Here is a 72,089-nt window from a genome sequence, read left to right on the forward strand (position 1 = left end):
TCTACAGCCACAAGGATTTAATGGTGTGTCACTTTACATGCAAATATAATGATTAGTCTTATTGACACACAATGGAAGTATGTCAACCCACTATGGTTTAATGCTATTCTGGGACACAAGCCCATCACATGACTTGGTCTCAGCATCACACTCAAAATTGGCAAAGGTCAAGGAACAGATGGCCTTAAGGCGGTGATGTAAGACGTCCAGTTTGAACAATTACTGGTACAACACCCTGGCAAATAAAATGATCATTTCTGTTTTCTAAATTCAAAGCCCTGGTATGCAAAGAAAAACCAGTTTTAAAACATTCAGCCTTGTGTATTAAATTAGTGCAGTTTAACTTGATGTTTAAGGGAAGTCACTTTATTTCATACTATGTAATCATAAGTTTAGAATTGAGTTCTGTAATTAGCTTGTGTAATTCCTTTAAATTTTAGCAACTGTTAGTTGAATGAAGTGTGTTATGTATAGCCCACCAATCACTGACATGTATTTTATAGACTGTGTAACTTTGTAATTTTACAAAACTATTCGGTAAGTTTAACTGATTTATAGCAAGCGCTGACAGATACCACAAAACCATATTATAGCAAAAATAGATTGATTAACACAGTCCTATAAATCAATTAGACATCGCAAGCTGTCTCTCTCAAGTAAAAGTAAACATGAAAACTATTCTCACTTATAATCTATACACAATACTATATTTTGCATTGGTACTTTATAAATTTTTTTATTAGTGATAAAGTTATAAGCAATGTTACCATTGTTTGTTTTAAAAGTAAAGAAACTCACTCCAAGTCACCACAAAGAGAAATAACAGTAACCTTCAAATAACCTGTCCAAAATTAGATAATTCCAAGTCACTGATAGGGGTCTGATTTAATACCAATCAAATGAGGTCCTAACACAATGAGTTCAAGATATCAATCATGATGGTATGACAGCATATTTCTTTCCATCATCCTGAACAAATGGGCAAGGGGGATATCAAAACATTCTTTTATCTTTGCAAGAAGTAACAGAAATAAACTTTAATGAGAGGGATGGTCCCACAAGTAATTGACACCTTAAGAAAGCCAGTCAGGGGAAAATGGGAAATGTTATCAATAGATGATCATCATCCTCGATAATCCAATTGGAAACTGATCGTGCCCACCTAGACCACCACAGATTGATCACGCACCCTGTGAGCCAATTAAGAATTGGCCTTGCCTCATTTAGGCCAATTAGAATGCAGCAGCATCATTGATCACTCTGTGGGACGTGGCTTGGAATGAGTTAATAAGCAGAAGCTTTCACAGAGCAAGTTGCGTAGCAAGTGACTGCTGTCCAGAAGGAAGTACATTTACGGGGAGAGAAGAGAGATTGAGCATCAACCTGGGCCCAACCCCGAATCAGAAAGCAAGAGCCGTAGTACACTATTGACAAAGGGTCATCCAGACTCGAAACGCTGATTCTATTCTCTCTCCATAGATGCTGTCAGACCTGCTGAGATTTTCCAGCATTTTTTGTTTTTGTGTGAGCTGTAGTAGACTAGTTAGGTCCCACCCTGTCTTTAATAAATATTTAAGATTTCCTGAGTTACTTCCTCAAACTGTCTCCTATTGCCTAAATGGTTAAAGTCTCAAATGAACACGATTAGTGTTCAAATAATAACTAGAACTTATACAAATTATTAACGTAAAGATTGACTTGATGGATGATTTTGATTACCTTGCAAACCAGGTCAAACCAATAAAACTGGAAGTTTACAGCCATTTACTCCTAAATAATAAAATTGACGTTCCTTTATATCAATGAAAACTGAAAGCAGTTTCCAGAGAATCAAACTCAGCATGACACTTGAGTGAGAAACTGTATTTGGTCACAGCAGATCTCCCCTCAATACGGAGATGCACAGTTTACAATAATTTCAATTCCTTCAGCCGAGTTTAAATTGGTGCAGGACAAAGCTTACATTCCAGCAGGGATGGATATTGCAGAGTAAAACATTTTTAAATTATGCAGTTGCTACTACTAAGGACTCAGACAGAATCACAATGATTAAAATCTATTGAGATCATATTTTAAAGGATCAGATGTCACTATTTTTATTCAATTCAGTTTTTTTGTTATGTTACCATGGTTTTTGAAATATTTATCTGCAATTCGAGGCATTGTTTCGATCTAGCGTTTTACCTTCATTTCATTAAAAGGCTCTCATGCAACTGCATGAATTCAATTATCTGCAACACAATAGACTTATGACGGATAACTTCATTCACGCACCAACACAAAGGTGGTTGCATGATTCCAAAATCAAGTTTGATTTAACTTCAATGCCCATTAGTGCCTGGGATTTTATTTAACTTGGTCTTAAGCAGTGTGAAATCAATGGAACCGTTCACCCATCACCCAATATTCAGTTCCATTTACTTCAATGGAATGGAATGGAATGGAATATAGTGAGGGCAATGTAAAAAGGCAGCAGTCTAAAAGGCAGCCGATGCAATCCCACTTGCTCTGTGCTGCCACTGCCGACAAATTCACCCAACATATTTTTGTGGATCTTGAAATTTATTTTAAGAAAGGAAAAGTTTTAATGAATTTCAAGTCAGCTTGGAATCCGTGCTGTTCAACACTTTAAAACACTCTTTTCAGGCTAAAATTCCAGTCTTCATAATGATTATCAAGAGTCTAGTTGTTCTGCGTGCAAAGATTGTCCCAGCCCATTTCTAACAGCAGTTAACTGCAAGAGAAATCGAATTATTGTTTAATGCTGCCCTCTATAGTCACACGGTATCAACTTCTCAACCTGCTTGTAGCAGCCTGACAAAATCCTGCAGCTGGGATGGCACCATGGTCGGCATGGACTGGTTGGGCCGAAAGGCCCGTTTCCGTGCTGTATTGCTCTATGACTCTAATATAAACTTGACCCTGCCTGCTGGCAATGAAGCCACTTTAGTGATAATTACCTACTAAATTGTTAGAATAAAAATTTCCACAATTTAGTAGGGAATTTACTGTTAATTGTACATTAAACTGAAAAATGAAAAATGTTAGTTGTTGTAAGGAAATTGACTCATCAAAAATTACACTGTTGACATTTATGATTCACAACTAGTGACACTGACATAATTTCATACAAAATAGAATCTTACTAAATGAATCAGATGATCAAGGTATACAGACAATGAACACCAATCTGTTGTGAAAAAATGCAGAGATGAATTGGTTATAATTTCCCTCATTCATCTTTGGACAAGAAAAGCTTTACCATACTTGCCTGTCTATGGACATTGTTAGGAATCCTGACTCTTGTTCTTAGCAGAGGTCTGGAACAGGCATGGGAGTTTCCACACATGCACAGATCATCCAGAGTTTGGAATTTTTCAGGGTAAAGACAAGGGATCAGTACACCCATGTTAAAAGGGCATGAAAGCTATGATCACAGGACCCAGGAGCAGGATTCTACACCAGAGAGGAGGCCTGGAGAGGGAGCGCTCCCAATTAGAGAGAGAGAGGTGTAAAAGGAGCCACGGGAAGACGATCACTCACTGGTAGGAACCACCAGGCAGAGGAACAATGAGAGAGGCTCGGAGTAAGAAGAGTGTTACGTTTGGCAGGTTGTACATAGCGAGGGCTCAAGAGAGATCAGAGAAGGCATTGGAAGGTTGTTGATTCGATGCCTGTGGGCCGTTGATCACAGGGTAGCTGTAGTGTTCTGCTCAGCTCGGCTAAAGAACTGAAGTTGTGCTTGTGAGCTGATGCTGAAGTGCAGGTTCAGGGACGAAGTCTTGGGAGGCCAGACTGAAACCTTGCAATATGAATCATCGTTGAGGCAGTCCTGGTTGGATCGACTTTTGGAGAGAATTCCAAGGAGAGATCTTCAAAAGGGAAAAGTGAAGACTTGCAATTCCTCATAAAGGAAGACAATTTAAATGAGATTGCGTAACTCAATGATCATTGACATCTGGCTGGGTTGCTGAGAAATCCATGGATCTGTCTTGGTTGCATCTGCCATTTATTGTGGTGTGGTATATTCCGCCACAGTTTGCCTGTTAATTCACATTTATCTCATGTTAATCCCTGAATGTTAGAGAATAAAATAGATATTGCAATTGTTTTATCTTTCTGATCTTGTATAGTATCTTGGATCTCCAACTTTGCTTACTTTAGCACAGTGGTGCTAACCACTGTGCCACCTTGGCCAACACTGTGGTTAGCACTGCCTCACAGCTCCAGGGACCTGGATTCAATTCCAGCCTTGGGTGACTGTCTGTGTGGAGCTTGCATTCTCCCAGTGCTCTGGGTTTCCTCCCAAAGTTGGAAAGACATGTTGGTTAGGTGCATTGGCTATGCTAAATTCTCCCTTAGTGTATCCAAACAGGAGTGTGGCGACTAGGGGATTTTCACAGTAACTTCATTGCACTGTTAATGTAAGCCTACTTGTGACACTAATAAATAAATAAATTTTTAAACTACTTTAAACAAAATGGTTTGATCCCTACCCCGATTGGACCAAAAACTTGGTTATGAGGGTGAGGGTGTGGTCATCTCCAGGATCATAATACACTTCAACGCCACTCTACTCTGCTTATGGACAAGATGAAAAGCAGTTGTAAAAGAAAAATGTCGGCATTTATATATTAAAATTACAGGACATCCCAAAGCACATTGCAATCAGTGCCAAAAAGATCTAATGTAGTCACTGTTGCAACTTCGGAAATGTGGCAGCCAGTTTGTGTTGAACGAGCTCTCACAAACATCAAGAGAATGTTTTTGCTGATTGAGGAATAAATAGACAGGGTAACTCATTTGCTCTTCAAAATAGATCTTTTACATCCATCTGAGGGTAGATGTGGATTTTGGAAACAGATTCAATATCAACACATTCACCTGCCAGATTTGTGAAAACACTAAAAAAAACTCATACTCTGATGCAAAAACAGAAAATGCTGGAAAATCTCGGCAGGTCTGACAGCATCTGTGGGGAGAGAATAGAGCCAATGTTTTGAGTCTAGATGACCCTTCTTCAGCGCTGACGAATGGTCATCTAGACTCGGAGCGTTGGCTCTACTCTCTCTCCATAGAAGCTGTCAGACCTGCCGAGATTTTCCAGCATTTTCTGTTTTTGTTTCAGATTCCAGCATCCACAATATTTTGCTTTTGTCTCATGCTCTAATAACTAGATATCAACAAAGACGGGGTTAATATATTTTTCAAACAATTTAAAATTGGTTATAAATGTAATTTAAACTACTAAATATATCAACTTCATGATAATGAAAGCATTCTGAAATATATTCTCCAAAACACACATGGAAATCCCATAATTTGGTTTTGATTTGTCATGAATTGATATACGGTGAAAAGTATTGTTTCTTGCACACTATACAGACAAAGCATATCATACATCGAGAAGGAGAGGGTGCAGAATTGTAGTGTTACAATCATAGCTAGGGTTGAAAGATTAACAATACGAGGTACTCCCATTCAAAAGTCTGATGGCAGCACGGAAGCAGCTATTCTTGAGTTGGTTGGTACGTGACCTCAGACTTTTGTATCTTTTTCCTGATGGAAGAAGGTGGAAGCCCAGGGTGCGTGGGATCCTTAATTATGCCTGCTGCTATTCCGAGGCAGCAGAAAGTGTAGGCAGCGTCAATGGATGCGAAGCTGGTTTGTCTGATGGACTGGGCTACATTCACAACTCTTTGTAGTTTCTTGCGGTCAATGGGAACAATTGTGTAAGGGTGACATTGAAGAAACAGCTCTGCGGCCATCACTATGCATACAAATAGCGGGACAAAAAGTTGCAACAAGCTTGAGGGATTATTTAGAGGGCCACTATCACAAGGGACCTTAGTTCCTTACAAATAGAAAATATAAATGTAACAAGGAATTATGAATGGAAAAATTATTGAAAATTGCAGCTTTGCTCAGTAATTACACTCTCTAATAACTGCTGTTATATTCACTGTACAATAATTATTGTACTTAACTCAAAGGAAAATGTTGAAGCACTGCAATTACAAAAATAGGCTAAAACACGAACCCATAGGATGACGCCTGCCATTGTTCTCAAGCCTCAACTTAAATAACTTCAGGGACCCATTTAAAAAGATTACAGAATATTTGTTTCCCCAGATGAACCCGGAAAGATGTGCTGGAGGTACCCTCGAAAGTGCATTGGAGGTGTTCTGGGAGGTGCTCTGGATGATCCCTCACAAATCCCAATGGAAGGACTCCTGTGGAAATTGCCTGGAAAGGTTCAAGTTCTGATGGGCAACTCACTTGTTTTAATTTATTTATTCGTGTCACAAGTAGGCTTACATTCACATTGCAATAAAGTTACTGTGAAAATCCCCTTGTATCTGGAACCCTCTGGACAAAGTCTTAAACCATGAGTTTGAGTCGAGTTCTAACTTACTTACCTGAATAGGTACCCAGGAAATGTTAGACAGCAAAAAGCCATATCTAAATCCTGCATAACTCCACTGACCCCTTCCTACTCCACCCCAACCCTTCAACTCCACGAACAGGGAGTTTGAGAACAGGTACAGAACAGGCATTTCTGAAAAGGTCCATTTTGGAAGTTTAGGTGAGAAATGTGGAATTCTAATGCAGAGTAAAGAAAGTAGGAGTGGCGTGACAATCTGACGGTGACTGTCACTCCTCAGGAGATTTGGCCCATTTATATTGAATAGGCATCTCAGCAGCTTTTCTTGTCATTTTATCTAACCATGGCATGCGGAGTACTGTCGCTTACCAGTTACCATATATTTATACATTACAGTGCAATTGCCATGCACTTTCCCTTTGGAGAGTGATTTGGTATCTGAACTGTGGAAGTTCTTCTCATCTCCCAGCCAAGATCTGTCTTTCACCAATATCAGAATAGATTAAATGATGATTTATTGCATCGTTGTTGAGATACCCTGACATGTACAAATTAGCTTCCGCCTTGGTCTATGCAACAAATGACAATACCTAATTAATTGTGAAGCAGTTTGGGATCTGCTGAGAATATGAAAGGTGCTTTATATATTTAATTCTTTCATAAAATACACGTCATTAAACATGGTTACTTCAAAAAAAAATCCAAAAGTCATTAATAATTGAAGTTTAGGTTTACTAAGCAGACTGAGCAGAATTATCCCATTATTACCAGAAATTTCACAAAAAACTAAAAAAGAAATTTTATTTAAAACTCTTTCATAACAGCAAAAAAACATAAATAATATGCGAAGTAATACAATTGCTCATTACCAAAATAGTACATGTAACGCTTTTATGAGGACACAATATAAAATGACATAAAACATTAGCATCCCTTTTTCTATAAAGTTTTTGTTACAAAAAGTGCAAATACTAAAAGAATGTTCATAACAATAACTAAACATTTAATACTGAGTTAGCACTAGTCAGCAGAGCCAAATTGACACTTCAAGATTTTAGTCTCTGAATTTTGAAAAAAATCAATTGGCTTATAGAACATACCAAGTTTGAGAATGATACAAGATATACCTGCCCACTCATGCTTCTTCGTAGTAGAAGAATGGAAAAAAATTAAGTTCTTCCATAAACATTGATGTTCCAATGCATTGCACCATGCATCTGGAGATCAGTTTGAAGCACAATTAGCTTTCTATATTGTTACTACATAGACATAGTAATGAGCTGAGTGTGTGTTAATGGGGCTGTTCACATCTGCCTCTATACTGTAGCCGCATGACAAGAAAACTTTAAAAATGCTAGTTGGTTTCCTGCACTATACAAGTTGTCAAAAATAAAATTGCAATTTGCAATTCCGGTAGTAAGATAGCACTGATGACACTTGAAATTGCTTTGGAATTATTCATAAATTAGTATGCCTCGTGTTATATGATTAACTCATCTTTATAATAGTGATGCATATGAAAGCAAAATGATTTGTTCCAAGAGGACTAAATAGCTCCAAAGATTAAAAACTGTTGCACAGAAGTACCGATCACATGCCTTTAACTCCCTTCTTAAGAGAAAAACAATTAAACCTTTGGTAGGAGAGTAGTCAATATCAGTCTTTAAGTAAATTCAGACAGGTAACTGAAAATGGGGATTAGAGCTTGCACTCAGGAGAAAGGGCACAAACAATCAATGTAATGGCATACTGCATGGCACAAGTTATAACCCAAATATCAAGGGGAAAACAAAGTGCTGCTTTGGAAGAAATCCAATAGATTTGGGTGAAACTGACTTGTTTTCTCAGTTGATTTTCGTTACTAAAAAAAGTCACAAAGCTGCTCAGCAGTTGATACTGCCATGTCGGAGATACGCAACCTGGCATTACGGTTTTAGAGCAAATTGGTGGCTGCATCTTGATGAGGCGCTGCAAATTGAAACGTGCAATTTTGAAGAAATCTTCAAAATTCAAACAGCGTTAACATTTGCTTATTAACATGAATAGTCTGGATCCTTAAATGGAAGGCAAATTTCATGCAGCACAAATCAGTTAATCTCACCATACTGAAATTAAGAAAATTAAATAATTGGAGACATTTCAGTCCTTTTTCCACAGAACAAAGAAAAATTATTTTCAGAGAAGTATCTAACAATTGAAAATAATACTACCTGTAAAACTCTATTTCAAATTATGTTCATGTGCTCAATAGTGAGTGTTAAGGACACAGCATTCATTCCAACTCATATATATATCTGAATTTTGTAGTGTCCTTATCACGCTACTTAGTTTTAATAATAAAAATCATTGCAGCTTAAAAATTATGCCTATGGACAGATAGTTTGCAAAATTATAGCAAACTATGCAATCTTTGTTGTAGAATACATGGTCCTATGAGATCTTGTGGCCAAGTAACATGGTTTCTTTCAAATCTGGTGCCCAAACCAGTAGTTGTTATTACTGTATGGTTGTTAATTATTTTATAAATTTGAAGCTTCTAACAAAAAGGAGTATATAGAATTGTGGATTGTATCTGGCAAGAAATATTAGGGCAGAAGAGAAATTAGATGTTTTCAATATGTAGCACAGCTTTGTTGTCGAAATGCTAGTTAATAATTTGACCAACAAGGGGGAGGGGTGTGGATTGCAAGGGAATCCTACTTCCTTACCAACAGATCAACACTTCAAATAATTTAAAATAGCTTCCTCTTTACCAATATATGTCAAATTAGTTTATTAATGCCTTAAAGTGCTTTAATTTGCATGTAATGAGTCAGGCTGGATGTAAAGTTGATTCAAGGCTCAAATTGATAATGCATTGTCTATTAAGAACCAAATGTGCAAAAATAATCTCGATATCCTATGACTTCACACAGTATATATTACTCAATACCTTCCACTGTCTGATGTACACTACCTAGGAGAATTACACTGAACCAAACTCAGCCATCCATGTTGCATACTTTTCAAGATCTGAAGCAGAAACTGATTTGGAAATTTTCTTTAGAGACAGCTCAAAGTCGTCCATGGTTACAGGCATTTGTAACTCCTCTTTGGACAAGGCTTTGATTTCTTCTGGAGACAGGCCTTGAATTCGACGCCGCATTGCCATCATGGAAGCATCTCTAAAAATAGTTAAAGCAATAATGATAGACAAAAATATATTTTTAAAAGTCCTAGTTTCCAGTCAAATCGCCAGTGTCTTCCTTCTCCTCGCTACTGCTCTTTCCATTAGCTTGGATATTGACCTTCCCATGATTAATGCGCATGATCCAACTTTTAATTTTCTTTAACCTACGAGGCATAGCAATCCATCTCCCTGTGAACCATCTTTAACCCTCCTGTGACCTCCCTTAGAATATTTCCCACATTAAGGTGCAATCTCAATTGAAATTAAGTTCAAAGGACACAAGTTTGATTGTTGATGCTGGGATTTATCTTCTGATTGAAGCACATCACTATGTTTCTAAAGTTACCAGGCCACCCTCTATGCCAACATTTTATCTTAGTTTGGTTGAAAATTCTTGCCTGCAAACGTTTGTGATGTCTGCGCCAGAATAACCTTCCATCTTCTCAGCAATAACTGTAACATCAACGCCTAGAGCAACATCGACTCCTCGGAGATTTATTTTCAGCAGCTCTGCCCTCCCGCTTGCTGTTAGGAACAGAAACAAATTAAAAAGCAATTCCAGAATGTAACTGATGCAGAAAACAGGTCTGCATTGTTCGTCGATAAAGCTCAGGCATTGGCTTTAGATAGTTATTCACGCACCAATTACAAAATAATCACAAAGTGGACTGTTCCATCACTTAAAAGAAGGAATGGCTTCAAATATTAAGTAACTAAAAGTACACCGAGTATATAACTATTCACAAAGACATTCCACTTCAAGAGCAACACTAATAGCATTCAAGGAGCTGTACCTGTCGGCAAAGAAATGTAGACCCTTTTTTCCAGTCTCCTCCTCAAAGCTTCATCTATATCCCATGGGAAATTAGTGGCAGCCAATACCATAACCATTTTGGAGGGATCTTCATTATCTGAAGCACCCCCTACACCTGAAATAGGAAATAACTGTAAACATTTTGAACATGGGTGTCTCAGAATTTCTTTTTCAATATCTTGCTTATCTAAAGCAAATAAACTAAGCTAGTTGGTATCTCTGAAATAGTTTCGATATTTCTTTGGTGACAGCAATAACAGATATGCATGCATATTGAATCTGTTTTAATGTACATCCAGACTATCTCATCTATCATCTTTAGCTGCACTCTAAAATAGTTGTTTACTCATCAGTGTTAAGTTAATCAGTGAATCTACCGTTCTTGTGGAGAACGGGGACAAGAAAGAAGCAACTGCAACTCATTGGCTTATCACAGCATCATTAGAGTTCAATAAGATAAACACTAACACAAGCTCAATTTCCAGTAATGAATCGGATGCAAGTTCGTCCACTGCCTTTCTTCTCTCAACCACAGCATTTGGCAGACTTAACTGCTGCAATTCATGTTTATTTTAAGGCAAACACCAGCATAGAATAGGCCTCTAAAGCCAGGAATGGAGTACGATAGCAAGTACAAAACTTGCCTAACTTATGACATTAGATGTACAGCAATTTGTAACTGTTATCCCAATTCCAGGAGTTAATAAACATAATTTATGAAACAAGTAGCAATATAGTTGTGCCCAGAGGTCAGGAGAGTAGTAGAATTGCCATAATATGGAGGAGCAAAACTGAGCAAATAAACACAATATATATGGGTTTGACTTCTTTAGAAGGTGCAGTAATGAAACTAAAAGGCAACATTTAACACTATGTGCAATAAATTTACTAATGCCTTTTACAGACAGAGGGAACCTACCATCCATCTGAATAAGTAGCTCTGACTTCACTCTACGGCTGGCTTCATGCTCATCGGATGTGCCCCTACGACTACAAATTGAATCTATTTCATCTATAAAAATAGTTGTTGGAGCATAAAATCGGGCCTGAAGGAAGAGTACACAGAATGTCATACATATAAAAATCTTAAGTATTCACCTTAGCAAGTGTACAATCTCACCTAAAGGATATCACCTCTATTAATGCAGCACACCCTTGACACTACATTCAGAGTATCAACCTAATCCCCTCAAATTCAGATTGAGGTTTGAACACAAATATTGCAGAGGCATGAGTACTACCAACCCAGCCCAGCCAAAACAAAACGATCAAACTTCGATAAGATGGCACCACTTAGCTGAACGAGTGACCTTTTGACCATTAAGCTTATTTCAAGTTTTAAATGAATTAGACATTTATTCAGGCTGTCCAGAGTTCAGTTTTGTTTTCCAATTCCACACATTTCAGCTGTTTTGTGGCAAACAATTTCCTTTAGGAGAATAATTGGTCTAAGATATGAGATAGCGCACGGCAATGCTAGCCACTTACACGGGGCTTCCTAGCCAGTCGATAGTACAGCTTCCTTTGGACTGATTTCCTCAACCTGTCTTGAGTATAAAGGAAAGCTAGATTTGTAGCTACATGGAACTACCCAGTCACCAAATAAATAGGACAGTGTGCACTCAGAAGCTTGCAATCAAAATAATGATGAAAGAGGCAACATAACTATCTTGGGTACTAATCAGTTCTCTCCATTTATAATCACTAGATTGCAGATGAATACTTTCCTCACATTTTTCTGCTTGGGAATGGATGGAAAGAGTCTGGGTAGGGGATGGAAGCTGTTCATTTTCAAGTCAAATACTACTTGTTAGTAACTTAGTTACAATAATCAGTCAATGCAGACAGAAATTCTCTTCAATCTACTGGCAGTCTAGATGGTGGCCAATGAGGTGGGGGGTGACAAGGGGAAGGAAAGAAAATAAAATTTTGTTATTTACGTCTACGCCTCCTTTTCCTTAGCATCTAAACAATATATTTTCTAACATTCACTTCATAGTGAGGAATGCAATAGGCAAAGCTAAAAAGCAATTTTACTTACCATTTCAAATAACAAACGAACTAACTTCTCAGACTCTCCTCTGTACTTGGAAGTTAGTGTGGAAGAAGACACATTAAAGAAAGTTGTACCACACTCTGTAGCCACAGCCTTAGCTAGCATGGTTTTACCTGTGCCTGGTGGCCCAACCATTAACACACCCTGGAATATGTAAGGCAGAAAATCAACAGAATTTTTCTTTAAACTGTATTCAGAATTAAATCAAATAAAAACAAAATTTAAACAGTATCATTTTCTTTCCTAGTTCATTATACTTTTGAATGCAAAATGAGTGTGTTCACAATTACTTGTTTAATTTCCAGCTCTAAGTGATAATATATTCCCGATTATGTCTTCCTTGTACTTTATAAGTACAGCCTCTATACACAAACAAGGTGTGTTCATCACCTTTTGGGAACTGGAAGGCCTTGGCACACTATCCCTCAAGACAAATTGTACCAAGATGATCAATCCTCCATCAAGGCCATACTTTAACTTATTTGCCCAGAGGGGCCAATGCTGAGGTGCAAACTAACAGCAAGAACATTCCAATGCAAGAGTGAATTCAAAAAACTCCAGGCCAACTAAATCAGAAAAAGTTGCGAAGGATTGTACAGAAGGAAACTTGAATGTGAAAGACGAGTTTCTTTCACACAGTAGGGAAAAAATATACCCAAGATAAGGAATTAATATTTTTCTCCATTTGTCTAATCATCAAAGAATTGTATGCGTACGGTACTGCGGAGCACATCAATGCCAAAGCTCAAGTTGTTGAATCCAGTTGGTAAAAGCATATATACAGCTCCACACCACTGGGCAAAAGAAGCTTTTTTGAAAAATACACCAGTTGGTCCTAAAAGTGAAATTGTGCAAACTGTACACTTTTCAATCAGTTTTTCCTCAGTGTTTTCCACACTGTTCAGGAGTAACAAAAATAGAGAATCGGACACAACTTTCTCCTTCTGTTCACATTCTTATTGTTCCCTAAAAAATATCCTTTGTACTGGGCAGGTTACAAGCTCCCCTGAGCACTTCTATCTTGTCCATGGGCAGCTTCCCATAGAACCACAGAATCCCTCCAGTGCAGAAAGAGACCATTCAGCAAATCAGGTCTGCACGGACTCTCTGAAAGAGCATCCAGGCCCTCCCCTCTGCCCTATCCCCGTGGCTTTTTACCATGGCTAATCCACCTACACATCTTTGGACACTAAGGGGCAATTTAGTATAGCCAGTCCATCTAACCTGCACATCTTTGGACTATGGGAGGAAACTGGAGCACTCGGAGGAAACCCAGGCAGACACATGGAGAACATGTGAAGTCCACAGTCACTCAAGACCAGAATTGGACCTTGGTCCCTGGCACTGTGAGGCAGCCATGCTAACTACTGTGCTGTCCATGTTAACTGCCACTGGACTTCCATAAATTGGAGTGGCTTGTTAACTTTGATGCACAGTACATTCCAGATCGCTGTTTGCTGTGCACGTGCACACCTTAGAACAAACATGGTTCTCCTCCCACTAGTCCCATCTCCCTCTCCCCTCCTCACCCATCCCACTGAAGGCAAAAAATAATTATTTCATCCTTTCTAACCATCTGCTCATTTTCAAGTGAAATTCTACTTAAGTGTCTTTTGTAACTTTGCTACAATAATCAGTCAACTGAGGCAGATAGAGATTTCCTTCAATTCACTGGCAGTCTAGATGGTGGTCAATGGGGCCACTGAAGAATCCTGCAGCTTGGCCCAGTCCAGTTCCACTCTGTCAAAATATTTCAGTGAGGGGAATATAACACCCATTAGACTCCTCATTTCCATCTGCAAGGAATCCAATGCCTGAAACATAAGCCTGATGAACTTCGCATTGGCCTGAACATGCACATAGACTGGGAGTCCCATCACTAAATTAGTAATCACATTGTTGCATCCAAAAAACAGGGAGAACACACATTAAGTTTTATCCTCAGGACACGGGTCCCTATTTCATCTAGCTGACACTCCAGTACAGTGCTGAGGGAATGCTACACTGTTGGAGGTGCCATCCTGTTAGATCAGAAATGAAGTTCCTCCTGCTCTCTCAAAGGGACAAAAAGACCCGATAGCACAATTTCAAAGCAGAGCTATTCCTGCTATCCTTGCCACTATGTACCCCTCAATCAATACCACAGAAAATGATCATTTGGTCGTTATCACATTGCTGTCAATGGGTGTTTGCAGTGCCCCAACTTGGCTGCCACATTTCCCACAACAATGACAACACCTAAAAGTACTTAAATAAAAGCAAAATACTGCGGATGCTGGAAACCTGAAGTAAAAAGAGAAAATGCTGGATGAACTCAGCAGGTCTGGCAGCATCTGGGGCCCGTGTAATTCTTCTTCTAAACTCAGACTCGCTGAGCTTATCCAGCATTTTCCCTTTTAACTTCAGAAGTACTTAATTGGCTATAAAGTGCTTTGGGACATTCTGAGGTTGTAAAAGACACTTTACAATGCAAGTCTCTCTTTTGTTGAAGTGCCATCCAAGTTCCTCTAATGGTTGAATCCAGAACTGAGGGCTTAGTATTTTTCCCCACACAGAGGCTATAGTGGAACTTTCTCCCCCCAAGGGCCACGGATGCTGCACCAACTGAAATTTTGAAGACTAAGAATTTCATTAGGTAAGAATATCAAGTGATTTAGAACAAAGACGGGTAAATACAGTTGCATAAAGATCAGCCATGATCCATGGCTGAATGGATGACAAAACAGACTAGTGGGTTTGAATGGCCTATATCTTTTCCGAGGAATAATCTTTATTAGAACATATATCTAATAGCAGAATTGTAAAATTACATTACAACACAAAGCATTTGTAGGTTTAAAAAATGTTCAGAAAATGAAAACAAGTTTACATACATCATAAGAATATGGAACATATGAACCTTTCTACTCAAAACTACTGAATACCATGCTCGTTAACCTGTACAAATAAGCAATATTGATTTTAAAAGGATCATTTCAGTACTATTTATAGAAATTCTTGTTCCAGATGGGTACATCTGATCACTCAAAGAAAGCACAGAATTTGCTTCTTAAAAAAATTAAATCAAGAAGTTTAAAGCAGTAATGTTGGGTGGATTTAAACAAGAAGTAATGTTCTATGTCCAACATGTATTGGGCTCAAGTTGCAGTTTTTCAGAACTCTTCCTCTTTGCACAAATGGCAAATTGAACTTAGGTTGGTTGTCACAAGAGTAGAGGGAGGAAACTACACAATTATAAGGCAGTAACACAAACTCACATCTGTTTTAGTTTGGGTGGGTGGTTAACTTTAACGTGCAGTATTCTCCCCTTCTTACATAGCCATTAGTCTACATTTAACACACAATGAACCATGAAGTTAAAAAGCGTATAAACAATATGGAAAGACAGCTTAATGTAAATTGTTTTGTTTTTTGAGGATGGGTACAAGAACAGAGGGAATTGGGGAGTACATGTTGAAGGTGGCTGAATTAGGCAGTTAAGAAAGCAGATGGGATTCTTGGCTTCGAAAACAGAGGCACAATTTAATACAAAAACCAGGAAATCATGTTGAACCTTCACAAATCTCTGGTCAGGCCTCAGAAGGAATAGTGTGTATATTTCCGAGCACCACTAAAGTCAAGGCCCTGGAGAGGGTAGAGATATCTGAGATTGTTCTACTCTGAGCAGAGAAGGTTGGAGGGGTGACCTTTAATAGAGGCAAAGTTGTGAGGGGTTTTGATAAAGCAATAGGGAGAAACTATTTCTTCCGGCAATAGATTCTGGGTTCATAGATTTAAAATAACGAGCAAAATAACTGGGAGAAATGTCTTCAGACAAGATTAAGACCAGGAACACACTACTTGGAAAGGTGGTGGAAGCAGATTCCATTGGAACTTTAAAAGGGCAATTTAGCACTTTCCTGAAGACAACTAATGTGCCAAATTATGAGGAAAAAGTCGAAGTATAGGACTAAATCGGACAGCTCTTTCAAAGAGCTAGCAGGTCAAATGGCCTACGATTCTATAAAGATCTCAACAAAAAAACTAATTCCTACCTTCCAGGGTCGCCTTATTCCCTTGAAGAAGTCAGGCATCCACATGGGTAACACAACAGCTTCTCTCAAAAGTCTCTTAGCATCTTCTAAATCAGCTATATCATCCCTGAACAGAAAATGAAGATGTTAGGTTTTGGTCATGGGTGTAAAAGTATTTTTAAAACCCTAATATTAAAACAGTATACCAATGGACATTGGGATTCCTGGAAATAATATCTCTTTCCAGAACATCAACTAAGTCCTTATCGTAACCAGTTCCATCAAATCTTTTGCTATCTGCATCTCCCGCTGCTTCCTGGAGATTTCTTCTGCCCTGTAACCAAGTTGACAAGAAATTGTTAATATTCTATTATTATTCCTGTATATCAGCAGGTATATAAAAAACACCAAACAGATTTTCAAAGCTCATGGTAGAAGGCAAACATGGTCTCATTCTAGTCCTGCCCTTTGACACACAAGTGGTGAGCATGAAAACACAAAATGGAGTAACCCAGCCCTTGACCACTTAGAATGTCAGAATGTTAAAAGGCCATCATTTATCTTGCCTTTGGTTGAAGAATGAGAAAAAAAAATAACCATTTTTACCTGAAGAAGCAATGAAAATGTGAAATTGTAAACTGTTTAATATAGGACTTCTTAAAATGTTTGGTTCCCACTAATAAAGTAACCAAAGTCAATGGCCTGGATTTTTCCTGTGTGAACAACAGCAAACTTGTCAACATAAAGTTTTCACAACAACATTTTGGGCCCAACATTTCCAGACAAAAAGACCCTACTCCAAAGTCTCCTTATGAACAATTTTTAAAAATTCAAGCCACCGACGACACACATACTGGAACACATTTCAGCTTCCAAACTGACTGTGGAGATCTCACTTTTTAAACTGCCTCTAACACTATTCTGATATATAAAAATACGTATAAATTAATTACTTTTTAAAAAATGATTCATTTGACCTCACTGCATAATTCTATGATTTTTAAAAATTAATTCTTCTCATTGGAGTTTTCTTTCACAACATGGCTTTGTGAAAGGGAAATCATGGTTGACTAATTTATTAGAGCTCTATAAGGAAGTAACAAGTAACATGGATGAAGGAGAACCTGTAGATATGGTGCACTTGGCTTTCCAAAAGGCGTTTGATAAGGTGCCACACCAAAGGTTACTCCATAAAATAGGAGTTCATGGTATAGGGGGTAACATATCATGCTTGGGAACTGATTAGCTAACAGGAAGCAAAGAGTAGGGATAAATGGGTTATTTTCAGGCTGGCAATCTGTAACTTGTGAAGTACCACAGGGATCCATGTTGGAACCTCAACTATTTATTTGATGAAGGGATCATATGTATAGCTGCTAAATTTGCTAATAACACAAAGATAGGTAAGAAAGTAAATTGTGAGGGGGCAAAGAGTCTACAAAGGAATAAGACAGGTTAAGTGAGTGGGTACCAATTTAGCAAATGGAGTATAAAGTTGGAAAATGCAAACTTGTCTGTATTGGCAGGAAGAATAAAGAAGCAATATATTATTCAAATGGAGGGTGATTGCATAACTGTGCATTAGAGGGATCTGGATGTCCTGGCATATGAACCACAAAGTTAGTAAGCAGTTACAGCAACTGATTAGGAAAGCAAATGGAATGTAATGATTTATTTCAAAGGAAATGGAATATAGAAGTAGGAAAGTTTTGCTACAATTGTACATTGGTGAGTCCACATCTGGAGCACTGTACAGTTTTGGTCTCCATACTTAAAAAAGGATATGACTGCGTTAAGAGTTCAGGGAGTTTTCACACAACCGATTCCTAAGATAAAGGAGTTATCTTATGAGGAAAGGCTGAACCGATCAGGCCTGTAGACACTGGAGTTAGAAGAAAGTGAGGTGATCCAATTGAAACATTAGGTTCTGAGGGACTTGACGGTAGATGCTGGGAGGATATTTCCCCTTATGAGACAAGTAGGGGAAACGGTTTAAAACGAAAAAGTGTTTCCCATTTAGAATGAAGATGAGGGTTGCAGAGGGTTGTTAATCTGTGGAATCCTCTTCCCCAGAGGGCAGTGACGGCAGGATCACTAAATATTTTTAAGGTTAAATTGGATAGAGTTTTGATTGACAAAGGGGTCAAAGAGCATAGGGGATAGACAGGAGAGTGAAGCTGAAGCCACGATTAGATCAGCCATTAACCTATCAAATGGCAGAGCAGGCTCGAGGGACCGAGTTGCCAACTACTGCTTCTAATTCATAGATTTGTGCGCATTATTATTCTTTTGCTTCAGTGACTTTTAAACATTAACTCACACTGCAGCAATTGAGTTTGGACAGATTCTGTGGGTGTGCCATCTATTCACTGCACCCTCTATCCCAATCATGTTTTCCCTGATGGCCAGCATTAGTGAATGCTGCAGAGCCACACGAGGCCCAAGGGAAATTTCTGCCCTCGTTACCACACTCGGGAAATTCACACTTTACTTTGAGGTTAGGGGTGAATGACATCGCTTCACTGCTGATCATAAAATCCAGACCAAAGTCATTGGTGCACCTGAAATCCCAGTGCTGCTAAATAAGGCCATTTCTAAAGAGCAGTCATGTACTTTGACTGTCTGGTCTTATATGCCAAAGTGTTTCTTGAGCACCTTTTTAATTTGCAGGAAGATTTCTGCAACCATTATTTAAGGGCTTCACAATCTATGCTGTTGAAAAGCATAGTAAAATGAATATTCATTTACCACTGGTACTTCGAATAATTCATCCATCTGCTGAGTTAGCTGCAATTTTATTTTTCCCATCTTAAAAAACACTTCTGGAATTTCTTTCTCAGTTTAACCTAGCACCAATTGGTTCTTCTGGTGCTTTTCTACAATTACGCTATTTGTTTGCATAAAAACAGTAGGAATAGAAAGTTCAAAATAAAATTAAAGTGATTTTGTTTCATTGTCACACTAAAGCGGAAAATGTAAATGAACACGTTAGGCAACATGGAGGTTTTGTGCCTTCCTGCCTCTCAATTTGATTGGTGACTTCCCAAACTTGGTCAAAAGCCAAGACTCTCACGAGTTGTCAAGAATGTTTGACCACTTCAGAGATGTTCTGAGGACCTTCCTGACACGTTTCCGCTGCCCTCCTGTGAGTTCCTTGCTGTGACCGAGTTCTGGATCCGTTGCTCTGGGAGTTTGGTGTCAGACATACGAACTATACGTCATGCCCAGCGGAGCAGCTTGAGTGAATAGCGCTTTATTACTGGGCATGTTGGCTTGAGAGAAGATGCTACTGTTGGACTGCCTTCCTTACCACTGGATTTGCAGGATGAGTGCAGCTCGAACAAGCAGCCCGACATTGTCCAGGACAAAGCAACTTCCTTGATTGGCATCACACCCAGCAGCTTAAACATTCAACTATCACCAGCGCACCATGCCTGTTGTGTATATGTACAAGATTTATTGCAATTAACTCACCAAGTCTTCTTTTGACAGTACCTCCCAAACCCAATACTCTACCACCTAAAAGGACAAGGGGAGTCATTAAATGGCAACAGCACCACTTGCAAGTGCCCCTTCACTATACATGGAACTATATCTCCATTCCTTCATCACTGAGTCAAAATCCTAGAACTCCCTCTCTAACAGCACTGTGGGTGTACATACACCACATGGATAGCAGTGGCTCAAGGTGGCGGCTCACCACTAGCTTTTCAAGTGCAATCAGGGACAATAAATGTTCACCTTGTCAGCAGTGCACACATCCCAAGAACAAATAAGAAAAGCTAAGACCTAGTTGAGGAACAGGCTACTTCAACTATGATGAACATAATGCAAAGTTTGTGGTTTTTGAAGGAGCATATGATTTGACAGTTCTAATATCTCAACTTGTAGAAAATAACCAACAACCCTGCCTATAAGTGAAAAGAACAAGTTCCACAGTTGCAGCACCAAATGCATACCTTGTCATCTTTTCCTCTTGCTCTGGAATCACTGCTATGCTTGTTGCTAGATTTATCAACTCTACCAGCCTGCTGACCTCGACCCCCAAGTCCTCGTGCCTGGACAAGTGGCGATTCTTTTCGCGCAGGTTTAACCTCACGATTCGGCCGCTTCATCAGCGGAGCTCTGTGAAATTCAATGTAACACTGTGTTAGGTACAACATTCATGCCCTGATCGGGCAATGCCAAAATAATAAGCTAATTGATCAACACCAACTGAACCTTTCCAAGAAGTGTGACCAAAAAGTGAAAGTACTGATCGTACAAATGTATTCCAAAAAAAATCAGTTTAATGTTATTGCAATTAAATTTGACACAAGAAAATACTGCAAATTCATACTGCTTAATTATTCTTCATTTATTTTTAATTTAAAATTATACTTATAAGGCAGGTATTTTGTGTTTATCTTCACAGTAGAGGATATATTAAAAATTGTGGAAAACCAAACGTCTAATAAAAATGAGGAACACAAAGTAGTTATTAAGAAAAAGTACTGAAAATGTGATTAAAAGCTGATAAATATTGTCGCCCGGATACCAACAACTAAGTGTTTTAAAATAGGTGGCTGTAGAGATGACTAATGCAGAGTTAGAATTTTTCAGAATTCCCTAGAATCTAGAATGGCTGTTCTGGGCACCCCCACTGTTCAAAAAAGGAGAGAGAGAAAACAGAAATATTCAGGCATCATCTGTGGAGAGACAAACGGAATAAATGTTGCAAGCCAATGACCTTTCATCAGAACTGGGAAATGTTCAAAATGTATTAGGTTACAAGCAGGCAAAAGTGGGAGATGGGTGGGGAGGGGGAGGGGGGAAGCTGGGAAAAAAAACAAAAAGTGTCTGTGATAGGGAAGACAAAACAGATTAAATAACAAAAGGCCAAAGGAATTGGCAATGGGACGAGAAAAGCAGCAAAATAACATGTCTAATAAGAGGTGCGAATGGTAGAATATTACCCTCATCAGTCACAGGGAAATTGCCAGAATCCATTACTAAGAATATGAGAACATAAGTAAAAAAATAAAAAACAACAAAATTAGGCATGACGAACCCAGCTTTACGAGAGGGAAATCGTGTTTGACAATGGGGTGCGAGTATCTCTAGCAAGTGGGTATTTATTGTCCATCCCTAATTACCCTTGAGAAGATGGTGGTGAGCCATCTTCCTGAATGGCTGCATCCATGTGGTGTAGGTACACTTACAGGGAGTTCCAGGATTTTAATTCAGCACATGGAGGGACAACGATACTGCTCCAAGTCAGGATGGTGAGAGACTTGCAGTGGGCATTTGCAGGTGGTGATGTTCCCATATTTCTGCTATCATTGCCCTTCCAGAGGTCACAGGTTTGGGAGATGCTGTTGAAGTAGTCTTGGCAAGTTTCTACAGTACATCTTGCAAGTGTATTACTACCACTTTGCACCAGTGGTAAAGTTCATGTTTAAAGTGAATGCTGATGGGATGCTGATAACGTGGGCTGCTACGCCCTGAATGGTGTTGAACTTCTTGAGCATTGTTGGAGCTCCACTTATCCAGGCAAGAGGGATGCATTCAATCACATTTCTGATTTGTGTATTGTAGATGATGGACCAGTTTTGGGGAGTCATGAATTGAATTCCAAGTCTGACTTGATCTTTAGCCACAGTATTTATAAAGTGGGTGCAGTTAAGTTCCCAGTCAATAATAACCTCCAGAATCTCAGTGGGGGATTTGAGTGTAACTAGCAGGATGGTTGAGGGGGAACCAGAGCTTGTGGTATATTTACATTTTCAGATGCATAGCGGCATGGTGGCACAGTCGCTAGCACTGCTGCCTCACAGCTCCAGGCACCTGGGTTCGATTCCTGGCTTAGGTCACTGTCTGTGTGGAGTTTGCATGTTCTCCCCGTGTCTGCGTGGGTTTCCTCCGGGTGCTCCGATTTCCTCCCATGGTCCAAAGATGTGCGGGTTAGGTGCATTGGCCATGGTAAATTACCCCTTAGTGTCCCAGGATGCGTAGTTAGAGGGATTAACGGGGTAAATATGTGGGGTTACGGGGATAGGGCATAGGTAGGACTGTTGTCGGTACAAACTCAATGAGCCTAATGGCTTCCTTCTGGACTGTAGGGTTTCTATGATTCTAAGATGCCACAGAAGTGTGTGCTACACAAGATTGAGGATTGGATGATAGGCAGAAAAGCAAGAGTAGGAATGAAAATGTAATTTTCAGGATCGCAGGTGTATCTAATGGAATGCCGCAAAGATCAGTATTTGGACCTCAGCTGTGTACAATTGTTACCCAATGTCTTAGATCAGAGGAACAAGTGTAATATATCTGAGTTTGTTGATGATGCAAAGCTAGCAGAGAAAGTAAGCTGCGAAGATGATAAAGAAACTATGCAGGGATACAAACTAATTAAATAAATAGGCAAGTTGGCAGATGGCATATAATATGGAGAGGAGTAAAATCATTCACTTTGGAGAAGCAGTATTTTTTATTTTAAGTGAGAGATTAGGAAGTGTTGGTATGCAGAGGGATTTAGGGGCCCCTGGACATGTATCATAGAAAGTTAACATGCAGGCACAATAAGGTAAATACTATGTTGGCCTTTATTGCAAAGAGTTTTATGTATAAGAATGAAGAAATCTTACTGCAATTATAGAGGTTATGGTGGGGCCATGTCTGGAGCACTGCTGTCCAACGCTGGCATCTCCACATCATGGAGCACTGCTTACAGTTTTACTCAAGAAAAGATATACTTGCCCTAGACAGGGGGCAATGAAGGTTTACTAAATCTATTCCTGGGATGAGGAGACTGTCCCATGAGTAGAATGGGTTTATATTCTCTGGAGTTTAGAAGAATGAGAGATGGTCTCATTGAAACATATAAAATTCTTATAGGGTGGCACAGTGCAGTGGTTGGCACTGTTGCCTCACAGCGCCAGGGGCCTGGGTTCGATTCTGGCCTTGGGTGACTGTCTATGTGAAGTTTGCACGTTCTCCCCATGTCTGTGAGGGTTTCCTCTGGGTGCTCTGGTTTCCTCCCACAGTCCAAAGATGTGCAGGTTAGATAGATTAGCGATGCTAAATTGCCCCTTAGTGTCCAAAGATGTGCAGACTAGATGGATCAGCCACGGTAAATGCACAGGGTTGCGGAGATGGGGCAGGGGGCTGGACCTGGGTTAGGTGCTTTCAGAGAGTTGGTGCAAACTCGATGGACTCTCCCAGAGGGCACAGGATGCTCAGTTGATGAATATAATCAAGAACGAGATCAAAAATATTTTGGGTACTCGGGGAATCATGGCATATAGAGTGGGAAATGGAGTTGGCATAGTTAGGCCATGACCTTATTGGATGGCGGAACAGCCTCGATGGTTGGTATGGGCTATTATTTCTCCGGCTTCTTTTGTCATTTGCTCACCACTAAGCACAAATTATTTGCCCTCTTTTTAGGTCAAACCAAATAAACAAACTCAGATTAAGTCGGGACAAAGTAAAAGGGGCAGCTCCCCAAAAGGAGGGGGAACAGCCCGAACAGAAATCAAAGTACAAAGGAAACTTAAAAACATCAAATTAGAATGTGATTGTCAGGGTCAATAACGCACCCCAACCCCTGCGGTGCCCAATGGGCACGGAAAGCGTCAACCGCGCCCGTGGACACCGCATGCTCCCTCTCCAGGGACACCCGGCCGCGAACGTAGCCGCGGTAGAGGGTAAGACAGTCAGGATGGACGGCCCCCTCGATCGCCCGCTGCCTGGACCGGTAAATGGCGCGTTTCGCCAGGCCCAGGAGCAGGTTCACGAGGAGGTCGCCATCCCGACCCTTCCCTCTCCGTACCGGGTGCTTTAGCATATCTACATTGGATTTGTACTGCCATTGCCTTAAAGTTAATGCTTTGTATCATCATACATACAGTTAACACTGACGTTAGAAATAAATTTTAAGTACAGTTCACAAACAGAAAGAGAGAACTCGTATTCATAAAACTCAAGTTTTACAAAACTAACATTCAGTATTAATTTTACACACCGGTGTTCAACAGGAATAGGTGGTGGCCAAACAGTGGGATCTTTGGAAGATTCATCTTGCTGAGGTGCACAGTAATCAGTAGGAGGTTTCTCTACTCTGAAGCTTTCCAGGGTGTTAACGATACCTTTGACTTGCTCATACTCTTCGACCAAGTCTTGACGCACCTGGAAAACAAATCACAGCAACATTCTGTGCAGTATTTCTGTGACAGGATTCGAACAAGGCCTGCTTTAACTTCCTCAAACACTAGATTTTTCTAACTGCATTTGTAAATGATATAGACACATTCAAATGAAAGCACTTCTGCCCTTTATCTTAGGGATTCAGAAAATTAATATGGTCAGAGTGCACCTTTATTGTGGCTTTTCCTTTTATCCCAAATTGAATCGAGATGATAAAATAATGCAAATTATCCATTAAAATAAGTCTCAAAAGTCACATCCAAACGAGAAAAAGCAAGGCAGGACAAAAATAAAAGTTCATTTACTCTTGGGGCGGCACTGTGGCGCACTGCTGCCTCACAGCACCTGGGACCCAGGTTCAATTCCAGCACATTCTCCCCGTGTCTGCATGGGTTTCCTCCGGGTGCCCCGCTTCCCTCCCACAGTCCAAAGATTGTGCGGGTTAGGTGGATTGGTCATGCTAAATTGTCCCTTAGTGACAGGGGAATTAGCAGGGTAAATGCATGGGGTTAAGGGGATAGGGCCTGGGTGGGATTGTGATCGGTGCAGACTCAATGGGCTGAATGGCCTCCTTCTGCGTGCCGCCCTGGTTAAGTAAAGTTGACAAAAAAGGAGCAAATCATAGGGAGAGCTGTGGGGAGCAAACTTGGAGCTTGAAGGTACAAGGAGGCAGCCGGAGGTTGGTGACTCCTTACTGCCTTTAGAGCTGGTGTTCTGCTTGACAGGACCAAAGGTGAGAAACTGCACTTGGGACTTGGAGTTTGAATGTATGTAATGATCCAGGAGAAAATAATCTTAGATGGTGAGCTTGAAACCCTGCAGGTTAATTCAGGGTTGCAGCCATCTGGGTGAGAGCAATGTGTGGAAGAGAATTTCCAGGCAAGTTCTTCAAACATGGAGATTGGAAACCCTTGTGCGATGGGCAGAGTTTCAGCAAGAATAATTGGCTCATGGTGTGGCAAGCCTCCAGATGGGTTGAAATCCACGGAATCTGATTGGGATGTCCCATCACAGATCGCCTGTTCATTCACATGCATCCCTTACTTATCCTGAATATTCAAGTAGGAGATAGATACTGTAAATTGTGTTATTGTTCCAAATTGAGAGCTATAGTGAAAGCTTTATGAATATTTGTATCACCTTCTTGTGTTTGGATTGAGATCTTTCTCACCTTGTTGTATGAGGTAATATAGTTCATTTTTCTTGTTTATATATGTTTTATTATTTGTGTTAACAGTTCATCAACCTGTGAATTTGTTCAGTAACTGTCCTCCAAAGTTTCAAAAAAGTTAAGATCCATCAAGCTAGTTTTCATTCTGGGATGTAACAGGTCCAGTATTATCAGCTCAGATTGTAACATTACAACATCTCAAACAGTTGTAATAGAACACCCATATTGATCTTAATAGAAATAGTCCAAAGATGTGCGGGTTAGGTTAATTGGCCATGCTAAAATTGCCCCTTAGTGTCCTGAGAAGCGTAGGTTAGAGGGATTAGCGGGTAAAATATGTAGGGATATGGGGGTAGAGCCTGGGTGGGATTGTGGTCGGCGCAGACTCGATGGGCCGAATGGCCTCTCTGTGCTGTAGGGTTTCTATGATTTCTATGAAAGAGATAGATTGGATTATTTAATAGGGATCAAAAATCAAAATTCAAAAACTATCTGGGGAAAACATTTTCAAGTCATGATATGACTAGTAGATGCAACATAAATTTCTTAATATCTCCAAACACTCTCACTATAAAATTTCTTCATCATCTCACCGCCAGTAAACAGTAATGTCGTTGAGATAAAAGATAGCTCGAGCAAATGTGTATAAACAAGCATCTCGCTAAAGGACAGGGTGAGTGGGAAATTTGGTAGAGGAAATCATCGTACTTGCTGCCATTTCATCTTTAACGCTGGATCTCGGATTGACTGACTGTGCTTCTGAATCTGCTGGATCACTCCTTGGTAGTAAACCATTGAAGAATCATAGTTTCCAAGCAGGGCATATTCCCTCCCTTTTTTCACATTATCGTAAATCTCCGCCAAGCTCATGGTGCTCCACACTCCTGAAAGATTCAAACATTAGCATTAAGCGCGCTTTGAAATTCATGTTTCTGCATAAAATCAGAGAATTGCTAATCCCACGAAAGTTAAAATGGGTCTTGAATGCTTGACAGTTAAAATATGCATTTCTGAATAATTCTGGGGATTTTTAACATGGACAAATTTCAGAATATTTCACTCAATAACATGTTGATTGATTAAAGCTTTCTTAGAAACATAGATGTTTACAGCACAGGAGGAGGAAATTCAGTTCATTATTACAATGCCAGCTCTCTGGTTGCGCAATCCAAAATTAATCACATCATACCCTTCATTTCCAATAACCTGGTGCCTTCCTCCGCTTTAAATATTTATCCAATTTACTCAACAGATGCATTGCTTTCAGCCTCAACCACTTCCTGTGCAGCAACATTCTTTCCACGCTCCAACAATGTTCTTTCTTTATTTTAAGTCATACTGCACAGAAACAGGCCCATTTGACCTAACATGTCTATGCCAACCATCAAATATCAATCTATACTAATCCCATTTACCAGCACTTGGTCCATAGCTTACTATGCCTTGGCAATTTCCGTGCTCGTCCAGATGCTTCTGAAATGGAGTAACTGCCTCCATCACCCTCTCAGATAGTGCGATTCGTATTTCCACCCCCCTCCTCCCGGGTGCAAACATTTTTCCTCAGGTCCCATTTAAATCATTTACTCCTCATCTTAAACCTATGCCCTCTGGTCTTAGACACCTGTGCCATGGGGAAAGGATTCTTACAATCCACCCTATCACGGGCTGTCATGATTTTGTATCTCTCTGTCAGATCTGCCCTCAGCCTCCTCTGTTCCAGAGAAAACAAATCCAGCTTATCCAATCTCTCCTCATAGCTGATCATTTTGATCCCAGGCAACATCCTGGCAAATCTCCTCTGTACCCTTTCCAGTGCAATCATGTCCCTCTGATAGTGTGGCAACCAGAACTGCACACAATACTCCATCTGTGGCCTAACCAATATCTTATATTCAGTGCCCCAGCTAATAAAGACAAGCATTCTGTATGCTTTCTTCACCACCCTATGTACCTGTGCTGCCACCTTCAGGGATCTATGGACTTGTACACAAGATGCCTTTGCTCCTCAATACTCCCTAGGAGCCTACCGTTTATTGTGTATATCCTACCCTTATCAGACCTCACAAAATGCATCACCTCATACTTATCAGGATTAAATTCCACCTGCCAATGCTCTGCCCAATTTACCAGCTGATCAATACTAATCAGGGATGTTTAACTGGTTAGAATTGGAGGAACAGAGATATTCAAGGGTTATCAGTCTGGAGGAGATTACAGAGAAAGGGAGGGGCAAGGCCATGCAGGGATTTGAAAACAAGGATGACAAATTTAAAAACAAGCCCTGTGCAACAGCAAATGTAGATCAGCAGAGGGGAAAGAGTGAAAGGACTTGGTGTGAGTTAGGACACAGGGGCAGACTTTGGGGTGACAGCTGAAAGTGAGAGGCTGGCCTGGAGTACAATGTTATCTCTAGAATTACTATTCCAAAGACAAGCATATAACTGCCAATTTATCAACAGTAGAACAACTAGAAACTGCTTATATCAGGTATGCACCTGACACTCATCTAACTGATAAATTTAAGTATGCCCAAGAACAAAAGTTAAAAAAGAAAAAAAACATTTTCTATAACATGCTGCAGGACAAGTAAAATAAGCAAAGAAAAGACCTTTGTTAAGCTCGAGACATCATCATTGAGACATCACTTTGGACATCATTAGTACTGGAGTTTGAGAACTACTTTCTTTCATTTGCTCTTGAATTAAATTCATTCACGGACAAAGGAATTTACTGAATGCTCAACCAATTCTTCTTCCTTCGGGAAAAAGATACAAAAGTCTGAGGTCACGTACCAACCGACTCAAGAACAGCTTCTTCCCTGCTGCTGTCAGACTTTTGAATGGACCTACCTTGCATTAAGTTGATCTTTCTCTACATCCTAGCTATGACTGTAACACCACATTCTGCACCCTCTCCTTTCCTTCTCTATGAACGGTACGCTTTGTCTGTACAGCAGGCAAGAAACGATACTTTTCACTGTATACTAATACATGTGACAATAATAAATCAGATCAAAAATTCAGTATTTTCATACATATACACGAGTAGAAAATTGAAGATAAGAACTGTGGTTGCTGGGCCAGCCTTGCTGGGAAGTGTAGAGCTTTCTCCTGTGTACAGGAGCTGGGTTTGAGCTGTAATTCAGTGCAGCCTCTCTGAGCCTGTCTCCGGCCGCTCACTCCCTGAATGTATCTCGTCTCCCAGGACAACGGGCCAGAGCCTGCCGACAACCAACCCTCTCCCTCAAACCCCCTTCCACTGAGCGGAGCTTCAAATTCAGTGCATATTAGTCACCGGCTGTCACCCCCCTCCCTCTCCCCCTCAATCGGCCGGCGCATCCTGGAGTGGGAACTACAACCCATCTAGAGTCGTCCCCCACCCCGGGGCAACAGCCTCAGCCCATCGGCGACCACTAGGCCTCGCCGCTGTAGGCCAGTGAGCCGGCGGGGCACGCCCCGAGCAGCCCGCCTAGGGGTACAGGCACACCGAGCGGGCAGGCTCCACAGCCCAGGGGGCCAGCCCCAGCTCCGCCACCCAGGGATTTACCTTCAGTGCCGGTGCTCCCAGTCTCTGCGATGCTCTGACCGGGGCGGGGCCAAGGGGGCGGGGCCCAGGGGGGAGGGGCGGGGCCGCTGGGCGGTTACCAATGGGCAGCGCGCACAATGGAACTCTGACCTCCGTCACAAAGGCCAACTGACCAATCAGCGGGCGGGCTGGGAGAAGGCGCGGGCGGCTGTTTGGAAAAGAGATTCACCCACCGTGCATTGCGGCAGAGTGTCAGTTGGGGGCTGGAGGCCCAGAAACTGGGAGGGTGACAGACACGGAGGGTGATAGACACTGGGGGCTGGAGGTCCAGACATTGGGGGGGTGATAGACACTGGGGGCTGGAGGTCCAGACATTGGGGGGGTGATAGACACTGGGGGCTGGAGGCCCAGACACTGGGAGGGTGACAGACACTGGGAGGGATGGGGGGGCTGATAGACATTGTGGGGAGGGAGCGGTGGACACAGGGAAGTGGGGGGGGGGGGAGGCTGCTGGACACTGTGGGAAGGATGGGGTCTGATAGATGTTATGGGAGGGGCCCTGATAGACATTGTGGCGGGGCCCTGATAGACATTGTGGCGGGGCCCTGATAGACATTGTGGCGGGGCCCTGATAGACATTGTGGCGGGGAGCAGTAGACATGGGAGGGGGAGGCTGCTGGACACTGTGGGAGGGGTGGGAGCTGATAGATGCTATGGGAGGGTGAGGGACTGATAGACATTGTGGTCAAGAAACACTTCTGGAGTAGCATCATTTAGATCCAAAACATTCACTGTTTCTCTCTCCAAAGATGCTGCCAATCTAAACTTATCAAGTGTTTTCTGTTTTTATTTCAGATTTCCAGCATCAGCAGCCACTGTTCTCAGACCATTAGACATAGGAACAGAATTAGGCCACTCGGCCCATCGAGTCTGCTCCGCCATTCAATCATGGCTGATATTTTTCTCATCCCCATTCTCCTGCCTTTTCCTCATAACCACTGATCCCCTTACCAATCAAGAACCTATCTATCTCTGTCTTAAAGACACTCAATGACCTGGCCTCCACAGCCTTCTGCGGCAAAGAGTTCCACAGTTCCACAGACTTCATTCCTTTGCCATTTTCACACCATTCAAAGCAAAAGTACAACCAGAAGAATTCCCCATCTCCACCATTTGTAATTATGCTTTCTTATTGTGCAAAATCATTTTTAAAAATTATTATTTATTCATTCATGTCACAAGTAGGCTTACATTAACACTGCAATAAAGTTACTATGGAAATCCTCTAGCCGCCACACTTCGGCACCTGTGCGCTCTGAGGTGCCCATCCCTAATTGCCTTTGAACACATGGCGGTGACCCATCCACTATTGAGTGGCTTGCTCCGCCATTAAAGCACAATTAAGAGTCACCACGTTGGGATCGGTCTGAATCAGGTGTAAGCCAGACTGGATAAGGACGGAAGATTTTCACCCCTGAAGGCATCTGTGAACCAGATGGGTTTTTATGCCAATCCACTAGTTTCACGATCATTATTAATGAGACTTCTTCAAGATTTTATGAATTGAAAGTAAATTCCTCCAGCAGCCATGATGGAATCTGAATAGGTCTCCGGAGCATTAATCCAACCCCTGGATTCCTGGTCCAGTAACGTTACCACAATTCTACTGTTCCCCCAATTGATCTCAAACAGCTTCTCTTCATAGTCAATGCCCCTCGTCTTCCCATATTTCTTGTGTCCTCTTCCTGCTTCCCCTTTAAGATGAACCATACTTACATCCCCCACCTCCCGCCTAAAAAATGACCTGGGTAGTGTTTTTTGTGTTTGTGTGTCCATTGACTTATCCTTTATTATGTTGTTTATGCCAGTGAGCAGACTTGTGTGTTATCATTGATGTTGAAGGCGCAATAAAGGGCCTGTGTTGCAGGGAACTTGTTGAGATTGAATACTCCATTTTCATTCAGTGCAGCTGCCAATGAGATTATTTAGATGTTCACATAAGTAATTGTGTTCACTGCATAATTTTTCTCTTTGCCAGAAGGTGAGTTACAAGTCATCTGCTATAAGGGCTGGGAGCCGCTCAAACAAAATGTTGTTGGATTAGCGTGGCATTTGTGGCCATGTCAGCCTGCCAATCATTGTGAACCTTGGGACACCTCGGCTGACTTCCTCCAATGCCTGGGCACTGAGCTGCTCTGCAGCTCTCCTTTCATCCTCCTCTCCTTCCCATTCTCCAGTGAAAAGAAATTGCGTTCCAAGTCCTCCAGCTCCAGACCTTGGTACAGTGAGCAGCAGACAGCCACAATACCAAACATCCTGGCTGGCATGTACTGGAGAACGCCACCCAACTGGTTAAGGCAACAGAAGCGCATCTTCAAGATGGACGGGTGTCAAGGGTCACCGGTTTAGGGGATAACCCTTATTCCTCAGCAGCCACCTATGAAGTCCCTCAATCTTGGCCTGAAGATTTGGGACTCTTGAAGGATATATGCATCAGGCATCATGGCAGCTGCTCAGGAACCAAACACACACTTGCAAAATACACTTCCTATGGTCACAGACAGCTGGACATTCATTGAATGGAAGCCTTTTCTGTTCAGGAGTCTGGCTGTGTGGTCAGTTATTGACTTTATAGCTATGTGGGAGCAATTGATAACTTCTGGAATCCATTAATTGCAGAAATGTCCAGTGCCTTCTGTGCCTCCGCTGATCCATTTATCTCAAAATGGATGTGGAACCCGATCTCTGGAAGAGGGCATCTATGACCTATCTGATGGAATGATGACCTGCTGACTGTGAGATGCCACCCAAGCCTGCCACTGATCCTTGGAATGAGGCAGATCCATTACCTTTCAGCGCCACAGTGACCTTGACAGGTAGGGGACTGCCATGGGGCTGTGAGGCACCAGGTTATTGCTAACAAGAACACAAATGTCCAAATCCAACTATCCCGGTCCCCAATGGAACTGACGCTCTGTCATTTGCAGCAAGCTGACTCTTGGATACTACACCCAATGTTGTGGGTAGTCCGGTGCCCCACCATCGCTGCCAGACAGACTGGCAGGAGAGGGCCAGCTTAACGAAAAAGGTGGCAGATACACCTTCTGGAAAGGCAAACCTGAAGAAGAACATTGTCTCTACGGGGTCGGCTTTGCCATAAAAAAACAAATTGGTCAGACATCTCGACAAACCCCCCTGCACGGGCAGCGAATGCTTCATGACTCTCTGGCTCACCCTGCCCCATAAGCAGCATACCACAGCCATCAGTGCTGACAGCCCAAACCTAGATGCAATGGACAAGACAAAAGAGGCATTCTATTCCAGTCTCGACCGATCGCTGTCCTGCATCCTCAAAGAAGACAAGCTGATTCTCCTCAGTGACTTCAATGCTAGAGTTCAATGGGTGAGACACAAACCTTTGGAAAAACGTGTTAGGCAGGGAAGGTGTGGGGAAAACAAACACCTACAGAGTCCCCCTACTGACAAAATGTCTGGATCGTGATCTGGTAGTTACGAACACCCTGTTCCACCAGAGGGACAAGCAGAAGACTTCATGGCAACACCCCCACTCTAAGCATTGGCACCTAATAGACGATATCATCGTCCGAGCAAGGGACCACAAAGATGTCCGCATTGCCCACGCCACAACTGGAGCCGATGACTGACCACTCTGCTCTACCATCTCCATCATCCTGGCTCCAAACTGGCTGAGGCAGAAAAACCTCTACCACAGGAGACTCAATGACGTTGAACTCAATGACCCCAAGAAGGAAGAGCTACTCAGTCGGTGCTTCACAGCTAACCTGGCGACAACCACCAAGCCAGAGCAGCAGAGTGCCCACAGTATCTGGTCTACCTTAAAAGCCACCACAGCCATAGAAACATAGACATAGAAAATAGGACCAGGAAGAGGCCATTTGGCCCTTCGAGCCTGCTCCACCATTCATCACGATCATGGCTGATCGTCCAATGGCCTAATCCTGCTTTCTCCCCATAACCTTTGATCCCGTTTGCTCCAAGTGCTATATCCAGCCACCTCTTGAATACACCCAATGTTTTGGCATCAACTATTTCCTGTGATAATGAATGTAGTCAGCACCTGTGAGGAGATGCTTGGACTGTTGACCAGGAAACACTAAGACTGGTTCGTCGAGAACGATCAGGTGGTCCAGGATCTCCTTGACCGCAAACATGTGATGTTCCTGAACTGGCAGCTCCACCAAAACTCAAGCAAGAGGAAACAAGCCAAAAGGTAACTGAAGGCCGAGATGCAACAAAGAACCCACGACCTAAAGAACAGATGGTAGGCGGAAAAAGCACAGGAGACTCAGAAACTTACCGACAACCACAACTTGCGTGGTTTCTTCAGCAAAATTAGAACTATCTATGATCTGAGTATCCAGGGACCCACCCTACTGAGAGCCAAAAACAGAGGCACTCATCAAAGACAGATGTAAAGTCAATGCTCACTGGAGAGAACACTTCAAGGACCTCCTCAACCAAGATGCAGCCTTCAGCGCAAGTGTCCTCGACACCATCACACAACATGCTACCCACCACCACCTCAGTGCAACCCCAGATCACCGTGAGGTAAAAAACATCTGACAGCTGAAAAAAAGACAAAGCCTCCGGCGCAGATGGAATCCCTGCTGAAGTATCAAAATGCAGTGGAGAGGTACCCTTGACAAGAATCCACAATCTCACCACCCTTGTCTGGAAGGAAGAGAGCATGCCAGGAGATCACAGAGATGCCTTAATTGTAACCATCTTCAAGAAAGGAGACAGGTCCGACTGCAGAAATTACAGAGGGATTTCCCTACTCTCCGCCACAAAAAAGGTCATTGCGAGAATCCTCCTCAACTGCCTCCTCTCAGTGGCTGAAGAGCTCCTTCCTGAGCCTCAGTGCGGCTTCCGCCCATCAAGAGGCACAATGGACATGATCTTCCACGCACAACAAATCCAGGAAAAGTGCATCAATCTCTACACGGCCTTCTTTGATCTCGCAAATTGTGGAACATCCTCCTCAAATTCAGAGGAAAAAATCTAGAAAACAAAGGTTCTCTAACAGCCCGCTCCTTTCGTACAAAACTGCCCCCCACCCCCCTCCTCCAGCTGTCAATATCCACGGTGAGCACTTGGCCAATGTGAATCATTTCCCATATCTCAGCATGGGCAGACCGAACGTGAAATCTAACATCGACTTCAACCTGTCAGTGCAGTCTTTGGACACCTGAGGAACAGTGTTCAAAGACCGAGACCTCCAATCCCAACACCAAGCTCATGGTCCACAGAGCAGTTGTGGTCCCTGTCCCCCTGTATGCATCAAAAACATGGACAATGTACAGCAGACACCTCAAATCCCTGGAGAGATAGCTTCAATATTGCTGCTGCAAAATCCTGTATATCCACTGGCAGGATAGGCTTACCAACGTGAGGGTCCTATCCGAGGCCAATATCCCCAGCATCGAAGCACTGGCCACATTGTCCGCATGTCTGACACAAGACAGGATGGGGGACTGATGTATGAGGAGAGATTGACCAGGTTAGGATTGTTTTTGTTGGAGTTGAGACAAATGGGGGGATCTCATAGAGACTTATAAAATTCTAAGAGAAATAGACAGGGGAGATGCAGGGAGGATGTTCCCGATGGTGGGGGAGTCCAGAACCAGGGGTTCAGTCTGAGGATTCAGGGTAGACCGTTTAGGATGGAGATGAGGAGACATTTCTTCACCCAAAGAGTGGTGAGCCTGTGGAATTCCTTACCACAGGAAGTAGTTGATGCCAAAACATTGAATATATTCGAGAGCCAGCTAGATATAGCACTTGGGGTGAATGGAATCAAAAATTATGGGGAAAAAGCAAGATTAGGCTATTGAGTTGTGTGATCAGCTATGATCGCGATGAATGGTGGAGCAGGCTCGAAGGGCCAAATGACCTCCTCCTACTCCTATCTTCTATGCTTCTATGTTCCTAAGACTCCTGAAACAAGTGTTCTACTCCGAGATCCTCAATGGTGAGTGATCACTAGGAGGGCAGAGGAAAGGCTATAAGGACATCTATGAAAACAACCCCAAATAAATGCAACATCCCATTGATATGTGGGAATCACTTGCCCAAGAATGCACAAACTGGAGAAGAAGCATCCGTGAAGGTGCCAATCACCTCGAGCGTTATCGGGTGGAGCACACGGAGGCTTAGCGTAAACAGCGGAAGGAGAGTGCAGAATCCAGAGTGACCCACCCAACCATCTCATCAAACACCTCCTGCTAAACCTGTGGCCGAGCCTGTGGACTACTCAGCCACTGCAAAACCCACCTCCCCAGAATGGAAGCAAGTCATCCTCGACTCTGAGGAGGAGGAAGAAAGAGGAAGAGGAGAAGAGAGAGGATGGAGGAAGAAGAAGAGAGAGTAGGAGGAAGAGAGAAAGGAAGAAGGGAAAGAGGAAGGAGAGAAAGAGCCAGAAGAAGGAGAGGAAGAGGAGGAAGTACTAGAAAAGGAGGAAGAAGAGGAAGAGAAGGAAGAGGAAAGAAGAAAATGAGGGCAAGGAGGACGAAGAGGAAGAGAGCAGAAGGAAAGAGGGAGAAGAGAAAGGAAGAACAGGAAATGCAAGAAGAGGAAGAATGAAGATGAGGCAGGAGGAGAGGAGAAAGAGGAAGGAGAAGAAAAAGGATGGAGAGAAGAAGAGGAAATGGAATGAAGAGGAGGAGGGAGAGGAGGTGGAGGAAGAGAAATAGGTAGAAGAAGGAAGAGAAAAGAGGAAGAGGGGGAAGTGAAACAAGAAGAGGGGGAAGAGAAGGAAGAGGAAAGAAGAAGGGAGAGGAAAAAGAGAAAGACAAAGTTTATTATTTATTTAAAGTTTGTTTATTATTAGTGTCACAAGTAGGCTTACATTAACACTGCAATGAAGTTATTGTGAAAATCCACTAGTTGCCACATTCAGGTACACTGAGGGAGAATTTAGCATGGTCAATGCACCTAACTAGCATGTCTTTTGGACTGTGGGAGGAAACTGGAGCACCTGGAGGAAACCCACACAGACACGGGGAGAACGTGCAAACTACACACAGACAGTGACCTGAGGCTGGAATTGAACCCGAATCCCTGACGTTGAGAGTCCGCAGTGCTAACCACTGTGCCGCTTTCTCTGCCAGTTGTGCATTGTCAACAAACTTGGATATATTTCATTTGTTCCTCACATCTAAGACATTGGTAAAGATTGTACGCAGCTTAGTACGTTACGGCATTCCATTAGATCCTGAAAATGACACTTTTATTCCTACACTTGTTTTTCTGCCCATCATCCAATCCTCAGTCTTGCGTAATGCACACTCCTGTGGTAAGCCAGAAGATTGGAAAGTATTAGACACTAGCAAAGGGTAACTTAAAAAAAAAGAAATCGGAGCATGAGCAAAAATTGGCAAGACATAAAAGCAGACAGTAAATGCTTTTACAAGTATATAATAAGACGGAGGCTGAGGGGAGACCTGATAGAGGTCTACAAAATTATGAGAGGCATAGACAAGATGGATAATCAGAGGTTTTTTCCCAGGGTAGAAGTGTCAATTACTAGGGTGCACAACAGGTTCAAGGTGAGAGGGGGAAAGTTTAAGAGAGATGTGCGGGGGAAGTTTTTCACGTAGAGATTGGTGGGTGCCTGGAACACGCTGCCAGAGGAGGTGGTGGAAGAAGGCATATTAGCAACATTTAAGAGGTATTTGGATGGGTACATGAATGGGAAGGGATTAGAAGGATACGGACCGAGTAAGGGTAGAAGGTTTTTTTGTTTAGTTAGGGCATCATGATTGGCACAGGCTTGGCGGGCAGAAGGGCCTGTTCCTGTGCTGTACTTTGTTCATGTTGATGATGGTGTTGCTGATTGTCTTGGTCCTGAGCTGACATCCAAACTCAGGCAGTGTAAGCAGCATCTATGCTGACCTGAGAGATCAGAGCTGCAAAGAGCACTTCCAATCCCCAAAGCATAAGTGACACTTCCAAAGTGTGTAAAGTAATCTCTCAGCCCAGTTACTGTGAACAAGCTCTTTCCCACACTCAGGCCAGAGAGCAGTTATCAGTCCCGGTGCTTATTGGTTTTTCTCCTTGTCACGGCTTCAACCCCTTCAGTCGCCGTTGCATTCCCATCCTGTTTCCACTGCCAAGTTTCAGGAAGACTGGGAAATCCATGAATGCAAATTTAACATTGAAAACCCTCGTCGCTAGCTGTCCAATTGAACAACGTACAGATGTTAAGTGCAAGCACGGTGGCACAGTGGTTAGCACTGCTGCCTCACAGCGTCAGGGACCTGGGCTTGATTCCTGGCTTGGGTCACAGTGCAGAGTCTGCACGTTCTCCCCGTGTCTGCGTGGGTTTCCTCCGGGTGCTCCGGTTTCCCCCCACAATCCAAAAGACGTGCTAGGTTAGGTGCATTGGCCATGCTAAATTCTCCCTCAGTGTACCCGAATAGGCACGGAGTGTGGAGACTAGAGGAGTTTCACAGTAACTTCATTACAGTGTTAATGTAAGCCTACTTGTGACCCAATAAATAAACTTAAACCCCTATCTCCCGTGGCTGTAGCTTCCACACAGCCTAACGCACTTTAGTGAAATCATGAAGTTGGTCAGTAGATGGTGCTGTTTTACACATTCTGCTCGACACAAATCAATTCAGTTTGTAACTTCCTGTCCTGTGTTAGATACTGGATTTTGTCAAGATACCGACAAGAGTATAGCTCGAGACGATTCCAACCAGGACAAATGCCAATTTGGTTGATGTTTTCTGAAAGCATGGAGAGACTTGTTGAAATCTGACTGTAGTCGCAATAGGTTTCCTCTCTCTAAACACAGGCCCTGCTTCAGCAAATGATGCTAGTGTCACTTTGTTCATGTTGATGATGGTGTTGCTGATTTTCTTGGTCCTGAGCTGACATCCAATCTCAGGCAGTGTAAGCAGCATCTATGCTGACCTGAGAGATCAGAGCTGCAAAGAGCACTTCCAATCCCCAACAAAAGCACTCTCCAGAGCGTGTTTTTAAAAAAATCAGATGTCATAACTGGGCGTAATTATAGATAATTGTATTCATGACAAAGTTCTTGTAAATGTGTGCTTCAGCTCATTTTTGATCATTCACCTGACCATACAAGTCATCTACAGATTTCCCATGCTTGTTTCAAGAGTTAACATTTACATTATGTAAAGTTATTGCAACAAGGCTTGGTTTTCCTCTTGCAGACCACAGCTTTACCAGAAGGAAGTCAGTTTGTAAAGCCTGTTTGCTCGTTATACAAAGTACATGTTTGTCAGAAATCCAGATGTTAAAAAGCTTTGACCTCCTTCATCTCAGAAGCACTGAGTCATTGCTTGTTCTTGCCTGTGTTTGACTGACAGTTTTATCAGAATGTAAGAGGGGCAAATCTTTTAAAGGGAATGTTGAAATCTTGCTTGCTTTTTTGTAACTTCGCGAACATTTTAGAAGACTTGTATCTATTTTTGTATGGCTCTTGAGTTCTGTACCTCAGTGGATACTGAGTGTGAGCATGGAGGATGCAAGGGGTGTGGAGATGGCATGGGAGATATGAGGACGTGGAGCAGGGACGGGAAAAATGAGAAGTGTTGTAGGGGCATGGGAGATGTGAAGGGCATGAGAGTATATGTGGGGGGAAATTAAGAGGGTGAAGGCTAGAGGGTCTAACAACTGTGAATTGAACCGAACTTTGAACCGAACCAATGTCTCAGTAAATGGAGGCGAATCTGCTAACCTGCTGGCCTTGCCATCCGCTCACCTTGGGCCTGCCTTGGGATGATGGCGGCGTTGGACTGGGATAAGCACAATAAGAAGTCTCACAACACCAGGTTCAAGTCCAACAGGTTTATTTGGCAGCACAAGCTTTCGGAGTCTCGCTCCTTCATCAGGTGAGTGAGGACTTGTGTTCACAAACAGGGCATATACAGACACAAACTCAATTTACAAGATAATGGTTGGGAATGCGAGTCTTTACAGGTAATCAAGTCTTAAAGGTACAGACAATGTGAGTGGAGAGAGGGCCAAACACAGGTTAAAGAGATGTGTATTGTCTCCAGACAGTACAGTTAGTGAGATTTTGCAAGCCCAGGCAAGTCGTGGGGGTTACAGATAGTGTGACATGAACCCAATATCCCGGTTGAGGCCGTCCGCATGTGTGCGGAACTTGGCTATCAGTTTCTGCTCAGTGATTCTGCATTGTCATGTGTTGTGAAGTCCGCCTTGGAGAACGCTTACCCAAAGATCAGAGGCTGAATGCCCGTGACTGCTGAAGTGTTCTCTGACTGGAAGGGAACACTCCTGCCTAGTGATTGCCGAGCTGTGTTCATTCGTCCGTTGTTATTGCATCTGCATGATCTCCTCAATGTACCATGCCTCGGGACATCCTTTCCTGCAGCCTATCAGGTAGACAACATTGGCCGAGTCGCAAGAGTATGTACCGTGTACCTGGTGGATGGTATTCTCACGTGAGATGATGGCATTCGTGTCGATGATCCAGCACATCTTGCAGAGGTTGCTGTGACAGAGTTCTGTGGTGTCGTGGCTACTGTTCACCTGAAGGCTGGGTAGTTTTCTGCGGACAATGGTCTGTTTGAGTTTGTGTGGTTGTTTGAGGGCAAGAAGTGAAGGTGTGGGGATGGCCTTGGCGAGATGTTCGTCTTCATCGATGACATGTTGAAGGCTCTGGAGAAGATGTCTTAGCTTCTCTGCTCCGGGCAGCCTTCACAACACACGACAACGCAGAATCGCTGAGCAGAAACTGATAGCCAAGTTCTGCACACATGAGGACGGCCTCAATCGGGATCTTGGGTTCATGTCACACTATCTGTAACCCCCACGATTTGCCTGGGCTTACAAAATCTCACTAACTGTCCTGGCTTGAGACAATACACACCTCTTTAACCTGTGCTTGGCCCTCTCTCCACTCATATTGTCTGTACCTTTAAGACTTGATTACCTGTAAAGACTCGCATGCCAACCATTATCTTGTAAATTGAGTTTGTGTCTGTATATGCCCTGTTTGTGAACTCAAGTCCTCACTCACCTGATGAAGGAGCGAGACTCTGAAAGCTAGTGCTGCCAAATAAACCTGCCTTGAGAGGCAGTAGCCCTGGCTCCAGCATCACACAGGACACCCAGGGGCTAAAATACTGGGTGAATGTGCTGACATCAGGACCGTGATGTCAGTAAATGACCTGGCAGTGGTTCCCAAACTGAGGACAAAAATCTAGCCGAAAAGAGTCTGCAAAGGGATAAGGATGGGTTAAGTGAGTGGGAGAAATGATCAGGCAGAAAGCAATATGAGAAAATGTGAGGTTGTCCACTTTGATAGGAAGAATAGGAAATCAAAGTATTATTTAAATGGAAAGAGAATACAGAACATAGTGGTATAAAGGAACATGGGTGTCCTTGTACATGAAACACAAGAGGTTAGTGTGTAGGTACAACAAGTAACTGGGAGGGTAAATAGAATGTTGAACTTTATTGCAAAGGGATAGAGTATAAGAATCGGAAAATCTCGTAAACTGATTGGCCAGTGAATAGCCACTATAGGGAACTGTGTCAATAGCTGCATAATAGAAAAATATAAAAGTTTTAAATAATCCTTAAATAACTATGGGAGAACAGGAGAAGGAGCTGATTGGTGAGTGAGCATCTGCAATTCCAGCTGCAACTATTTGCAGCTAGTTTAAAAGTTAGATTAGGGTATGGCAAAGCAGCTCTCATAAGTGGAATGTACCTCCTGTGGTACATGGGAAGTTGGGGACACTTCACAAGGCCTAGATGAACACATCTGTAGGAGATGTCCCTGGCTGCAGAAATGTAAACTCTGGGTTTCAGAACTGAAGTGGCAGCTGGAATCGTTGTGGTGCATCTGAAATGCTGAGGACTACAGCATGCAAGCAGAAAGCGAATGGGTGACCACCAGAAAGTCTAGGAGGACCAGGCAGATCGTGTTGGGGTCTTCTGAGTCTATCTCGCTGATAAAACAATTTTTTTATTTTGGACTTTGGCGGGGGGGTGTGGGGGCGGCGGGGGGGGGGTGATAGTTCCTCTGAGGAGTGCAGTAAAGGCCAACTTTGGGTAGCACGGGTGGCTCAGCTGAACAGGTGGCTAGGAAGAAGAGTTAAGGATAAATGGTGCTGGGAGATGTGATAGTCAGCGGATTAGACAAGCCTTTCTGTGGCCTTACACATGACTCTAAGATGGAGTGTTGTCTCCCTGGTACCAGGGTCAAGGATGTCACAGAGAGGCTGCAGGACATTCTTAAGGGAGGGGGAACATGTGTGCTCTGCCCAATGGCTCACTGCTGAAACTTTAGCCTGAGCCACTTTCTTGGCAGTTTTTATCAGTGGTGCTTTGCCTTCCATTCTTCAGGGCAGAGTGAGGAGGCAGGTCACAAGTCTACCTCAACCGGAACTGGAATCAAACAAGCGCTGTTGGCCCTATTCTGAACCACATGCTAGCCATCTGGCCCCATGTTAGCTCAATTTTACATCTGGATTATACTAAAGGTAACCTGGAAATTCCAGGCCTGTTAGTCCTAAATTCTAACATTTCTGCAGAGGAATCTGTCAATGTTAATTCACAATGTTATAAAATAGATAACATAGAACAGCAGCTGAGGAAGGAAGATACTGGGATCAGAAAGCTGAAATATGTTTCATTTTAGTGTTAGGTGTCAGGGGAAACACATGATTTTACCTTGGAATGGTCTTTTGCAAAAAGGATTATTGCTCTTTATGTTGGAACCTCTTGGCTCCAATTGGAATTCATCCTCAGGAGTTTATTTAGGGAATTTCCCTGAAATGAAAGGGCAAGCTGTGAAATGTTTTTCCTCATGGACAGTCCCACCTTTACCAATTGTTTAACAGAAAAAACAAACTTCTACCTTTTTTGATCCAAGTAGAAGGTTGCCAGTAACAAGGAGCCAGGTGATCCCTTGAAACACTGACATTCTGCAACCAAAAAAAAGAAACTTTAACGAAACTTAGTTAATTAGGTTAAAGTGACATTCCCAGGTGTGGTGATACACTCTGGCAATCCTGATGCCCATCAGTTTCAGTAGACCTGAAGCAAACCGGCAGACACCATGTCGTCCCTCTCGACACCTATCTGCACCAGAGGAGATACAAACCTCCCCAGATGGCTTGAAAGATCATTCCTCGATAAATCCATGGAGTGTTTTAAAAGGATTCCACTGGGAGTAAGTTGCAGCTTCACCACTCTGGTGATAAACTAATGGAGCAGCTCACCTACCTGTGATGGAGCCTAGCTGTCCAATCCCCTCCCCTAGCTGATCCTCATTCCAGGATGTTCTACACTGTAGTGGAGTCATCATAGAAATCATAGAAACCCTACAGTACAGAAAGAGGCCATTCGGCCCATCGAGTCTGCACCGACCACAATCCCACCCAGGCCCTACCCCCGTATCCCTACATATTTTACCCGCTAATCCCTCTAATTTACGCATCCCAGGACACTAAGGGGCAATTTTAGCATGGCCAATCAACCTAACCCGCACATCTTTGGACACATCAGTCATTCCTGCAATTTGCTCCTCATCTTTAAATGGTCTTTATATTTTTAAAAAATAGTAATGGGTTGCATCTCATGGTATTTGATTGTGCAATCAGTCCTTTAAGCTCAAAGCCATTGTCTATTGTAACTGCAATGCCTGAATAGTGCCATTGGGTGGCGCTGTGCCCACACATGCTCAGTGAAAGGGCAGCCATCTTGGTAAAGGTGAGTGTTGCCCTTCCCGGTGAGCCAGACACAGTCTGGATCTCAGACTCATAGGGCCCTATTTTACTATTTTGATTCTAAGTGCTGGGCAGACTTGAAACTGGGAGTGTTTGAGATCTGACTTTTAGGCCTGTTTTCAGGCACCCCCATATGCACACTGCCTGAAAAAATATCAGCAATTCCGAATCGTGCTGCAGAAGCCTGTGGGCGGGGCTTAACATGGCCAAAATCCTGCAGCTCCGATCGACGCCTCTGATTGCGCATGCGCAGAAAAAGAATGATACAGTGCAGCTCCCCTGCCACATTGTTCCTGGGCCGGATAATGCCTCCACCTATTCCCCACAGACATTGTCCCACCCCCCCCAACATTACCGACCCCCTTATGCCCCCACCCCCTCCGCCACCCAGACTGATCACGACCCCCTCCCCCCTTCCCCCTCACTGATCTCAGGCAGAGTGGCAGCAGACCCCCCCCCCCCCCACTAATCTCAGGCAGGGTGGCAGTGGACCCACCCCCCCCTTCACACTGATCTCAGGCAGAGTGGCAGTGCACCCCCCTTTCCCCCACTGATCTCAAACAGAGAGCCATTGGATGCTCAGCACTTACCTCCTCACTAATTGGAGCGCCCAAGTCAGACTTTTGTGGAGATGTCTGTTTCGCGCTGATTCTGGATGGGCGAACGCGATGGTAAAGGGAGAGGTGCCGGTAAGGTTGGGTGTGCAGCCCATTAAGTCAATTTAAATGAATGCAGTTGCATTTAAATGACCATTGCGCCTGTTTTGGGCGTGGTCCTGATCGCAGCCATTTTCGGGCCTTGGTAAAGGGGGAACCGGCGTGGAGGGTGGGCGCGGATCCCGCTACTCACCTCACGCCCAACTTTACCAAGTTTTCACTCACCAAAACTGGCGCAACGCAATGATAAAATCAGGCCCATAAAGTCTGGATTGTGGACACAATCGGAATCTCAGGCCCACACAATCTGGATCTCAGACCCTCACAATCCGATCTGACCCACACAGTCCGGATCTCGGACACACATGATCCGGATTCCAGACCCACACAATCCAGATCTCATACACACAATCTGGATCTCTGACTCACACAATCCGGATCTCAGATTTTCACAATCCCCCCACCTCTCAGACTCAATCTAGCTTTCTGATTTGCTCCAGTCCTATTCTTTGTCAAGTAGCGTTCTTTTTGCCTAGGGCACCATTTATTCTTCTATTATACTGTCGTTTTCACCCAACAGTGTTGTGATAACCAGAAGGAAAAGAAAACAGTTTTTAAAATTTTCTTCTCTCTGTTTTCAATGTTCCGAGGCTTTGTATGGAATTCATTTTCACCAGAGATGACCTCACTTTTAAACATTTGATGTGACTGATGCCCGGGGTTTAATTGATGTTATGGAGCCTTTTCAATTCTTTACCTCATATCTTTAGCTACCTAATTTAGTTAAACTTTCAATTTATTTAATTCATTAACCTCCACCATTGTCAGATTTTAAGAATTGATTTATTTAGTGCTGTTTCTCTCCAGTCTGCAAGGCTGCTTTAAGTCCATTAAACATCTTCAGTTCTTTCATTTGCTCAATTCCATTTTTATTTTTACACTATCTGGTTTTCACCACAGCCTCCCCTCCCTTGGACTTGGTGGCAGAGGACGTTATGTCAGAATCTGCAGATAGAAGGTGTAGTGCACATTGAAGATCATAGTATTAGAGCAAGAGGCCATAGACAAGCTGGTGGAATGGGCAGGAGCATTGTAGATTAAATTCAACATGGGAAAAGTGCACTGTTGCGGTGGGGAGTGTGGGCAGATCAAACAGTGCAAGCTAATTAGTCCAATTTTGAAAGGGATGTAGGAAGAGAGAGGCTTTCTGATGTTTGTGCACAAATCTGGGAAGGTGGCAGGATGGGTTAATAAATCACATGGGATCCTGGGCTTCAGACATAGTAGCACTGAGTTCAAAAGGCAGGAAGTTGCACTAAGAGTATATATAACACACCAGTATGTCCCCACCTGGTGCATTGTGTTCAACTCTAGGCACCACATTTACTGAAGACTGGGAAGGCTTTTGAATCAGCGCAGAAGAGTTTTGCTTAAGAGTGGTTTGGGGAATATAGAAATACAGGTTTATGAGAACTGGGATTGTGCTCCTTACAGGCAATAAGGTTTAAGAGGAGATTTAATAGAGGTGTTTCAAATCATAAAGGGTTTAGAAAGAGAAAATGCTCCCGGTGACTGAAGGGTCGATAACCAAAGGGTTTAAGGTGATTGGCAAAAAGAGCTGGGGGTAACATGAGGAAATGGTTTTGTTTTATGTAACATGTGGTTAAGATTTGGAATGCACCATCTGATAAGGCACTGGATACAAATTCAGCATGGCTTCAGAAAGGAATTGGATAAATATTTGGAGAATAAATTACATGGAACAGGGAGAGGGAGTGGAACTAACTGGATTTTTCTTCAAAAAGCCAGCACAGGCTGGAATAGGTGAAAGTCCACCTTCCGTACTGTACTACATTATAATTCGACAATTTCCATCTCCCCTGACCTCTTCCCCCTACCATCCTCCATCTTTTTTGAGTTGTCAGTATTTACCCCAACCCACCCAGCAGAAACTGGCAGTTGGCCTGGGCAACATAGCTACCTTGAAGTGGCACAGATCCATCAACCACCATTCCTGGCCAATGCAAAACTGCTTCTTATGGGCAGCACGGTGGCACAGTGGTTAGCGTTGCTGCCTCTCAGTGCCAGGGACTCAGATTCAATTCCAGCCTCAGCTGACTGTGTGGAGTTTGCACCTTCTCCCTGTGTCTGCATGGGTTTCCTCCGTGTGCTCCAGTTTCCTTCCACACTACAAAAATGTGTGGGTTAGGTTGATTGGCCGTGATAAATTGATTCTTAGAGCAGGATTTCACAGCCCCATTTGAGCAAGACTGGAAATTCCCGCTCAAGGTCAACAGACGTTTCCATTCTCTGCCCCTCGCCTGCTCCGATTCCATGGTGAGTGGGGTGATGAATTCCAGCGTTAGTGTCAGGGGGATTGGCAGGGTAAATACATGGGGTTATGGGGATAGGGCCTGGGTGGGACTGTTGTCAGTGCAGGTTTGATAGGCTGAATGGCCTCCTTCTGAACTTTAGGAATTCTGTGATTCTTGTGTGTTATCATTTAAGTTAATAAATATTCTTTATTAATTGATCTCAAAAGAACTGGACTGTTCCTCCCTAATTAGCACACCTTTTTTCCCATTATATCAAATTTAAAACATATACCTCTAAGAACCAGTGTTCCAAGTTACCCTTCTGGGTTTTGGGACACCCTCACATTTAACATCAGCGGGAATCTTAACACTTGAAAGAAAGGCATTAAAATGAAAAGTGTTGGACTGTAATCGACTGTAATTATGTCAGGAAAGTGGGAGATGACAGATAGAGGCATTCAAACCTCCATGGGGGACAAAATAACCCCATCTCCTGTTGGTTTCTACTATCTTGAAAAGTTTCTGAGATGAAAGATCAAAAATGTGATTACTTGTTATGCAACAATGACTTCAACACATGCTAATTGAATTCCTTCTTGGAATATATAGACTGGAGGTTTAAAAATTGGTTTTGCCAAACCAGATGCAGAGAGAGAAATCATCTAGGAAAGAACTGTGGGGAAAAGCAGGAAGGGATTCCTCTCCCTCTCTCGCTCTCTCTGAACTTAATATTGTTTCCAGCCAAGTGCAATTACCTGAACTTTAATTCAACTCCAAAATTTTAAGTAAGACCAGTTAACTTCAAATGGCTGCAGTGTTCAATAATCTATGTCTAAAATACAAGCAAAGGACTTAATCATATAGTCTCCTATTTGGACTCTAACTTTTCTTACTTCTAAGATCTGTGTGTTTGTCTCATTGTATCTCATTACTTTTTCTCGGATTTAGTGACTCAAGAAAACCTGGTTTGATTGGCTCCCTATTAAAAAGTGAATGCATTTGGGTTGGAAAATACATTTTTTAAAAACTTTTTTTGTGATCATCTGAGGGAGCTTCATAAAGGGTTCACAGCACATCTCTTCACCCAGTCATAACAGGAGGAAATGGACCAATGGGATGTCAATGATGGCTGGGAGTTCACATTGTTAGGCCTATGTTACGCTGCATACGGGACTCTAACTCACCCACTGGGAATTTTAATCAGGGCTTTTATAGCAGCAATGTAATTATTGGCTGAAATGTTGAGATAGATTTTCTGACGATTTGCATGTTTGAAAGCTCAATAACTCTTATAGTGTTGCAATGGTTTTACAGTTGCTGTGTTACCTTATTGAATCAAAGCAGCAAATGCAGTGCACACTATATAGACCTGTCAATCACTCATTACAACAGACTTTTGATCTTGATTTTACCATAAAATGCATGCCTTATTGACTCCGGTCAATCCCAGGAGTTACTTATTAATTTCAGATGCATATCTTTTCATTACAAAGGAGCTGCAAGACCTCCCCTGAAGCTGGAATTAGTAACGACTTGCATTTTTTGTCTTATTTGTTACGCAACCACAAGATGTCTAAATATTGATTGTTCAACACATGTTATGAGAAATGGGACAGTTCCTGGGACATATCAGCACGAGGGAGAAGTGTCTTAACTTATCATCACAAGCCTCACTCTTTTACGGTTCCTAGCAGGCTAAACAAGGATAGGTTGTGCGTTGCTGAAATCCCAGAACGGTCCATATTGCTAAAAACAAACATGAAACAAACAGATTTTAAAAATTGCTGGCAATTGATGGAAATTTTAAAAGGTGCAGAATAAAAGATTCCTGAAGCAAAGTGGAGTCACTTGCAGCACTGCAGAGGCTGTGGTAAGTTTTCTCGATGGCACTATATATATTGGAAATTCAGGGGGAAATTTTCTGACCAGTGGTTGTAGTGATTTGTTCTGCACGAACTGATTATTTTCTGTTACTTGTGAAAGTTGAAGCCTCCTCCCTGCCCATCTCTGCCAGCCCAACACATTAAGAAGTTTAACAACACCAGGTTAAAGTCCAACAGGTTTATTTGGTAGCAAAAGCCACAAGCTTTCGGAGCGCTGCTCCTTCGTCAGGTGAGTGGGAATTCTGTTCACAAACAGGGCATATAAAGACACAAACTCAATTTACAGAATAATGGTTGGAATACGAATACTTACAAGCTAATCAAGTCTTAAAGGTACAAACAATGTGAGTGGAGAGAGCACCAAGACAGGTCAAAGAGATGTGTATTGTCTCCAGACAGGATAGCCAGTGAAATTCTGCAAGTCCAGGCAAGCTGTGGGGATTACAGATAGTGTGACATGAACCCAATATAGTTCATGTCACACTATCTGTAATCCCCACAGCTTGCCTGGACTTGCAAAATTTCACTGGCTGTCCTGTCTGGAGACAATACACATCTCTTTGACTTGTCTTAGTGCTCCCTCCACTCACATTATTTGTACCTTTAAGACTTGATTAGCTGTAAGTATTCGCATTCCAACCATTATTCTGTAAATTGAGTTTGTGTCTTTATATGCCCTGTTTGTGAACAGAATTCCCACTCACCTGACGAAGGAGCAGCGCTCCGAAAGCTTGTGGCTTTTGCTACCAAATAAACCTGTTGGACTTTAACCTGGTGTTGTTAAACTTCTTACTGTGTTTACCCCAGTCCAACGCCGGCATCTCCACATCAGCCCAACACATAACAGGCAGGGCGGGGTAAGAATCTGTGAAGGTCCTTCCAACTGACTTTCATTATCAACACATTATCCTCCACCATTTCTGCCAACTCCAACATGATGCTACCACCAAACACATCTTCCTTTCCCTTCCCCTTCCATCATTACAACGGGATTGTTCCCTCCATGACACCCTTCTCAACTCAGTTCATTTGAAACTTCATCGACCCAAAGCATTACCTCTGTTTCTCTCTCCACAGCGGCTCCTGACCTGCTGAGTATTTCCAGCATTTTCAGATTTTAACTTCAGAAACGCAGTGGTCCTGCTGAACAGCTGGAATGGAGAACGAGCGGCTGGACACAGACAAGGAGGAGGGAGTCTGCAAATGGCAGGGGAAGAGAGAGGACACAATCAGGGAGAGGGGGGTAGACGCTGTGATTATGAAGACGGAGGGGAGATAGGTCAGAATCAGGAAGGAGAGAGTGGCCACAAACGAGAAGGGCAAGAGAAGTCACGATTGGGAAGTGAGGAGAGAGGCCATTACCGGGGAAGAGAGGGATTGTTAAGGGAAGGGAAAGAGGCTGTTACCAGGAAGGGAGAGCAATCGTTACTGGGGAGGAGGGAGAGGCTGTGGAATCATATCTACCTGCCACTGGAAATGTCAGCAACATCATCTGATTTGTGGTCTATCGCATGTGAAATGAAGACCATGTCATAAAGACAAGTCTTAGGATGGTGTTTGGATAACCAAGACTATTCTCTGCAGCTTGGCCCATGACACCTCATACCATGCTGAAGTAGTATTACAGGTGCTTCAATAGCCATGGGATATCCTATTAAACCATTCTGCTAAGTTTTCAAGCTGCTGTGTGCTGTATGTGTAGTATTGGGATTGCAAGGGCTAATGTGGGATTGGTACCACTCACATTATGAGAAAAAGAATCACATGAGAATAATAGTGTAATAGTGCTTCTGGTATAAGGCAGTGTGAAGGGAGTACGTAGACAGAACTGTATCCTATATATGTATGTATGTATATAGTTAAATGTCATTAGTAAATAGTTATTTTTCTACCATACAGACCACTAACCTCTTCATGTGACAGGTGAAGTACCCCAAAATCTCTAAGAATGGAGAAGTAACAAATTTGACCTGAGAGAAGTGCCCCGAACTCGAAGACCTCGATTACACAGCCGGAAGTCACCTAAGAAGCTCCATTACAGGTGTGGAGGCTGAAAGGTTGAAGAAAGATCTACCGTGCAGTGTAAGAGGACTCCATCAGAGCATGTGGAGGTCTGTTGCAAGATCCAACCAAAAGCAGAGTAAAAAGACCTAGCCAGATCACCAAAGGGTGTGCAAATTCCAAAAAAGGCCTTAATAAGCTTTTAAATTCAGCAATAATCAGGCAACACTGGCAGGCAGATTGTTTTAATGAGTGCAGCTTTAAGAATGCTGCAGCCCAGATCCAGAGTCGCTGTCATAACACGCACGAATGACAAAAAACAATTTTAATGAGAAGTCAGGAAAGCAGCCAGCTTGTCAAAACAATTTGTTCAAAAGTTCAAAGCGGCTCTGTAACCACAATGGAAACCTGCCAAATCCTGACAAGCATGGGAAGAGAAAAGAGAACAATTACTGTGACACCTTTAAAAAAAAATTAAAGTTGTATTCCCCTGTGTTGACTTCCACCGTAAGGAGTCTCACAACACCAGCTTAAAATCCAACAGGTTTATTTGGTAGCAAAAGCCACTAGCTTTCTTGACTTCCACCCCTCAGTGGAGGTAAGTTCCTCCCTCAAAAGCTGCAGGATTGGCTGGCAGCTCTGGTAGTCCCGGCAGTGCTCAATAGTGGGACACTACCAGGACTGCAAGAGGACGCAGGAAGATGAGAAAACGGACAGCAGGGCCAGTCAGGTTTTTTTGGGCAGAGAGGGATTGGGTAGTCTAGGGAGGGGGTGGGGCTTCTGGTTTTGGAGGCAGAGTGGGAGGGAATGAAGGAGATAACATTTTGCACACAGAACATATCCCAGCTTCCATCCTCTTTTTTAAACACATGTTTTTTTTGAATATTTCAAACACACGTGTAGTTTGGAAATTGCCTGCCTACTCCTGCCCACACCAATCATATAATAGTGTGGGCAGTGTATTATCCAGGTCAATGAGCACACTTATTTAAATATGATGGGCACCACCCACTCACCTACCATGCTATGAGGCCAGCTTGGGGGTGGACAGCTGGGTGGTGGACTTGCCATCTGCCGTATTTTATGTGCCTCCACCGAAAACACGTCTGGCAAGGGGTAAAATCCAGCCCAAGACTGGAGAGATCTGATAAAGCTGGAGATTAAGGCAGTACCATGGTTCCTCGGGCAATATACACTGAATGAGACATTACCAACCTAGTCCCCAAATGTGCCACACTCCATTTCTAGAGTTCATAGAGTAGATTCTCAACTTACTGCAAAAATTGACTTGCAGACTGGCTGCACTGAAAGTCAGACACTGCACGGCCAAACCCAAACCTCAGTTTTTATGTTCAGACGCCAAGTTGAAAATCTATCCCTTATAAACAGAGAGCATTGATGTACTGAACAAACCTGTGGAAACAAACCTCCAAAAACTGATCACTGAAACCGTGCTTCAGGAGAGCTTCATCTTGCGTAGAAAAGTAAACTAATACAACATGTTGAAGCTATAACACAATGGATTCCACAAGGCCCTGACTCCAGCCAAATCAAAGAAGAAAGGAAGTGATTAACCCAGTAGTAATGCAAAGATTATTAAATGCAGATGGAAAACATATTGAATCACTGTGCATAGGAGCAGGTCTGTACTACAGGTTCGTTTTAAATTACTTTCATCATTCTAATTTGTTTTACTTCAAGAAAATAAAATAGTTTCTTTCTTTTTAACATTAAGGAGAAAAAATGAGCAGGAGAAGCCAATAGAATTGATTCAAGCCACAATGCTTTGAGACTATAGAAACTCACTTATCCCAGCAATCCAGCCATTTTATGTGCATTTTGCAGGTGACACTGGCCGAGTAATTTCCCGATATGGCAGGCAGAAAGAGCAGGTACTTTCAGCAAGTGGTGCATGGCTCGCCTTGTTGGTGCACTGGCAGCAGGACTGCATGCCAGGATCATTTAGCAGACAGAACCATTTATTCAAGTTAGAGCCTCATGTGATTTGTGGAACTTGTCGATTTTCTTACATCCCAACACTAGCTAAGTGCTGAACCTACATAGCACAATGTGGTGCTAACTGGCAGGTTGGCCTCTGCCTGCATATGGAATAGGTATGCTCCTCACTGTTAAAAGAACATGGCCCACTCCAGCCTCCGCTTACCCGCTCCGATTCCCGTAGCGGGTGTGACAGTAAAATTCCGGCCTTTCTGTGATTTCCCTGTCCTCACTGACAACTCTGAATTTTCATTTCTCTGGCTCAACTCTGTCCTTATCTCTGAAATACTTTGCTGTTCTCTTGTCTGTTTGCAGCTCGAGTTGTGTTTTCCTGTAGTATTGTACCAGTTTCTTTGTCTTTCTAGCTTATCCATACCAACCTATCTATCTTTTAATTTCCAAAACTTTTTCATGTTAGAACTTTGTATGTTTCCCAATTCATCTATTGCTTCTATCCTTTCACTTCATCTTATAATTAATTTCAGGGACGCGCTTCTTTAGCATTTAAAAAAACGTTCTCATTTTCCGCTGTCTGATTTTCTTTAGACATTTTCTCATTTTAATTTTTTCATAGGTGCATTCTTAAACTCGAGCTTGAGATTCTGTATAGATTCCTTTTTGTATGTATTCTTATGCCTGAAAATAACAATGGTCACGAGTTCCCAGTTGTTCCTTGACTAATACTTAACTGTTTGTGGATCCTTCTTATATAACGGCACGGTAGCACAGTGGTTAGCACTGCTGCTTCACAGCTCCAGGGACCTAGGCTTGATTCCTGGCTTGGGTCACTGTCTGTGTGGAGTTTGCACATTCTCCTCATGTCTGTGTGGGTTTCCTCTGGGTGCTCCAGTTTCCTCCCACAGTCCAAAGATGTGTGGGTTAGGTTGATTGGCTATGCTAAAAAAATTGCCCCTTAGTATCCTGGGATGCGTAGATTAGAGGAATTAGCGGGTAAAATATGTAGGGATATGGGGGTAGGGCCTGGGTGGGATTGTGGTCGGTGCAGACTCGATGGGCCGAATGGCCTCTTTCTGTACTGTAGGGATTCTATAACGTCAGATCCATTATCACACTCTCCCCTTCTGTTTTAGAAAGAAGCCCATATAATTTCAATAAGCTGTGGCTTGCACCCAGATGACAACAACTATTCCATCTTGTACTTATATAATGCCTTGAATATAATAAAATGTCCCAAGGTCCTTCACAGAAACATTGTAAAACAAAGTATAACACTGAGTTATATTAGGAGATGTTAGCCAGAATTTTACCGTCCCGCTCACCACAGGAGTCAGAGCTGGGGAGGAGACGGGCCATGGGAAGGTCCGTTGATCTCGGGCGGGATTTTACGGTTTCGGGACGAGCGAGGCAGCAAAATCCCGCCCATTAAGTTAATAAATACGTTGTTAATTCCTCAACAACAAATTGAATTTATAGAGCACCTCTAATTTAGCAAAAAGTCCCCCCCACAGGAACATTGCGAGAAAAGATTTGACATCAAGCCACACAGGAGATATTTGGACAAATGACCAAAATCTTGGACAAAGAAGTAGGTTTCAGGGAGCATTTGAAAGGACGGTTAAAAGTTTATTTATTAGTGTCACAAATAGGCTTACATTAACATTGCAATGAAGTTACAGTGAAAAAGAGAGATGGAGAAGTTTAGAGGCAAGGCACTTATAGAATCAAAGAATCCCTACAGTGCAGAAGGAGGTCCCTCAGCCCATCGAGTCTGTGCCAACCACAATCCCACCCAGACCCTATTCTGCAACCCCAGACACTTACCCTGCTAATCCCCTGACACTAGGGTCAATTTGGCAAGGCCAATCAACCTACCCTGTACATCTTTGGGCTGTGGGAGGAAACCAGAGCACCCGGAGGAAACCCATGCAGGCACGGGGAGAACGTGCAACCTCCATACAGACAGCGACCCAAGGCCGGAATTGAACCCAGGTCCCTGGCGCTGTGAGGCAGCAGTGCTAACCACTGTGCCACCGTGCCGCTCCAATGAAGGCTGTCAATGGTGGAGCAATGAAGTAGAAGAGGCGAGAACTGGAAGAATGCAAAGATCTTCAAGGCTTGTATGACTTGAAGAAGTTATAGGGATAGGGATTTAAAACCAGGATATGAATTTTCAAATTAACATGTCTGGATCAGGAAATAATAAATGTCTGTCAGAGAGTTCTGGAGTGATGGATGAATTTGATTTGGTGCAAGTTACAAGTCATGAATCAGATTTTCACTAAGTGTCAACTCAGGCAGGAAAAGCAATATGTAGCCCTCCAGTTCCACGGCCAGCTTTTCCAGCCATATTTGGTCAAATGAAATTCTGGATGTGGGTTCGACAACATCACGCTGACGGGGTGGACTGAACGAGCCCATCCCATTGACAACATCAGTTTTCAAGAGATTGGAAAAGGAAAACCTTTAAAAAAGGATTCTCCCTCCCCCACCTCCCCCCCCCCAACCACCCAAACAGACACACCGCTCTTTAGGCAAACCTCCCCACGCTCACAGCAACCCCCAAAGGGAACCCCCTTACCCCCACCACTGACACGGGGAAACCAGCTAATGGACACAGCAAACCTCTTCCCATGGACGTGGGAAATCCTCCCACCCCCACAGACCTGTCCAACAGAAGCCCCCTCTTCCCCGTAAGTTTCCGAGAACTGCCAAAGCTGGGAACGACGCTCTCCACCCAGGGGTCGTACTTACCTGGACACCCCCGGTAGGGACCGTTTGTCAGGTCCTTGTTTGTCAAAAACCATTGTAAACCCTGCTAACGGGACTCCATGTCGATGGTGCTAATGTGGGGGGACGACATAGCAAGGAAGTCCGCTAATAATATTTAAATGTATGGTAATCGATTCCCAACCTTTCATGGCAGGCACCCCATTACATCATTGGCAGGGGGTGCAGGGAACAGGAAACCCCAATGGCATAAAGCCCTTCTGGGGACTCCCATTGGATTCTCCATTCCCCACTGCTTTCCCACTCTCTTAAAATGGGGTGAAAAATCCCAGCCAGATTTTTAGATATGCTCAGGTATATGTAAGGTGTAAGATGTGAGACATGCCAGGAAAGCATTGGAATGGTTGAGAGGACACAAAGGTTTGGTCGAGGGTTGGCTTATGTGAAGAGACAGAATAGACTGGGACTATATTCATTGGAATTTAGAAGAATGAGGGAGGATCTTATGGAAACATATAAAATTATGAAGGGAATAGATAAGATAGAAGGAGAGAGGTTGTTTCCAGTGGATGAAACCAGAATTAGAGGGCATGGCCTCAAAATAAGGGGGAGCAGATTTAGGACTGAGTTGAGGAGGAACTTCTTCACCCAAAGGGTTGTGAATCTGTGGAATTTCCTGCCCAGTGGAAGCAGTTGAGGCTACCTCATTGAATGTTTTTGAGGCAAAGATAGATAGATCTTTGAACAGTAAAGGAATTATGGTGAGCGGGCAGGTAAGTGGAGCTGAGTCCACAAAAAGATCAGCCATGATCTTATTGAATGGCGGAGAAGGCTCGAGGGGCCAGATGGCCTGCTCCTGCTCCTAGTTCTTATGTTCTTATGAGGGTTCCAGTAACAGATGAACTGAGGCAGAGATAGAGTCAGTTAACACTGTGAAGGTGGAAATGGTTGTCTTGGTGTTGGAATCAATATATGTTTGGAAGCTCATCGATGTTTCAAGTACAACACCATCATCAATGTGAATTTATGATTGTATTGATTTTTAAGGATGTTTTTGAAAAGCACATGTTTGCCAAAAGAGAACTTTTACAAAGACTTTATTGAGAAAAGAGATGCATAGACACTTTGAAACTTTCTATATTGGTTCAAAATTTTATCTGACTGCTTATCTCAAGAAAGATCACAAAAAGCATTTTGAAATTCAATGTATTTTCCACAAGGTAAATGAAATCCTTCCACTTGTGATCTTGATTCAGAACAGAGATAATTAACTGATAAGAAATTGAATGAAAAGCTACAAAGGAACCCAGGTAGGAGAAAGGCTTTCTGAATGACCAATTGGAAGCATGATTCATCAGTTTGGGAGCAGCACTTTTGGATTTCATACTTGTAGCAAAAGCTGGAAGTTGCCTAAAGAGAGAGCCATCTTGAACATCACGTCAGCGACACCTTGAAACAGAAACCAATGGCCAGAATCAGCAATTCGACTGTTGCACTAAATCAGGCTACAAAGAGCCACCACCTGTAACACCATAAATGTGAAATGAGGAGCCTTCACTCACACCCAGGACCTGCTGTGCTTGTTGAGTCCACCTGAGGCAAACTCTAATTCTTCCATCACAGAAATATTCACAACTTAGGGATGGGTAGTAAATGCTGGCCTAACCAGTGAAGGCTGCATCCCATGAATGAAATTTTAAAAGAGCTGCAGTCAGGTCTAGAAGGACAGGGGGTGATTGTTTATAGAACATAGAACATAGAAAGCCACAGCACAAACAGGCCCTTCGGCCCACAAGTTGCGCCGATCACATCCCCACCTCTAGGCCTATCTATAGCCCTCAATCCCATTAAATCCCATGTACTCATCCAGAAGTCTCTTAAAAGACCCCAACGAGTTTGCCTCCACCACCACCGACGTCAGCCGATTCCACTCACCCACCACCCTCTGAGTGAAAAACTTACCCCTGACATCCCCCCTGTACCTACCCCCCAGCACCTTAAACCTGTGTCCTCTCGTAGCAACCATTTCAGCCCTTGGAAATAGCCTCTGAGAGTCCACCCTATCCAGACCCCTCAACATCTTGTAAACCTCTATCAGGTCACCTCTCATCCTTCGTCTCTCCAGGGAGAAGAGACCAAGCTCCCTCAACCTATCCTCATAAGGCATGCCCCCCAATCCAGGCAACATCCTTGTAAATCTCCTCTGCACCCTTTCAATGGCTTCAACATCTTTCCTGTAATGAGGTGACCAGAACTGCGCGCAGTACTCCAAGTGGGGTCTAACCAGGGTCCTATAAAGCTGCAGCATTATCTCCCGACTCCTAAACTCAATCCCTCGATTAATGAAGGCTAGTACGCCATACGCCTTCTTGACCGCATCCTCCACCTGCGAGGCCGATTTAAGAGTCCTATGGACCCGGACCCCAAGGTCCTTCTGATCCTCTACACTGCTAAGAATGGTACCCTTCATTTTATACTGCTGCTCCATCCCATTGGATCTGCCAAAATGGATCACTACACACTTATCCGGGTTGAAGTCCATCTGCCACTTCTCCGCCCAGTCTTGCATTCTATCTATGTCTCGCTGCAACTTCTGACATCCCTCCAAACTATCCACAACACCACCTACCTTGGTGTCGTCAGCAAACTTACCAACCCATCCCTCCACTTCCTCATCCAGGTCATTTATGAAAATGACAAACAGCAAGGGTCCCAGAACAGATCCCTGGGGCACTCCACTGGTCACTGACCTCCATGCAGAGAAAGACCCCTCCACAGCCACTCTCTGCCTTCTGCAGGCAAGCCAGTTCTGGATCCACAAGGCAACAGCCCCTTGGATCCCATGCCCTCTCACTTTCTCAAGAAGTCTTGCATGGGGGACCTTATCGAACGCTTTGCTGAAGTCCATATAGACCACATCCACCGCTCTTCCTTCGTCAATGTGCTTGGTCACATTTTCAAAGAACTCAACCAGGCTCGTAAGGCACGACCTGCCCCTGACAAAGCCGTGCTGACTACTTTTGATCATACTAAACTTCTCTAGATGATCATAAATCCTGTCTCTCAGGATCCTCTCCATCAACTTACCAACCACTGAGGTTAGACTCACCGGTCGGTAATTTCCCGGGCTGTCCCTGTTCCCTTTCTTGAATATAGGGACCACATCCGCAATCCTCCAATCCTCCGGAACCTCTCCCGTCTCCATCGACGATGCAAAGATCATCGCCAAAGGCTCCGCAATCTCCTCCCTCGCCTCCCACAGTAACCTGGGGTACATCCCATCCGGTCCCGGCGACTTACCAACCTTGATGCCATTCAATAGTTCCAACACATCCTCTTTCTTTATGTCCACATGCTCGATCCTTTCTGTCCTCCGCAATCCAGCAGTACAACCACCCAGATCCCTTTCCACCGTGAATACCGAGGTAAAGTATTCATTAAGCACCTCCGCCATTTCTAACGGTTCCGCACAAACTTTTCCCCCTTCACCTTTTAAGGTCACAGACGTTTCGGACATCGTTGCAACTTTGATAAGGACAGTTGTAGTATTGTGGAAAGGGTAGAAACCTAATTGGAGGAATTCAAATACAGAGTTGCAGAAAATCTGGACATGGAAACCAGCAACATATTCAAGGACATTGGAGCAAACAGGGAAGTTGGGGGAAGGGGGCGGTTGTTTGCAAAGGAAGGAGGAGTCAAGGGTAGGTATTTGAAGAGAGGGCCACTGATGGTAGATTTGAAGGGGATGGAGACATTGCATCATTAACTATATCACCCAATGTGGAGTCCAGGTAGGGAAGCTGGTAGCCAACAATTGGATAAGAATTGGATTGAGGGAGCATTAGGTGGGTCTCATGGAGAAGATACGCTTGAAGAGGGCATAATGGGAGATAGGAGGGCCAGGGCAAGGGTAACCGGAGTGGAAGGTTGACAGTGGTGGGCTAGGTGAAGGCCGCCAAATGGCAGAGATAGCTAAATAGATGGTCTCCATCCTGGTGATAAAAGATGGCCATGATCTCCTTGCAATTTTTGTTGGATGTGATGGTGGGGATGGCAGAGGAAATGGTTTATAAACCGGAGAAGAGAAGCCAGGAGTTATCTTTTCATTTCAGAATGATCTGGAAATAACGAGTAATTTAGAGAAAGGAGATATGGGCTCGGCATTAGCAAAAAAATGGAGTGGAAGAAAATCTTTATCTTGCTGGATAGGCAAGTTCACCTATCATATACACCTATAAAAATTACCTCCTCCAATAAAACCTGTAGCTCTCTCTATTGAAAAGGGCAGTTTTGGGAACTCTTAAAGCTGTACAATTCAAGATGCCAGTCTCTTTTTCTGTGGAGTTACAGTGACCAATAAGGACTCCCTACTCCCTTTAAGTCACTCATCTCCTTTAGGCCATTATTCCTTGCTTGTGCCAGCTACTTGCAATGTATTAACCTTGGAGCACTCCTGTTCGTGTTTGGTAGCTGAGGTGGACATCATGATGTTCAATGAAAATAAATGAAGAAACAAGTGTCATATTTGACTAAACAGGTGAAACTTTGTGATAACTTGCATTTTGTTTCCAAATTATCGCATTTTGCTTCATTTAAAAGTTAAAGTTGCTACTTCGGTCAGGAGACAAAAGACTGTGGTGGTTTCTAAAAGTGCCTTGGGATGTCCTGAGGTTGTGAAAGGGGCTTTATTAATACGAGGATTGCTTTCTGAGGCGCATTTTACAATCAAACCAGTCAATCTACAATGAAGTCAACTAACTTGCAATTTACTATAAGAAGGGCAAGGACTTATATCGACCCTGACACACTTGCCCAAAGCATCTAATTACCTGGTTGCAGAATTTCTCATTAAATAAAAAAATACCCCCTAAATCCCCCATCTTCTACTTAAGTTCTTATACTTAAGTTATAATGTGGTTAAGTTAGAAAAGGAGAACATTGTGCTTTTATTGTCTAAAGTTTCTTTCCACACCAGTATGCATTTCAGGGTTTGCCATGATCTGTGCGCTAAAATAGTCATCGGCTTTCAAACCTCGAGAGCAGCTTCGTGAGATCAAAACATCTGAAATCGATAACAGAAGACTTCCTGTCCAGCCAGTGAAAGTTTTGATCATGTACCCCAGAGCAATTAGCTATAGAGAACTTTCCCTTCTGGGTTCCTATGGATACAGTTGGATGACTGAATCTTAAGAATGTTAACCATGTGGAATTGAGTTTGGTGGGACTGTGTTATGTAACAATGCTGCCCTGAATTGTCACAAGTCTTCATCAACTTAAAAAAATCTGATCATGTCATGTAATTCTGACTTGAAGAGGTAATCCCCTTTTTGCTGGCAGTAAGATACCTGTTACCCATATTCCTGGGGCGTTTACACAACATACATGATTCTACTTTAATGCCAAAGGATAAAGAGATACTGTATTTGTATAATATTTTCAAAACCAGGTTGTGTTCTGCTGCACTACAATCCTAATGAAATATTACTACACTGGATATAGTCTTACATCCAGAAATCAATTCCTTATTTTTGTAATCAAGACTGAGCAAAGACTCTGGCAGCCGACTTACTTCACTTTGTACTTAAGGAAACAAAGCCATATGGTTCAGTTGCCCAGGGTATAATTAATAATAAATTTAAAGCAAATAATATGTTGGAAACATGAGCATAACTCCATCTACTTGACTTAACCAGAGAACAGACTTCTTGCAGAGTCTGAAAAGAAGCTTTGGAAATAATACCAGTTAAATAGCCGGTTTATGAATTTGTATCCAACATCTATTTCTGGTCTATTTATAACAAACTGGGCTATTATTTAGAGTAATAGAGTCATAGAGTTATGCAGCACGGAAACAGGCCCTTCAGCCTGTTTAGTTACAATTAGTTACGGAGAACTTTCCATGCCAACCAGTTTTCTTAAACTGAACTAGTCCCATTTGCCTGCATTTGGCCCTCTAAACCTTTCCTCTAGACACTCACCTAAGGAAAAGTGATATAAAAGCAGAGGCTGCCGGAAAGACTCTGCAGATCTGCAACATCTGTGCAGAGAGAAACAGAGTTGATATTTTGAGTCCGTGTGACTCTCCTTCAGAGTTCTCGAAATGTGAACTCGAAAAGGGCTGAATAACCTTCTTCACCTGAACCTAGCTATTTAAGTTAGATCAACAAATAACATCTTAAACACTAAGAGCTAACTGTATGTCCCATTGTATTTCACAAGTAACTTTTGGTAACTCAGTATGCTCTGTAGTTATGTCTCTATATTCTAGTAAGAGTACTAAGCCTAGTGAGAATAGATAGGGTGAAGTGAGAGGAGACTGGAGTGAAGCAAGAACACCAGCATAGATCTGTTGGGCCAATGGTATGTTACTTTGCTGTAAAATTCTATAGAACCATAGAACCATAGAAAATTACAGCTCAGAAACAGGCCTTTTGGCCCTTCTTGTCTGTGCCGAACCATTTTATGCCTAGTCCCATTGACCTGCACTTGGACCATATCCCTCCACACCCCTCTCATCCATGAACCCGTCCAAGTTTTTCTTAAATGTTAAAAGTGACCCCGCATTTACCACTTTATCTGGCAGCTCATTCCACACTCCCACCACTCTCTGCGTGAAGAAGCCCCCCCCTAATATTCCCTTTAAACTTTTCTCCTTTCACCCTTAACCCATGCCCTCTGGTTTTTTTCTCCCCTAGTCTCAGCGGAAAAAGCCTGCTTGCATTCACTCTATCTATACCCATCAAAATCTTATACACCTCTATCAAATCTCCCCTCAATCTTCTACGCTCCAGGGAATAAAGTCCCAACCTATTCAATCTCTCTCTGTAACTCAGCTTCTCAAGTCCCGGCAACATCCTTGTGAACCTTCTCTGCACTCTTTCAATCTTATTTATATCATTCCTGTAACTAGGTGACCAAAACTGTACACAATATGTGTATCTATATCATACATTAAGAAATATATTTAACATTTTTAAAAATGTAAATACATAAGTTCTTAGAAACAAAAAAAGATAAAAGACTTGCATTTATATTACGCCTTTCACAACCTTGGGTTGTCCCAGCTCACCTCACAGTCAATGGCCAGTTCACACCCTGCCACCACTGCCAGTGAGAATGGAGAATTTGGCACTTTGCCAAATCTCTGTTAACTGCAGTGGGACTGGGGAATCCCAGCTGCGGGTGAGGTCGGGGAATTTGGCTCAAAAACTAATAAAGCCTTTCTATAAATCTTGGGGCTTCAATACAGTGCGTGTGGCATTTTACAAGTTGAATTTACTTTGAGGAGATAATAGTTCCTACTTGGTGTACTGTCTTCGGTACATCGGTATCAGATTTTGGTTTTATGTAATCTATGACAGCTAAATGGTCAAAGTGCCATCTACTGTCAGCATTCAACAATGCAGGAAGAATGATGATTGAATTTCACAATGGTAAGCATTGCTGGTTAGTTTAAAGTTCATTTATTGGTGTCACAAGTCGGCACACATTAACACTGCAATGAAGTTACTGTGAAAATTCCCTCGTCGAAGAATTTGAGAAATATTTATGAATTTGTCAAAAGACATGCTGATAATTCAGTTCAGTTTTAATTTTAAGTTGGTTTCCATCTTTACGACTTAATCAAAATTATGCAATATTGAATTATATTGTACGCACCCCAATGTTTAATATGGTACGTTTGCTCATTTCCACAATATCCCTTTTCTATGATGGAACCAGATGGGCATCTTGCTTTCTGAGCTTTGATAACTTATATGTTAAACTCATCAAGCTTCCTGATTGACTGACATTTACCAGCAACTAATTAGAAAATGCAATCACTGTCTTTACTGTCTCTGAGCAGATCTTTTCAAAAGTTTATATGAACTGGCCATGTTGTTCCCAATTCCACTTTAGTCCTCCTCCTCCTTCAGGCACCATCCCCTAAGAGGGTCTTGGTGACCATGGATTTCCATTGGATTGGTCCATGATTAGACTTGGTGAAGTACTGCAGTGATTTGCCGTTGCCTTCTGCAGTAATGCTGAACAGAAAAGTCTCCCACTCTTGCTGCCTGCCATCAGGTACATTGGAAGAATCTACAGGCTGATAATCAATCTCTTTGACCACGTAATGAATGCAACTTCCTTAGTCACCAAATCCTAAAGTAGGACTTGAACCCGGAGCTTGTGGTCTAGTAGTAGAAATGCTCCTACCATGCTATAACATCCACTTTGGCATCTCCCAAAAATATATAATTATCATGTAATACTTGTAGGATTCAAGAATTTGCAAAGCTTTACGAAAACGGTTATTCTTCTGTTACAAGAGGAATAGCCTAAATTAGTGCTGGGAAAACAATTAGAAACTTGGAAAATATTAAAAGTGATTTTAACCCTGCTAGCCCGGGCTTTAGGCAATTAAAATTGTCCAGGTTATTTAACTCTCCTGCAGATTCTGTAAGCTGACAGTTCACGATTTGTGAAAATTGTGCATGCGGTAAGGCTGCCTCCCTGAAGCAGGCAGGGTCCTTCTTCACACAGGCATGTCGGGTCCCATTGGCATCACCTTGCACGTCTGTTGAGGATACCATTCATGATGTGATCCATTCTCAAGCCTCTTGCTATACTCTTCCCAGCTTGAGGCAAAGTTCTTGCATCTTTCAGAAAGTTGGGAGATTTAGCAGCTCTGATTTGTGAGTCATTTTTATGCTGTTTTTTGGTATTAAATCAGCCTAAAAGACAAAATATAGCAAATGTTTCGAGGTCGCACCAGGAATTGCACCACTTTGCAGATATTGTTTTGTGCTCATGATTCCAGCGTGAAAATTTATCATCTTCTATCTAAGTACAGTCCAGTGCACTGAGTTTATTTAGCCACAGAGAAAGGACAGACTTCCGGCCGCACTCTCCCCAAGATGGGAAAATCCCGCCCGAGGTCAACGGACCGTTGCATGATCCTGCCCCGCCCATTACGTTTCCTGTGGCTGGCGGGAAGGGAAAGTTCCACCCTCGAGGGTCTCTCACATACAGCGCGTAGCACCTAACTCAGATAGTGGTAAATCTATCAAGATCACATCAAAGCTAAAATGTAAAGTAGGCAATTAGATCAGTTGATGAAAAAATTGTATACGTGCAAAAGATATCCATAGAATGTTATTCAGGGCTTCAAATTAATAAATATATGTAAGTACAATGTTGCCAGGTAACAGGTCATCAAAAGTCCCATTTCAAAAACTTTAAGGAGAAATATAAAAGCATGCTGGGAAAGTAGGGTAATGGGTTTAGTTGCAGGCATTCTTTCTGCGCTATCCTACATGATCCTATACGTGGCTGAAAGAACCCATATCTAATAGGAAAGTTAGAGAAAAAAATCTGAGATTTTATATACGTTTCCATTTTCCAGTTGCTGTACAATATTTTGTTTTCTCTCATCAAGGGACTGCTGTTTTGATTAGATTTGATTTGATTTGATTTGTTGTTGTCACATGTATTAGTATACAGTGAAAAGTATTGTTTCCTGTGCGGCGCTATACAGACAAAGCATACCGTTCATAGAGAAGGAAATGAGAGAGAGTGCAGAATGTAGTGTTGCAATCATAGCTAGGGTGTAGAGAAAGATCAACTTAATGCAAGTCTTGTGCCACAGATATCCTCTAGTCTATTTTGTACAAGAGGCTATTCTGCATTTTTAAAGATTTCTTTATGGGATGTGGGTGTTGTTGGATAGGCCAGCATTTATTGCCCATACCTAATTGCCCTTGAAAGGTTGGTGGGAAGCTGCCTTCAGAAATTAGCCTGGACATTCACTGGCTTATTTAAGGCCCTGGGAAGGCATATCAACAAGTGCAGCGAGAGTGAAACTCATCTCCTGTAACCAATGCCATTCGAGGTCCAGCTGAAGGGTGGGTGGTAGTGGAAATTCTTGGCTAACAACAGCATCATTTATATATAATGCCATCAATGCAGTAAAATATCCCAAACTATTTCACTGGAAGGTGACCGGACTAAAGTTTGTATTGAATCAAAGGGGACATGGGAACAGATACCCAAAAGCTTGGTTATAGAGGTAGATTATAAGAAGCATCATAAAGGAGGAGAGTGTGAAAGGTGGTGAGGTATTGAAATTTAGGGTGAAAATTCCAGAGTTTAGGGTCTTGATGGCTGAAGACCATGGCTAGGATACCTGACGCTAAAATGCCACCCCTACTACGTTCCGTGGGAGTTCACCTCCGTTATCCTGATGGCAGTTGACATCCCACCCCATGCGGACATGAAGATCACGCTGGACGAAATATACACCACTACGGATAGCCTTGAGATGAAACATCCCGAGGCCTTGTTCATCGTGGCTGGGGACTTCAATCAGGCCAAGCTCAAGAGCGTACTACCAAGTTACCACCAACACATCTCCTGTTCCACCAGAGCATCCTAGACCACTGCTACACAAATATCAAACATGCCTACTGCTCTATCGCCCGCCCACACTTTGGCAAATCAGACCACAAGGCTGTGCTCCTGCTCCTGGCTTACAAGCAAAAACTGAAATTGCAGAATCCATCAAAGAAAGTCATGCAATGTTGGCCTGAGGAATCAGGCGATCGTCTACGGGGCTGCTTGGAGTCAGTGGACTGGTCAGTATTTAGAATCTCTGCAACCAGCCTGAATGAGTACGCCACTACAGTAACTGACTTCATTAGTAAGTGTGTAGAGGATTATGTGCCAAAGAAGCAAATCAGTGTGTTTCTCAACCAGAAACCATGGATGAACAGGGATATCCACTGCTTGCTGAAGCCCAGGTCTGAGGCGTTCAAGTCAGGCGACACTGACCTATACAAGAAAGCCAAATACGATCTAAGGAGATCCATCAAAGATGCCTAAAGACAGCACCAGACCAAGCTAGAGTCCCAGGCTAGCCACACAGACCCCCGCCACCTATGGCAAGGTCTGCAAGACATAACAGGCTACAAGATGAAGGCATGCAAAATCGTCGGCTCCAACGCACCTCTCCCTGATGAGCTTAATACATTCTACGCCCGTTTTGAGCAAGAGAGCATGCCCTCCACCCTGGAAGCCCCGGATGAACCTGTATCTGGGGTCCCCCTTGTAGACGTCAGAGCAGCTTTCTTGAAGCCCCCGGAAAGAGACTGGCCCGGATGGGGTCCCCGAACGTGCACTCAGATCCTGCGCGGATCAGTTGGCGGGAGTATTTGCAGCCATCTTCAACCTCTCTTTACAACAATCTGAGGTCTCTATCTGCTTCAAGAAGATGACCATCATCCCGGCACCTAAGAAAAGCCAAGCAGCGTGCCTTAATGACTATCATCCGGTGGCTCTGACATCCATCATTATGAAGTGCTTCGAAAGGTTAGTCATGTCACGAATCAATTCCTGCCTCCCGGACTATCTGGATCCACTACAGTTTGCCTACTGCCACACCAGGTCCACAGCAGATGCCTTCCCCTGGCCCTGCACTCAACCCTGGAACACCTAGACAACAAGGACATCTATGTCAGACTCCTATTTATTGATTATAGCCTGGGCCTCGGCACCTCCCTCTGCGACTGGATCCTGAACTTCCTAACTCACAGACCACAATCACTAAGGATAGGCAACAACACCTCCTCCACGATGATCCTCAACACCGGTGCCCCACAAGACTGTGTTCTCAGCCCCCTACTGTACTCCTTGTACACCTATGACTCTATGGCCAAATTCCCCTGCAATTCGATTTTCAAGTTTGCTGATGACATCACCATAGTGGGTTGGATCTCAAACAATGACGAGACAGAGTACAGGAATGAGATAGAGAATCTGGTGAACTGGTGTGGCAACAATAATCTCTCCCTCAATGTCAACAAAATGAAGGAGATTGTCATCGACTTCAGGAAGCGTAAAGGAGAACGTGCCCCTGTCTACATCAATGGGGACGAAGTAGAAAGGGTCGAGAGCTTCAAGTTTTTAGGTGTCCAGATCACCAACAACCTGTCCTGGTCCCCTCATGCCAACACTATAGTTAAGAAAGCCCACTGATGCCTCTACTTTCTCAGACAACTAAGGAAATTAGATATGTCAGCTACGACTCTCACCAGCTTTTACAGATCACCATAGAAAGCATTATTTCTGGTTGTATCACAGCTTGGTATGGCTCCTGCTCTGCCCAAGAGCGCAAGGAACTACAAAAAGTCTTGAATGTAGCCCAATCCATCACGCAAACCAGCCTCCTACCCATTGACTCTGTCTACACTTCCCGCTGCCTCGGCAAAGCAGCCAGCATAATTAAGGACCCCACGCACCCCGGACATTCTCTCTTGCACCTTCTTCCTTCAGGAAAAAGATACAAAAGTCTGAGGTCACGTACCAACCGACTCAAGAACAGCTTCTTCCCTGCTGCTGTCAGACTTTTGAATGGACTTACCTTGCATTAAGTTGATCTTTCTCTACACCCTAGCTATGTTCTCAGCAAAAATATATTCCAGCAAAAAACAAGGATTGTAAGAAAAGGGAGAACCAGCCGTGGATAACGAAGGAAATAAAGGAGAGTATTAAAATAAAAACAGCTGCGTACAGAGTGGCCAAAAATAGTGGAGAAACAAGTGATTGGGAAAAATTTAAGAAACAACAAAGAGAGACTAAGAAAGCGATAAAGAAAGGAAGGATAGACTATGAAGCTAGGCTAGCAATTAATATAAAAAATGATAGTAAAAGTTTTTATAAATATATAAAAAGGAATAGAGTGGCTAGAGTGAATGTTGGACCCTTGGAGGACGAGAGGGGGGAGTTAATAGTGGGAAATGAGGATATGGCTGAGTCTTTAAATAAGTTTTTTGTGTCGGTCTTCACGGTGGAGGACACAAATAGTTTGCCAAATATTAACGATAGAGGGTTGGCAGCAGGAGAAATACTTAATACGATTAATGTTACCAGAGAGGCAGTGCTGGGTAGACTAATGGGACTGAAGGTGGACAAGTCCCCGGGTCCGGATGGAATGCATCCCAGGGTATTGAAAGAAATGTCAGAGGTAATAGTGGATGCGTTAGTGATTATTTATCAAAACTCGTTGCATTCTGGGGTAGTGCCGGTTGATTGGAAAACGGCTAATGTTACGCCGCTGTTTAAAAAAGGAAGGAGACAAAAGGCGGGTAACTATAGGCCGGTCAGCTTAACGTCTGTAGTAGGGAAAATGCTGGAATCCATTATTAAAGAGGAGATAGCAGGGCATCTGGATAGAAATGGTTCGATCAATCAGATGCAGCATGGATTCATGAGGGGAAAGTCGTGCTTGACAAACATGTTGGATTTTTATGAAGATGTGACTAAGGCGGTTGATGGAGGAGAACCGGTGGATGCGGTGTTTTTGGATTTCCAAAAGGCGTTTGATAAGGTGCCCCATAAAAGGCTGCTGAAGAAGATTAGGGCACACGGAGTTGGGGGTAGTGTGTTAAAGTGGATTGGGGACTGGCTATCCGACAGGAAGCAAAGAGTCGGAATAAATGGGTGTTTTTCCGGTTGGAGGAAGGTAACTAGTGGCGTGCCGCAGGGATCGGTACTCGGGCCGCAACTGTTTACCATTTATATAGATGATCTGGAGGAGGGGACGGAGTGTAGGGTAACGAAGTTTGCAGACGACACAAAGATAAGTGGAAAAGTGAATCGTGTGGAGGACGGAGAAGATCTGCAGAGAGATTTGGACAGGCTGAGTGAGTGGGCGAGGATATGGCAAATGGAGTATAACGTTGATAAATGCGAGGTTATACACTTTGGAGGAAATAATAACAAATGGGATTACTATCTCAATGGAAACAAATTAAAACATGCTACCGTGCAAAGGGACCTGGGGGTCCTTGTGCATGAGACGCAAAAGCCCAGTCTGCAGGTACAACAGGTGATCAAGAAGGCAGATGGGATGTTGGCCTATATTGCGAAGGGGATAGAATATAAAAGCAGGGATGTCTTGATGCACCTGTACAGGGCATTGGTGAGGCCGCAGCTGGAATACTGTGTGCAGTATTGGTCCCCTTATATGAGGAAGGATATATTGGCATTGGAGGGAGTGCAGAGAAGGTTCACCAGGTTGATACCGGAGATGAGGGGTTTGGATTATGAGGAGAGGCTGAGGAGATTGGGTTTGTACTCGTTGGAGTTTAGAAGGATGAGGGGGGATCTTATGGAGACTTATAAGATAATGCGGGGGCTGGATAGGGTGGAGGCGGAGAGATTCTTTCCACTTAGTAAGGAAGTTAAAACTAGAGGACACAGCCTCAAAATAAAGGGGGGTCGGTTTAAGACAGAGTTGAGGAGGAACTTCTTCTCCCAGAGGGTGGTGAATCTCTGGAATTCTCTGCCCGCTGAGGTGGTGGAGGCTACCTCGCTGAATATGTTTAAAGCGCGGATGGATGGATTCCTGATCGGTAAGGGAATTAAGGGTTATGGGGATCAGGCGGGTAAGTGGTACTGATCCACGTCAGATCAGCCATGATCTTATTGAATGGCGGGGCAGGCTCGAGGGGCTAGATGGCCTACTCCTGCTCCTATTTCTTATGTTCTTATGTTCTTATGACACTACATTCTACATTTCCTTCTCTATGAACGGTATGCTTTGTCTGTATAGCATGCAAGAAACAATACTTTTCACTGTATGTTAATACATGTGACAATAATAAATCCAATCAAATCAAAGACATTGACACCAATAGTGGGCTGAAGGAAGTAGGAGATGTATAAGAGGCTGGAGTTGGATGAAAGCAAGGTTCTTGGAGGGTTGTAGGGCTGAAGATTACAGAAATAGTGAGGGGCAGGACCATGGAGGGATTTGAACATTAGGATAAGAATTCTAGATTTCAGACATCGGTGAATGGGAACTAATGTAGGTCAGTAAACACAGTGACAATGGGTAAATGGGACTTAGTGAGAATTGTGATATGAGCAACAGAGTTTTGCTTGGAGTTTATGAAGCGTGGAGTTGAGAGGTCAGGAAGGCGAACATTGGAATAGCAGCAGGCAGACTGAGGTAGGAGCAGAGTTGAGCAATATTACAGAGGGGTGAATAGAGGTCATTGTAATGGAGGGGATATAAACTCACTTTCAACCCTTCTGTCCCTAAAACCTACCTACTCATCTCCAACCTGTTCATCTTCCTTCTTGCCTCCCAGTTTGGTGACCAACCTTCCATTAGCGCACCACCTGAATCCCCCCAATTAAATCTCTGCCCCCTCCCACAGCTCTTAAACAGGTCTACAGAAAGTCACAGTAACAGGACCTCAGTGACATGACTATCTCAGCCACACCACATTCCCTCCATGTTCAAAGTTAGCCCATATGTGCAAGCAGTACCTTTCATTACATTTGTGTGCTTTCCCTGTTGATACTCAATGGCTCAATATATGCACTTCACACCATCTGCATTTCAGAAGACAGCACAAAATTGTTGAGATAGATTTTTGAGATGGGGCAGAGCAACAAATTGCCAAACTCTAACTATGTAAGTAGAGGAAACATTGATTACACTGGTGAGGTCCAGCACTGCCGGAATTAATGGTGATTGTTGCAAAGCCATGATGTATATCAAAACTGATTTTATGTCTTTACTGGTTGTAAACCACAGATTGACCTTTAAATTTAGAATTTTAAAAAGACGCAGGCAACATTCCAATAACTTGAAACTGCAGCTTCAAAGATGGCTGAACATTTGCATCACTCTACATGGCATGTTCCAAAGCCATTCAGTGGAGCCAACCTGTCTGAGAAGAATAGGAATGAACCACATCCCTTTACCCATTTACAGGACACATAGACTCAACTGGGTGGGGACCAAGCATTAGGCATAATCACTTCAGCCAAAGGACCCTGACTGAGAGAGGAATTCACCCAGCCATACTCTAACCATCTTGAGACCATGCATTTTGAATCCACTACCCAAGAACATATTTGGGTCACTGGTCAGTTAATGAGAGAAAATTACATGGCAAGTCAGCTAACTTTCTCCTGTGTTTTAAGAAACTCATTTCTCCCGGGCACAGACAAGAGCAGAAAATTGCCAAGTGGCAAGATCCCTGTGTGTGCTTCTCTCTTCCTGTCTCTCTCTCTCTCTCTCACCAACCAACTTGCAAGGTCGAGCCTTGTCTGTTTGACTATTCAAATGCCACAAGCAGAGAGTTGTAAAGAAAACAACCCAGCTGCTGTCTCTAGAAGATGCCAACATCTTGAGAGAGTCTTGACCCCGAATCCTGAGGGACCACTGATCCCAGCCTGGATCCACCCAAGAGATCAACCTGCAGGATCCATGTATTGGACTTTAAAATATCATTTAATCTGTCCTCTAACTTTGTAACCTATTCTGTGTGTGTGAACCCGAGTGTACATCTGCATGCAAGTTGGAGCATTTTTATTCTTTTTACTTCGTGAAGTCCAATAAATACCGATCTTTTTTCTTTTCCAAAAGAAAACCGATCTAGAACAGTACAGCACAGAAAAGGCCCTTCGGCCCACGATGTTGTGCCGAGCTTTATCTGAAACCAAGATCAAGCTATCCCACTCCCTATCATCCTGGTGTGCACCATCCAATAACCGCTTAAATGTTCCTAAAGTGTCTGACTCCACTGTCACTGCAGGCAGTCCATTCCACACCCCAACCACTCTCTGCGTAAAGAACCTACCTCTGATATCCTTCCTGTATCTCCCTCCACGAACCCTATAGTTATGCCCCCTTGTAATAGCTCCATCCACCCGAGGAAATAGTCTTCGAACGTTCACTCTATCTATCCCCTTCATCATTTTATAAACCTCTATTAAGTCTCCCCTCAGCCTCCTCCGCTCCAGAGAGAACAGCCCTAGCTCCCTCAACCTTTCCTCATAAGACCTACCCTCCAAACCAGGCAGTATCCTGGTAAATCTCCTCTGCACTCTTTCCAGCGCTTCCACATCCTTCTTATAGTGAGGTGACCAGAACTGCACACAATATTCCAAATGTGGTCTCACCAAGGTCCTGTACAGTTGCAGCATAACCCCACGGCTCTTAAACTCCAACCCCCTGTTAATAAAAGCTAACACACTATAGGCCTTCTTCACAGCTCTATCCACTTGAGTGGCAACCTTTAGAGATCTGTGGATATGAACCCCAAGATCTCTCTGTTCCTCCACAGTCTTCAGAACCCTACCTTTGACCCTGTAATCCACATTTAAATTAGTCCTACCAAAATGAATCACCTCACATTTATCAGGGTTAAACTCCATTTGCCATTTTTCAGCCCAGCTTTGCATCCTATCTATGTCTCTTTGCAGCCTACAACAGCCCTCCACCTCATCCACTACTCCACCAATCTTGGTGTCATCAGCAAATTTACTGATCCACCCTTCAGCCCCCTCCTCTAAGTCATTAATAAAAATCACAAAGAGCAGAGGACCAAGCACTGATCCCTGTGGCACTCCGCTAGCAACCTGCCTCCAATCCGAAAAATTTCCATCCACCA

At 43.0% G+C, this 72,089-nt stretch overlaps 1 protein-coding gene across 2 annotated transcripts; it reads right to left on the reverse strand.

Moving 5' to 3' along the window:
* Positions 1 to 7,099: 7,099 nt before the first annotated feature.
* Positions 7,100 to 29,395, reverse strand: katnal1 (katanin p60 subunit A-like 1). Of its 2 annotated transcripts, XM_078222213.1 has the most exons (12): positions 29,342 to 29,372; positions 28,404 to 28,550; positions 26,504 to 26,679; positions 24,443 to 24,606; positions 20,397 to 20,562; positions 16,644 to 16,771; positions 16,459 to 16,564; positions 12,410 to 12,568; positions 11,288 to 11,414; positions 10,349 to 10,483; positions 9,953 to 10,079; positions 7,100 to 9,549 (listed from the first exon to the last, which is right to left on the reverse strand). In XM_078222213.1, exons 3-12 carry the CDS (start codon positions 26,663 to 26,665, stop codon positions 9,351 to 9,353), a joined length of 1,473 nt encoding a protein of 490 aa, XP_078078339.1. In that variant the 5' UTR covers positions 26,666 to 26,679; positions 28,404 to 28,550; positions 29,342 to 29,372; the 3' UTR covers positions 7,100 to 9,350. The 2 variants fall into 2 exon arrangements, with proteins under 2 accessions (XP_078078339.1, XP_078078340.1); XM_078222214.1 differs by lacking the exon at positions 28,404 to 28,550 and having other exon boundaries at positions 29,342 to 29,395.
* Between the last annotated feature and the right edge of the window lie 42,694 nt (positions 29,396 to 72,089).

The sequence above is a fragment of the Mustelus asterias genome, chromosome 10, assembly GCF_964213995.1.
Source record: "Mustelus asterias chromosome 10, sMusAst1.hap1.1, whole genome shotgun sequence".
In the NCBI taxonomy this organism is placed as follows: Eukaryota; Metazoa; Chordata; class Chondrichthyes; order Carcharhiniformes; family Triakidae; genus Mustelus; species Mustelus asterias.

Coding starts and splice junctions, on each gene's coding strand:
- katnal1 (XM_078222214.1), bottom strand. CDS start 26,665: ATGAGCTTGGCGGAGATTTACGATAATGTGAAAAAAGGGAGGGAATAT. Junction 12,569..16,458: donor GAATAAGGCGACCCTGGAAG/GTAGGAATTAGT, acceptor TACATATTCCAG/GGTGTGTTAATGGTTGGGCC. Junction 11,415..12,409: donor TTCGTTTGTTATTTGAAATG/GTAAGTAAAATT, acceptor CTCTTCCTTCAG/GCCCGATTTTATGCTCCAAC.